Here is a 72,089-nt window from a genome sequence, read left to right on the forward strand (position 1 = left end):
AAGAAAAGGAGAATTATGTAAATATGGCTTTCCCCAGTCAACATTCTTTCCAAAAGCAAATTACAGGGCATTCCTATGGCCAGTAGACAGTTGTGTTGCATTTCACATAGCTGTGAATTTCTCCAACCTCTTAGCTGGGGATCTGCACTTGGATTCTCCTCCCATCCTTGCAGCCTATGTGGAAAAAATAGTGCCAGTTTCTTGGATCTCAGAGAAGGACTTTTGAGGGCATCTCAAAGGGTGGGGAAGGAAGAAGGGGGGCCTCTCCAAGATACAAGTTATCCTAGCAGCACTTCGGCCTCAATTTGAAATGCCACCCTTAGCTGAAATCAGCTATCTTAGCACTTTGTAGAGCAAGAGGAGCATGGAGGATGTTTGTCATCCCCCGAGTCAGGAGGGTTAAGACTCCCCCAGATATTTTATCATTGGCTAATACTTTCTTCTAAAATCAAGCTGAGACTCCCATGTTTGTATAGGCAAAGCTGCACCATTCTCACACAGGAGAGAGCTAATGACAGACTCAGAGTAACCCCAAGGTATTTTATTTATTTATTTTATTTAAAGCTTTTGTATCCCACCCTTTGCAGCATCTCAGGGTGGCAATATCTGCAAATACACAAATCTGCAGGGGACAAGCCCCTAAAAACAAGAGCGTACAGTTAAAAGCTAGGTACCTGTCGCTGTGGCACAGTGCTCCTTGGGTGTCAAAAGAGATTATATGGTAGAAATGTACAACTTCTTAACAATATAGTAATTTGTGTGTGTATTATATGCATTTGACTTCCCTTGTTACATGTTTATCAGCTCTTGTGTTTTTTGTTTGTTAAAGTAATTGATTTGTTTGCACTTCCACTTCCCACTTTCTGCCATGTTTGACTTTGAGTACTGTTGGAACCATCATTGTATATCAGGCCACACTTCTCAGCTGCCAGGCTCTGCTCCAAGCTCTGTCGCATCATGCCCAGCAGTGTCTTGGGCATTGTGATGATCTGCTAATCCACTAGCTCTTATCCACCAGGGCTGCACAAACCTGCTTTTAGCTGCCTCCTGAGGAAGCAGAAAATTAGGCTTATCAAGGATGTGCTGGGTCACAGCTTCTGCTAGTGCACTGGGTTTGCTTTCCAGTTGTGCACATATCGACATGGCTGTTATGATTCCATGTTACAATATTCAAAATCTATTTCTATGAAAACTGGAGCAGATACCAAGAAGGAACATCTCCTATATACATTGTGTATTTTTCTAATGCTGACATGCTTGCTTTAGATGTTAATTTCAAATATGTATGTTCAAGGTGCTGATATTCGGATGCATGATGGGATCTACTCAAGATATTTCACATCTTTCCAAGAAAATGGTAGATACAACATAAAAGTGCGCGTCCAAGGAAAAGACAAAACTGCCAGAAGAATCCGTAGACAAAATCATGCTTTCTATGTACCTGGTTATGTAGAAGATGGTAAGATTCACTATAAACTAGCATTGCTTTCTAGAAAAGAAAAAGAGGAGTGGTGTTAACATAGAATGGAGTCCACAGTGGAGATGAGAATTCTTGATGTGTAAAACGGGTGTTTTCAGGGAAACAAAGATTTCTCCTTGCCAGTCCCTTCGCCATAATAGCGTGATGTAGGCCTTGATTGAACAAGGAGAGTGAAGCCCAACACACATTCACACATACAAATGTCCCTACCTTTTCACCTGCAATATTCTAACCAGATGTCTGTCTGCCAATGGAGTGCATTGGCGGAAGGTGTAGTTCTGAAAAACATTATTCTGGCATCCCTCTCTGGGCTATCATAGGGCATCCTTGCCTTGCATCTGAATAGTTTCCATCTGCCAGCAGAATGGAATCAACTGGTGGAACCATTCACACAACACACACACACACCTGCAGCACTCCACCGGCCACCAAAATCTGCTGTGGGGGGTTACAAGATCATCCATGGCAGATTTGGGACGGGGAGGGGCAGCTGCAATGGGGAGACATGTGAGTCCTGTCATGCAAGTGGAAGTCCATTTGTGGGATTTAAGCCTTTGTTTCCATTGCCAGCCCAAGATTTAGATCAAGTTGCCCTTCTTATGGGGCAGTGACATTAGGGGCATTGTGTGATATAGCAGTTACAAAGTTTTGTGGAAGGTGTGGTGCTGATTGGGTGGGAAAGAACTGCATGGCACGTAGACCTGGATTGTCCATGGTGAGAAATTGCTGTAGAATTGAGTAGCGATTTTAATACCCATGAGAAGAAAACAAGCAGAGACTGGCAAGTCCTCTCTCTGCAGAGGAACCCCTAAGAGCAAAGCATCTGGGCCCAGCTCTCCGAGAGGTTGCTATAGTCACTCCTGATCAGCCCTCAGGGCTTCCCAGAGTCCACCCACCTAATGCCATTAGAGGCCTTTGAGGTGAGGCATTGAGCAGGTGGCACTCCAAAGATCTGTGGTAGCTGATCATGCAAGAGCAGGAGAGCGGCCAGCATGGCTCTCTGGACCACCAGAAAGGAGAGGCAGCTCTCCTGGTGGTGGAATGTGCCATCTTTTGGAATTGGCTACCTCAGGTAAAGCTTTCCCCCACCTCATGGAAGAGCTGACCTTGTGGTGTGTGCACAGAGTGTGAAAGCTTCTTTCCGGTCAGAAGGAGTTGCCTGCATGTGCTTTGTTCTTGATGTTGGCATGTGCTGTGGTGGCTTACTTTGAATGGAATGCTTTTTTGCAGATGTTTCCTTGTTTCTCCTCCTGCCCGTTTTGCTGCTGCGGCTGATTGCTGTTGCTGATGCATCCACCTACAAAACTTCTTCATTTGGGATCATGAGCATGATAGGAACAGTGGGAAAAAATAAGTAAGAGGGAAAACAAATGCTTCCACTTTCTGCCCACTGGCTTCTGAAGAACAGAAGTGTGAGATCAAAGAAACAGAACTAGATCTGGATACCAACTGAGTAAAGCTTATACTGTAAGCTAAATAAAGAAATGCGGAAGCTGCAGTCGAAAATAAACATAGAAAAAGGAGATACCAGATTAGCAAGGAAAATAATTATGGTGGTATATTTGCTTTAGTATCTTCAATAGGTGTTTGCAGAAAAAGGAAATAAATTGCAAAGACCAGGAAGACAACAAAGAAATTTGGAGGTCTTTCATTACATGCCATGACCCATCTTATTGTAAACCCAATTTCATAGGTGAAATAAAAATGAATCCACCAAAACCAGAGCCAAGTGCTGATGACATGGAAGCCCATCTGGGAAGATTCAGCAGGACTGCATCAGGGGGTTCTTTTGTCATGTCAGGAGTTCCAGATGTCCCCACAGATGTCTTCCCACCCTGCCAAATCACTGACCTGGAGGTGCAACTCAATGACGACGATCAGTTCCTTCTATCATGGACAGCCCCTGGGAATGACTACGATCTAGGACAGGGTAAGTGCTAAGCTCTGAGCTGAGCAGAGGATGCTTACTAATTGCATGCAGTTATCCAACATTCCACCGCAGGTAGACCAATCAGAAAAACAGCTTACATAACTGAAAGGGTTAGGCACCTGCTTCATCTTCAGCAGCACTCTCTCCCTGAAGCCTGTTATAATAGCATTACCTTGTTGCAATGGAGAGAGGAGGCCCACCCTCCACACGACCCTCCTACGAATGGCTCCACCACCCCAGCCACCCCTGCCAAGAGGCCGCCTCCCTTGGCGTCCCTTCCTCTGGGAGCCTCCCTTGTCAGGGTCACACCCACCAGCTGCTCCTGCATCTCCTTCTTGTGTACAACATGACAGCCATTTGTGTGCCTGACGTGCAGAAAGGGTGCGCATTCAAGGAACTGCCAGGGCATCTGCTCCCCTCCCCTGGGCACCTTAATCATCTGCTGGGCACCTTAATTTCTAATGTGCTGTTTGCTTCTAATTTTGCAGCGGAAAGATATGAAATAAAAATGAGTGACCATCCCTTGCAGTTAAGAGATGCTACTTTTCCTGATGCCACCTCTGTGAGCACTTCTGGACTGATACCGGCAGCTGCGGGGGTGAAGCAATCCTTTCAGTATAAGCTGGAAAACTTCGGAAAGGAAAATGGCACCTCGATCTACTTTGCCATTCGAGCCATTGATAACAGCAGCAATGCTGGTGAAGTATCTAACATAGCAAAGGCAGTGGTGCTTCTTTCCTCACTGCCCACAACAGAAGAGAGCAGCACAGTTACAATAATTGTGGTCATAGCATGTATTGTTGCAGTTATCATTTGTGCTATTGTAATCATAACAATGTATGTTTTACATAAACGAAGAAATGCGTGTCCTTAAACAGGACCGTATAATAAGAAATGGGGAAGACTAGAAATTCAAACACTGGACAGAGAGATGAATACAGCCTATGCTATTTTGCAAACTGACATGTTAGCAACATCTCTCTCTTTCTCTCTCTCTCTCTCAATTAACAATATCCCTAAACAGTAACATACAAATACATATACTACATTTTGGGATGACATCTTTGTTTTCTGAAGTCCTGTTCATATTTTTGGTAGCAGGTTAATCAAAACCAAGATACTGGTACTTGATGGCTAGATTTATTATTTGTTTTCAAAAGAAAGACGTTTGGGATTGTTGTGATGTGCAAATTGGGCCTTGTGGTCAGTTTAACAAGAGTGGGAAGGAAGATGATCAAGGAATCAGTCATTGGGTGCTAAATCACTGCTTTAGCATGGAAGAAATCTCAGTAGTGAGAGCTGAGAAGGTTTTCTCCTTTGGTATTCCACATACGTTTTGGGGTCAAGCTAAATCTGACAATGTATGATCCAGTTATTTAAAACTTGGGAACACTTTCATCTTATATATGGAAAGAGTAGATTCCAAGTGCTTTTTAAAGAGCAACATGGGTGTGTTGATGAGGGCCCTCAACCTCCAGTCATTGAGGTTCAACATTTCCCTGCAGTCTATCTATCCAGACACTTTTCTCCTTTGCTCAGTTTGAACCTTGAGGGAGCACAACTGGGAGGAAAATGCTTTAGGGCACTGTCACAAAAACAGGACACCTCTCCCACCCACTTTATATCAGGCAGACATGGAATTAAACAAACTGGTCTCACCAGTAAGTTTTGCCTTCCATGTTAAATTTCAGGACACTTTTCAAAGGCCCAAATGCATCTCCCTGGACGATGAAAGGCCATTTATGTCAAATTCTCTTCCTAGGTTTCAAAAATAGTTGGATATATGTTGCTGTTGTTTTAAGAGATGGGATTATTTCCTCCTGATTATTCACTTATTACAGGTTTTAGAGCTGAATAAATGAAACTAAATCTCCACTGGTGTTGATTTTCTTGTGCTAATTCACTGCCAGTGGAGGCCTTTTGGGCAAACTGGAAGAAGTATGCTGTTCAGTTCTTGTTTCTGCTGTTGGATGGCATAATCACACTTTATAAATCATATGGACTAGGGGTAAGATAAGGCATCCCTTCTTTGGAACTTCCCATTTTTTCTCTGTTGGGTATTATAAAACCCCACATGCACTTGTAGACATGTGTCCTGATGTCCCTACATATTATGCAATAGAAATGCATAGATCTGGTTTGGGCAAACTGTTTCTTTTCATGAATCAGTGAGGTGTGGTAGAACACCACATAATCTTGTGTGTGCCCTCGGCCCTTATGGCTACCGCATCTGCGGGGGTGAAGCAATCCTTTCAGTATAAGCCAGAAAACTTTGGAAAAGAAAATGGCACCTCGATCTACTTTGCCATTTGAGCCATTGATAACAGCAATATTGGAGAAGTATCTAACATAGCAAGGGCACTGGTGCTTCTCTTCCCATTTCCCACTAGCACCCTGCCTGACATGACTTTGATATGTGTTTCTAAGGTGAAAGCTGCCTGCAGTTCCTCTCCTAATAATGGAAATATTATTTACAGACCATGTGTTAAATATGGTTATTGTCAATTGTAATCATAGTATGTATCGCTATCACTATTTGCGCTATTATAACAATTTGTGCTTTACAGAGGAGAAAAAACATAAGCCCTGAAACTGGTGGTGGTGGTGGTGGTAGAGGAGGAGGAGGAGGAGGAGGGAGGAAGGCTGTCTCAAAATGGCCTTCTTTTCAATGGAACTTTAGCCCTGTATTAGGGTTCAGGGTGTGCACCAGGGTAGGGTTAGGCTTAGAAAAGCAGGGTGTCCCAGCATGATTCTGCTGGTTGGAATGTGTTTAGAATGGGCAGAAATGATGAGCTGTGTAGAAAAGCTACTCAAGGAAGGCTTTTTCAAAATCGCCCTTTTTCATGGAACTTTACTCCTATAGTAGGGTAAGGGCAGTGAGCCAGGGTAGGGTTAGTGTTGGAAAAGCGAGGTGTCTCGGCATAATTTTGATGGTTGGAATGTGTTCAGAATGGGAAGAAATGATGAGCAGGGCAGAAAAAGCTACTCCAGGAATGCTTCTTCAAAATTGCCTTATTTTCAGTAGACTTTACCCCTACATTCAGGTTGGGTCTGTGCACCAGGGTAGGGTTAGGGTTAGAAAAACCAAGGCGTCCTGGCATGATTTAGATGGTTGGAATGTGTTTGGAATGGGCAGAAAGGATGAGCAGTGAAGAAAAAGCTACTCAAGGAAGCCGTTTTCAAAATTGCCTTATTTTCAGTGGATCTTACCCATATATTAGGGTTAGGGCTGTGCACCAGGGTTGGGTTAGGGTTAGAAAAACGAGGTGTCATGGCCTGATTTTGATGGTTGGAATGTGTTCGGAATGTGCAGAAAGGATGAGCAGTGCAGAGAAAGCTACTCAAGGAAGCCGTTTTCAAAATTGCCTTATATTCAGTGGACTTTACCCCATATTAACGTTAGGGGTGCGCACCAGGGTAGGGTTAAGGTTAGAAAACTGAGGTGTCCTGGCATGATTTTAATGGTTGGAAAATGTTTAGAAGGGGCAGAAATGATGAGCAGGGCAGAAAAAGCTACTCGAGGAAGGCTTTTTCTAAATTGCCTTATTTTCAGTGGACTTTACCCCTATATTAGGATTAGGGCTGTGCATTAGTGTAGGGTTAGGGTTGGAAAAACAAGGCGTCATGGCCTGATTTTGAAGGTTGAAATGTGTTCGGAATGGGCAGAAAGGATGTGCAGTGCAGAAAAAGCTACTCAAGATAGGCTTTTTCAAAATCGCCATCTTTTCAGTGGCCCTGTATAAGGGTTAGGGGTGTTCACCAGGGTAGGGTCAGGGTTAGAAAAACAAGGTGCCCTGGCATGATTTTGATGGTGGGAAAGTGTTTGGAATGGGCAGAAATGATGAGCTGTGTAGAAAACCTACTCAAGGAAGGCTTTTTCAAAATTGCCCTCTTTTCAATGGAACTTTAGCCCTGTATTAGAGTTAGGGGTGTGTACCAGGGTAGGGCTAGGGTTAGAAAAACGAGGTGTCCTGGCATGATTTTCATGCTTTGAATGTGTTTAGAAGGGGCAGAAATGATGAGCAGTGCAGAAAAAGCTGCTTGAGGAAGGCTTTTTCAAAATTGCCATCTTTTCAGTGGCCTGTATTAGGGTTAGGGGTGTCACCAGGGCAGGGTTAGGGTTAGAAAAATGCAGTGTCCTGGCATGATTTTGATGGTTGGAATGTGTTTAGAATGGGCAGAAACGATGAACAGTGCAGAAAAAGCTGCTTGAGGAAGGCTTTTTCAAAATCACCTTTTTTTCAGTGGAACTTTGGCCCTCTATTAGGGTTAGGGGTGTCACTAGGGTAGAGTCAGGGCAGTGGTGGCCAACCTATGGCACACATGCCACAGCAGCCCACAGAGTCTTCTCTGTCAATGCACAAGCCAAGTCATCCCAGCATCACTCCAGCATCTGAGCATTGGATAACAGTGCACACAGGGGCCATGTGCATACTCAGAAAGGAGTAGTGGAACCGGGCAATGATTTTATGAGCCACAACTCATTAGCTACAACTCGTCCGAGCTTTTGCAGGGCCGACCATTTCTCTGCCAAGCATATATATATTTGCTTGGACTGGCTGTGACTTGTTTTTTCTACACTAAAACCTCAGTTTCAGGTTTTATTGTAGTGTTGGCGATAAATAAGTGGATTTTGGGTTGCAATTTGGGCACTTTGTCCCTCAAATGTTCGCCATCACTGGCCTAGGACCTAAACTCTAGGTGCTAAGATAATCACATTAGCATGGATAAAATCCTTACTCAAAGTTACTGGTGAGTCTCCAGATGTTTTTCTGCAGTGGCATTAAAGAAAGAAGAGACAGAATGATTGCTTCCTGTCTGTTCACTTGTTAGAGCTTTTAGAATGGAATAAATGAAGCTAATCCTCAATCCTGTTTATTTTCTTGGTGAGGATCCACCAGAAAACTAAGACACTATCTTGACATATGAGTTAAATGGAAAAACAGTATGTGGCAAAGCTCTTTTTTTTCTATTGGACTCAGTGAATCCTTTTGAAGGAGCAACTGGAATATGGGCTTATAGCCAACCTTCAGAATGGGATGTGGCACGTGGCTATTCTAAAAGCAGATTTAGGGCTCCTACATGATGTGTTTATTGTGTGCTTGTGACTCACAGAAGCTTGTGGGGCTTTTCACAAAGTCATCCAGCTCCTTTCAGACTCTCCTTTGTTTTCCAGCCTTTTTTCATGGTGGTTCCATTTTGTGTTGGTTTTTGAGGAAAGTCCTCAATCAAATTTTAAATCACAAGAAACTGGGCGGGGGGGGGGGGGGGGCTAGTCTGTTTGTGCAGATCCCTATAATGCAGCTATCCCACAGCACCACCTTGTGGTTGGTTAATACAATGTAAAGAAAAATAAAAAAAAAAAGCAAACTGACGGGCAGGGGGGACATGGTTAGTGATTCCTTCCAACAATAGAAAAGGAAGAAAAAACCTCAGTAAAGCATTGGGTTAAACTTTTCATGGAGAGAAGCCCTTAGAAGTAGGAAAAGCACAATGGGAGAATGAAGGTAAAGTTGATGTTTCTTCAGAAAGTAGGAGTAAATGTTTGATTCTACATGTAATTACTACAGCAAAGACTGTATTTGCCCAGCACTGGAGGAGTGAAGAACCACCCACTGATCAACTGATTTTAAAAAAGATTCTGGACTGTGCTGAAATGGACAGGCTGACTTTGCCTCTGAAGGAGAAAGAGGATACATACTTCTATGACACTTGGAACTCTTTTTATTATTGGCTAGAGAAATGGGACTATGCATAGATTTGAATATGTCTATGGATTGCTATAAAAAAAATAGGGGGCTGACCCAGCAGGTCTGATGTCTCTGATGACTGATTTTTTTTTAGTTTCTTCTTTAGTTTGTAGAAATAATAATAAAATTTACTTTAAAAAAAGAAAGTGGGAGTAAATGTTGTCTTTGGCCCACTGAGAAGTTCCCAAACTGCAAGGCAGTAATGCTTGGGTGCATACAAAGAGAAGTTTCCTGGCACTGGCATTACAACAGACCAAATCAGGCTGGGTAGACAGGATAACCCAGACTGGGATGATGGTGGCACTGCTTTGTGGCATGAAGCGCTTCAGTACAGCAGAAAACCTATGGTGAGGCAACCAGAAAGAAGCAGACCTTTCCAGATGCATTGAACCAAGCCAAAGGAGCAAGGAGGGTGATAGTGCAGGGCAGCTACAAGAAGGAAAAAAGGTTGACACCCCCAACATACAAATAGTTCCAGCAATGAGGACTACAGAGATCATCAAGGTCAGGAATCAGAACTGGTTGTCAAATCTTCTCAAGATTTGGGGATAGTTTGGAGAAAAGGGGTAAATACAACATCTTTGGCAGGTGAAACCACCCCGGAACATCAAACGCACCAAAATAAGCTGCGGCTGAAATGTCTCCAAGGGCAAATTCCAGATCTAATGCACTGGATTGTGCTAATGGGGCTTTAGAAAAGACAACTGAGGATGTTGTCCAATGTGAGTTATTGGTGGCCATGAGAAATCCAATGGGGCAAGAGAAGAAGCAGGATAGTGCAATAGGAGATGCAAAATGAAGCAACACGAAGCAACAACGATAGTGGAAGACGGGAGGGAATATTCTTATGCAACATTGCAAAAAGGGAAGATGAAAAGGAAGAGAGAGAATGTTGACAGAGAACTGTTGAAAAAAATAACATCAACTCAAGCAAACAGGAATGTTGTGCAAAGGGTAAGGGGATGTGGCAGAATGCAAAGAAGTAAGACAATTGGACAAGACAGGGAGACACAGAAGCAAGGAAAGAGATGTAGTTAAGAAACTGGCACCAAAAGAAAATGTTCAGTCCAATTCAAAATAGACTATAAGGTCAGCAAAAAGCTACTCAGTCCTGCCAAAAGAGAGGTCTGTTACTGCACATTTCCTCTAAAGAATAAGATTAGGAGGGGACCAAAGTGGCCTCAGCTTCCTTCTTCATTTTTCAGAGTTGCAATGAATACTGGCAAAGACCACCAATGATGAAAGAAGTGATCTTTGGATAATATACTTACAAACATCTTGCTGTGAAACTTTGCCTGAAATTTTGAAAGTGTTTTAAACAGAGGTTGCCTAATATTTTGGCATGATAAAGGATATGGTCATGTTATGTTTCACCTTCAGCATGAAACGTATCAACATTTGTGATAAATAAGAAACCCAGTAGGTGGCAGTGCCCTGTGAAGAAGCAGTTTCTCCATAGGGGTAGCAGTAGTGGGCAGAGGAAATCCCCCACAGTTACCATGTGGCTTTTCTTCCTTTGGGATGCACTCCCTCAGAGTCACATGCAATGGGTGAGTTTGCACATCGTGCTTAACCACCATGGGTTGGTTGTCGGCTCACTAACCTGACAAAAGATCAGGCACTCTGAGGCTTTCTGTGAGATGTTTTTGCCCCTCGGTCTCCCTAGGTGCCCCATGGCTTCCTGGCATGGGCCATGCCATTTTATGCAAACCAGGTCAGTGTCTCTGCCACAGTAATTCAAAATGGCTGGAAAAAGCAAGAAAAGGCACAACACAAAATAGAATGTGGTTATGAATACAGGATGTCTTTTATGAGCTAGCAATTTAAAGGATACAAGACAGAGACAAGGAATCATCTGACTGAAAGCAGAGCATAAAATTCAAAGCTATTTTTTTTTTAAACTCCTGGGCAAATAGTTAACATAGGATGCTAACAGTTGATCAAAGTTTGTCTAGCTGATAACATACAAATATTTGTAAAACAAAACAAACACAGATGTTATAGGATGAGTATTCTCTGAGAATGAGTACAAACCATAGGGCATTCCCCATTAAAATGAGCTGTGTTCTTGCACGTCTCCCATTCATTTCAATAAGGCATGTGCAGGAAAGCTTCCCCATAGATTGTGCCGCAAATCACAACTCAGATTAGGCTATTCACGCATTTTATGCATTTATCTATGTTTTATTAATATAAGTTTATCAGGCTGCTTTTTTCCTCCAAGTACAACAATTTATAACTAAGAACAGAACCTTTCCAGGTTTTTCTTTTCTTTTATGTCTTTCTTGATAGACGGACTGACAGCAGACATGGGACCAACTCCAGTGATGCTACTAAGTTGACATTAGTCCTATTCAACCATTCAGCATTAAGTTAGCTACTGAGCAAGGGTGCTTTAATTAGCAAGGCAATCTGGCAGTTTAAGGCAAAATCATTTAGATAGAAAAGTGGTATGTCTCCCAACATAGGAGCTGCAGGATTCTTCTCTTTCTAAAAATGTATAGGATTATACCCTTACCTTTTAAATTCTTAATAAGGGCTGTTTATTTTTGCTAATCAAAGAGGAATCAAAGAAGATAGCATGGCCCTGTGAGAAGACTGCCCATGTTTAAAAAAATATAGCTGTCTTCAAAGAAATGATAAATTACTATTTATTTTTATTCTGGCCAAATCAGTACAGCTTGTTATAATGTTTTCTTTTAAACTGAGCACCTATTTCTTGTTTCTATTTCACATTCTTTTTTCTCCACTAGCTACTTATATTATGTAGTACTTGTATATCTTTATAATGCTTTTTGAAAGTTAATTTCATGGTTATTTTGAATATATAAAACTATTTCTAGATGTTGTCAAGTTTTGTAAGCTTTTGTTGTAAAAATATTGTAAAAACTGTCTGATTATGAAAATGATGGTGATGATACAATCAAGAAATATACTAAAAAGATCCCAGTCCTACGGGTTGCAGCCTTAATGCTTGTAACCGCAAACTCAGAGGTTTACAAGAATGGTGGAGGCAACCTCCACCTCACCCCGCCGCTACATTTTTGCTAAATGACCATTTCTGGACAACTATCTGATGTTATAGCTCCTCTCTATGGAAAATAAGTAGCCCATCAGAGGTCAAAATCACGTCTTTAGAAATGTGGAACCTCACCAGATTAGCCTCAAGTACACCTCTGGTTATTTACTCATCACTGTCTTTGGGGAGACATTTTGCTCACAGTTAAGTGGTGATCTAGATAATTTCTTAGCTATAGGATATACACAAAGCATATGCGTACCTTCTCAATTTTAAATGTTGCATGAATACAACTTCTGATATTTTCTAAACATGGCAGGTAAGCATCTATGACTTTTGTTGTACTGACATCTAGTGGACACCCAAAGCACACACAATTGCTGTGTAGCAAGTTCCTATGTAAATTTAGTTACTCATTAACCGCTCAGTAGGCCTCACTTTGTAGTAAGTGTATTTAGAAATGGAACCAAAAACTTTTTTCAAAATTATGCTTTATTTAATGGAGCAAAATAGGTAAAGGGCTGTATAATGTGCAGTGAAATCCTCCAACGAAGTATTTTTTTAAACCCACCGGAGATACAGTTCTGTGAAAGTGAAAACATTTCCTGAAATTGCATTTCTTCTTGCAGAAATCATTAGTAAAAAGTGAACTTTTAAGGGTGTAGTCGTGTGTGTGTGTGTGTGTGTGTGTGTGTGTGTGTGTGTGTCCCCTACAGTTCCCAGAATTCCCTGGGCTGACTGAAATGCTTGAGAACTGTAGAACATTTTTCTGTAAAGACCTGCATAGGCCTGTGCCTTTCATCATCATAAACACTCAAAGTTGAATGTTTACAGTCACCCTATGCAGAGCAGCAGGAGCAGCATTAAGGTGTCCCCCTGGCCTGAATGTTTCATCGAATTAGCTTTTTGCCAACTAGCGAGGGGGTTTCAGAGTTGGAGAGAAGGTGGCTGGAGAGTCCTTAGGAAAGCCTGCATTCTAGTCGCCTTTCCTCCCTACCCACTAAAATGACCCCAACCTTTCTAAGGTTGCCAAGGAGAAGATCTACTGGCCATGCTCTTTGGGTACACTTATCTTTATGGCTTTTTTCCCCACTGTCTGCTGGTGCATTCCAATGAAACCTATATGCAGTCTTCAATTTTTACTCTGCATGACAGCAATAACTGACAAAACAATGAATAATGAAGGCTGCATAAATTGGAGAGATGAAAAAGCATACTTACACAATTCTGAAATACCAACCATTTAAAAAAAATAAAGACATTTGCACACTGGCTTCAGATAACACCACAAGCTACACACCACAATGGGTTTTTACATTTATCATTAATTACTATATTCCATATTCATGCCTTTGCAAAACCCAATTCTGTTTCCAATATTTAACTATCACTAGCCTAACTGCCATTATCATACTTACAATCAATTCTTTCTTAGATTCATTTATATCTTGTTTTTCTATCAACAGTAATAACACCATTCTCGGTGACTGGTAAGTTTCATCTTTCGAAAGCATTATAAGAAACACTGGTTTATTCTGCAGTTACTGCATGCCACCATGATTTGTCATCATGTTGTCCAACCATGATTTGTCATCATGTTGTCCAACCAGGTTGGACCATGGTTTCCATAGTCCTGGTTTGCAACTACCAAAAAGTCCCCTAGAAAGAGCAGCAACTGCTGGAGCTGCTCCAGCCATTGAGCCTCTGTGTGGACCATTGAGAAAGAGGCAGGTGACACAGGCAGGAAGCGATGCAGCTTGGGATTTAAATCCAGGCACAATGGCTGATATGATATATGCCAATTGCAGGAGGGGAGGACAGAAACCACGATACAGTAGAAACCACTTAATCATCCATTGGGTAGATCATGGTTAAAAAATATGAGCTGTAGTAACCACACAGGATTGTTTGCAGTCCTGTGTGAATTGTGCAGCTTATTTGCAAGATGGAGTGTTGTGTGAACCCATCCTTTATAACATTTAAATCATATAAACTGTACTTTAATTTTTCCCTCTCAAACATTTAAAATAATATGCCTGTGGTATATTCGGGCAAAAAATTAATATGGAGTATTTTTTTTAGTTTTCTTGTTTATCAGACACATTAAACATGCTAAACTAGATGTCTTTAGGGGCTTCAGTACATTTTCCAATGCAAAACAGAAATGTTCTTATGCAAATGAATCTATGCAAATTAACCTAATTTGCCGTGGAAGGTTTTCCAGTTCAAATGCTTCCAGAAAACCCATATCATTGGCTTGAAGAAAAGATATGATACTTAGTTTAGCATCTTCCAATGAAAATACTCTATTTGAATTCTTTGTATATTTAATATTTACTTATAAGTAAGTTTTGCTAACTTCAGTGGGGTTTATTCACTACTAATCTCTATCTTTAAGCAATCCATGCTGAGGTCAGTCCTGATAATACTGGTTGGTCTAGTTGGGTACTAGCCGACGTAGTGAAGCTCTAAGGCTCTTAATTCAGCATGATGCAGGCACATGATAGTCAGCTAGTAGTACCCAGCATGGGTGAGGATTACTAAATTTGTGATTTGCAGTGGGCATTGCTGCCCATTCAGAAGCCATGCTAAAAGTCCTTATGCCGCCTTGTGCCACCCTCTGGCACATCTTCCTCCCTTATGTTTCAGTAACAGGCACTGGTAGCTTTCTGTAAACCATCTTGTGAGCCACAGCTGAGCACCATAACAGCCATGGGGCTATCCCAAAATATACTGCTCCCACAGATGTGGAAGGTTATATGCTCAACTGGATCTTCCTTTTGGATCGGGTTAGGCAGATATAGAACTGACCTGATTAGGGAAAGACTTAGAGTAACCGCTTTGTCACAGAAAAAATGGTCACGATCAGAATCCTGGCAGTTTGCAGTCTCTATGGGGGCCACTTCCTGATAGAGCTAACTGGTTTCACAGTGCCCTTGGAAGTTTTCAATTATACCTAATAACTCTTCTTCAAAATCCTGGTTGTTCTCTAAAACAGAGAACATAGTGACATAGTCCTGAGATGCCTTTTCCAGCTGCCAAGAACTTCTGCTTCCACCCGCCTGCCTGGAGCAAACAGAAAGTTGTGGGCAATGAACCAAGAGGGGCAATGGAGGAAGGTTTCTAGAGGAAAACTTGCTTGAGAGACTACTTCAGTGGCAGAGATGGTGCTGAATCATTCCACACAATGTCATCTGATGGAGCTTTATTGAATAATTAGCAATTGAGTAATAAGTGGCCTTACAGGATCTGAGACAGAGGAGGAGGCAAAATCAGATGCCTGCCATTACAGATAAAAATTGCTCACATCCGCTTTGATTTGGACTCTGCCGTAGGAGGAGATGTGTCTTGTGAGATGCCTCAGCCAATTGTGGTAACTGGATGAGTTTTAAAGCCTTCAGTTCTACAACTATTTTTCTGCCCAGCTTAGCTGGTTACATCAGACTAGGAAAGGCTGACTGAATCAATGATACTTCAGTTCTTCTCTTGACTCTTCGATGGGGTAAAAGTTAGTTTGGTAAAATATGCCATGTTTTACAAATGGCACAATACTGTATTTTGATTTTGGCGGTGGTGGTGGTAACTCATTTGGCAATAATATGTTTCAAGTAAAGTCTGCTTACCTGTTTCAGGGAAGTTAGGTTGCCACAGCTTGGCAATCTGCTAAATAGTGTGCTCTGCATCAACATCATGAATTCTTAGTATTTTACCTTAACTAGGGATACAAAGTTAATTCAAGCGATAATGTACTGTAAAAGCTGAGGAAATCAGTCATAATTATCTCACCATTCTAAACATAAAGGATTCAAAGTGGGCTACCCTTTTACATGATTATTTTTTATTTTTATTTAAAACTTATTTTAACTGTTAATTATTTATTAACTAGGGGGGTTTTTTAAAGCCGAGAATGCACTGGGGGGTGTTATTTATTGTATAATTTTAGTATTTATGTGTTGTGAGCCGCCCCGAGGCTTTGTTGCGATGGGGCGGCATAGAAATGTTTTAAATAAATAAATAAATAAATAAATTATACATCACTATTTGCTTTAAAATTATCTTAATATGCAAATTTCCAGTGGAGATTGTAGCCCTCGGACAAAGATTACAATGGAGCCCACAGCACTGCTGAGAACAGTGAAGTTCTAGGTCTGACTAGGAATCGACCGAGTAGGAATTTACAAGATGTGTCATACAATTTGAAGCAGTTTTGAAGCCAAGCAGATTGCTGGAATTGTGAAATAAATACAGCACTCATTCCACATCGATTCAATACATGTTCTGTACTTAAATGTGGAAACTTTTTCTTCCACATTCAGTCCTGGTAAAACACAAGAACATATTGACTATTTCCAGATAATTAATCTTGTGCTTCAATGAGAGTATTCTTTCATCAACATGTGAAGTACAGTGAAAACTGAGAGCCAGTGTGGTTGAGTGGCTAGAGTGGTAGCCCGGGACTTGGGTTATCTGGGTTCTAGTCCCTAAGCAGCCAGCACTGGCTGACTTTGGACCAGCTGCTGGCTCACTGCCAACTCTCCCTAACAGGGCTGTAGTGAGAATAAAATGTGGAGCTCATATAAGCCACCTTGGGTTCCTCAGAGGGAAAAGGTTTGATATTCATGTAATAATAAATAAAATTAATGAAACAGTTGGGCTATTAATTTCAGTAAGACTAAAATCCTATACTAATTTACTTGGAAGTAAGCCATAGTAAAGTTATTAGGATTTATATTTCAGCAGACATACATAGGATTTTCCTTTAACTGTTCTCTGATCATATTCATTCTACTTTGTAATCATTGTTCACACTTGCAGCAGCTATGCCACTGGAAACCCAGTCAATTACTCTGCTACTATAAACATTTTAAGGATTTCTCTGTGTAGCTCATACTGTGCTCATTTTGCCATCTAAGTTGCTTTCGTAGAGCCATATTAACCAAAATGGGATTCACATCAATCATTTTGGATTTTAACATGGCAGCCTGCACTGTTTTCCAAATCAGCAAACCTGATTTTTGTGACACACAGAATGGTCACCTCTGTCTGAAATCTATTTTGCATCTATGGTTTAACATCTTAACCTTTGTGTCATTGTGTTTTTACACTGTTCTATGCAGGTGGCGCACTGGTTTAAACCGCTGTGCTGTTGGGCTGGTTGATTGAAAGGTCACCAGTTCGAATGTGCGCAATGGGGTGAGTTCCCGTTGCTCTGTCCCAGCTCCTGCTAACTTTGCAGTTCGAAAGCATGCAAATGCAAGTAGATAAAAAGGTACCCCTTCGGTGGGCAGGTAACAGCATTCCGTGCACCTTGGTGTTTAGTCATGCCGGCCACATGACCATGGAGACTGTCTGCAGACAAACGCTGGCTCCCTCGGCTAGGAAACGGAGATGAGCACCGCCCCCTAGAGTCAGGCATGACTGGACTTAATGTCAAGGGGTAACCTTTGCCTTTACCTTTTATAGCAGAAATAAGCAAAATGTAAGCTCCAGATGTACTGGACTTCAGCTCCCATGAGTCTCAGCCAGCATGGCCAATGATCAAGGATGCTTGGAAACAAAATCCAAAATCTAGAGAGCTACTTTCTGCCTATCCCTGCTCTAAAACAGCCTTTCTCAATGCAGTGTCCCTGGTTCAGACTAGCATCCCCAATATTCCTGATCATTGCCCATGTAAGGGAAACTGAAGCCCAAAACACCCAAGGGTGGATTTGACTTGGTCCTGAATGGTGCAACACTCCCTCTTAGGGATAAGGTCCACAGCTTAGGAGTACTCCTCAACCCGGAGCTTTCTTTGGAAGCTCAGGTGACAGCGGTAGCGAGGAACGCCTTCCTTCAGCTTCGGCTGATTAATCAGCTGCGCCCCTACCTGGAGTATGACTGCCTGGCGACGGTGACACATGCGCTGGTGACTTCCCGCCTAGACTTCTGTAACGCACTTTACATGGGGCTTCCCCTGAAGACGGTCCGAACACTTCAATTGGTGCAAAATAGAGCTGCCAGGTTGCTGACGGGGATGGGGCGTTATGCTCACATGACTCCAGTCCTCCGTCAGCTTCACTGGCTTCCCATTGAAGCCCGGGCCCAATTCAAGGTGTTGATTATGACCTATAAAGCCCTAAACAGCCTGGGTCCTGGCTACCTGAACGAGCACTTACGTCCGTATATGCCCGACCGCCCCTTGAGATCTGCGGGAGAGTCCCTTCTCCGGGAACCCTCCATGAAAGAAATTAGGAGAGTAAGTACCCGGAGGAGGGCTTTCTCTGCGGTGGCGCCCAACCTATGGAATTCACTCCCCAAAGAGGTCCGCCTGGCACCGTTGTTACTGGTTTTTCGGCGCCAGGTAAAGACCTTTTTATTTAAACATCATTTTAATTGTTAAAACATATGATCTGGCCAGGGCAACTTCTTCTTCCTTCTCTTTTCTCCTCCTATATTTTTATTTACTTATTTTATACTGATAATTTTAATTTTATATTTGTAACTCAATGTATTTTTTGTATTTTTGTATTTAATGATAATTTATTATGTTCTATTGTATTTCAATGTATTTTATTGTGTTGTAAGCCACCCCAAGGTTTCGGCAAGAGGCGGCATAGAAATGTTGTAATAATAATAATAATAATAATAATAATAATAATAATAATAATAGGGACACCAGGGCAGGGAATGCTGCTTTACAGAGTGCTATGGTCCAAAATGTCTTTATATATTTATTTTTCGATTTATATCCTACCTTTTTCCTACAAAGGGCTCAAGGCAGCTTACATCATTCTCCTCCTCCATCTTATCCCCACAACAACAACCCTGTGAGGTAGGTTGGGCTGAGAGTCTGTGACTGGCCCAAAGTCACCCAGTTGGCTCCATGGCTGAGCGGGGACTCGAACCCAGGTCATCTGAGTCCCAGTCCCATGCTCTTAACCACTACGCCACACTGGCTCTCACTGGAAAATGTGAGGGCGCCTGAATCCTACGCCAAACTTGCAGTTTGTGTTCTGCAATCCCTCATTGCTCCTTCATAACAGCCATCTGTCATTCAGAACATGCTCAGGGGCACACTTATCTTTATCCATATACCTTCCACAGGCTTCAAGAGCAAAAAACTCTTATGACCCTGAGCCAAATTTTCCAGGCAGTGGCTCCTCATGCCTGCTTCCCATCCTGTAGAGTCTCTTGATGCACCATGTGTCTCAAATCAAACCATAATCATACAAGCCGGCAGAGAAAATGCAGACCCCGCTTCTTCAGACCCTGCGCCACAACTGCCCTTTCTTTCAGGATGCCGTGACGCTCTCTTTAAGTTCCCCTGGCGGGTGGAACCTAACAGTCCGCGCCCACCGCTGCCCCGCCTCCTGGCTGATGGGCCCGCCCACGAGCGCTCCCCACCGAATCAGCTACCGGATTGGCAGCGCGCGGCGCCTCCCCCAGCGCCTGCGCCAGCGCCTTGGCCGGCAGCTCCTGAAGGGAGGAAGTGCGGTGGCGGCAGGCGGACGCCGCCGACGGCACTGCCGCCCCTGAACGCCGGAGCCTCGCCGAAGATGAACATTATGGATTTCAATGTGAAGAAGCTGGCGGCCGACGCCGGCACCTTCCTCAGCCGCGCCGTGCAGGTAACGCCCTGGAAGGGCAGGGGGCGGCGGGTGAGGAGAGCCGCCGTGGCCTGGCCGCTCGCCTGCCTTCTTCCGAAGAGGGCGGCTCCCTCGTCGCTTCTGCGGGCGGCCGGGCGTTGTTCGGGCCGTTGATGCGCGCTTTTGCTCGCCCGCGCACCCCGGGCGCCGCCTCCCGCCCGGCCTGGGGGCCCCGCGCGCGACTTCGTGGGGGAGCCGCGGCCCGAGCCTGCCCAGGCCTGGTCGGGTTTTGGCCTTAGCCACCCGTGGTGTGCTCCTGCCTTCCCCGGGGACTGCGGTGCCCCTTTATGGGAAGGAGATGCGGGAGCGGAGGGGGATCGGTCGCGTCTGCCTGTCCTGGGCCTTAGGAGGCCTCCGGGCGGCTGTCTTGGCTGCGTCTGGGGCGCTGGTGGGTGTGACGAAGCTCCTCGCAGCTGTTCCGCCGTCGGCCTCCAGTGGTTATGCAAGGTCTATTTAACCTCTTCCCTCGGGCCGTTATCCGGCTCAGTATCCCCGAAAACAGAAGGGGTAGGCGGGTCCTGCTTGAAGTCTCCACAGGCATCAAATGCTGCCTGGACAAATGCATGGCTGCAGCGCAGGTGTGACGTGTGCCCCGGGCCCCTCTGGGACCAGAAGCGTAGTCTCTTGCCTGTGTGCTCAGAAGGCCTGCGTTTTCCATTTTGGAAGACTGAAAGTAAAAGGACACCGCGGGACAAAGGGGGCATATTGCATCTGCCAGCCAGAAAGAAATGCAAAGAATGAAACGCTGGTCATTTTCTCTTGTCTTTCTAAGCTATCAAAAGAGAAAGGCTGTATGTTCTCTCAACTGTTGTGAAGCTGAAATGCAAGAGTAATTTTAGATGTGAATAAAAACGTGAATCTAAGCACAGGACATCATCTAACTTGAGAAAGCTGAGATTTTAAGAAGAATTCTTCTTTATCTGTGACTAGCCCTGGCAACATTCCTTCCCTCTTAGATATCACTGGTTGGGAACACTTTTGTCTACTTGTTCTTTCAGTTCTAAGGAAATCGTAACCCTATTTAATAAGTTATCCATATGCATGAACACATGGAGGGAGAAATGGAATTGCACCCTTTGGCCTATCCTCCACACCTTCAGTCAAGTTTCTGAGCAGAGCAGGGGCTGATATTGGGGGACAGGACTGTTGCCCACTACTTATACGTACTTTGTGAACATACTGAATGGATTACTACTGTTGATATTGGATTGTTTTTAGTCTGAAGGCTTTCTGTCTTATATAGTCATTTCTACAGAATATTGCTACAGAATATTTGTGTGGTAGACCCTTTATTGTATGTTATTGTTAATACTGGGGCAGTTTTTCATTTTTGACAGGATTTGCTGAAACTTTTAGCAAATACATTCTTGCCCTCCTGCCACTTCAAAAAAGAAAAAGAAATCTCGTCCAGTGTGTTTCCAACACATTTAAGATAGTCTTGCCAACCCTTCTCTTAACCGCTCTGCTATGCTAGCTGAATGGAACCTCCATGTTTTGAGGGACTAAATGCAAATGGTGAAAATTGTTCTCCTTTCTACATGTAATCTTCACAGAAGCATTTGAATAGCCTTTGTTGGGGCAGGATTTAGGTTAGATGGAAAAAAGTCACATGTCTAAAGCCATAAACTGACTAGAAGATAGGAGTTGGGTCTGAACTCCAGTCGTCAAATCTTGTTAATCTGCTCCCCTTCAGTTTTCTCCCAAAATATTCATTTTATCTCTCTGTACTTCTAAAGAGAAATGGCAGTTATTTACCTCTTGCACAATTCTCTTTAAGCCTCTCACCTTTGCCTTTAAATACAAGATTTGGTGAAGGAAGCTGAAAAGAATGACTGCTGTTTACTGATATTGGAAGAGTTTTCTTCTCTCTACCATCTATCCTCTAGTAGACTAGGGCTGGCATCCTATGGTCCCTGTTGTTGTTGTTGTTGTTGTTGTTGTTACTATTATTATTATTATTATAACATTTCTATGCCGCCCCTTGCCGAAGCCTCGGGGTGGCTTACAACACAATAAGATACATTGAAATACAATAGAACATAATAAATTACCAATAAATACAAAAAATACACTGAGATACAATAATATACAATTAAAATTAACAGTATAAAATAAGTAAATAAAGAATATAGGAGGGGGAAAGAGAAGGAAGAAGAAGTTGCCCTGGCCAGATCATATATTTTAACAATTAAAATGATGTTTAAATAAAAAGGTCTTTACCTGGCGCCGAAAAACCAGTAACAGCAGTGCCAGGCGGACCTCTTTGGGGAGTGAATTCCATAGGTTGGGTGCCACCGCAGAGAAAGCCCTCCTCCGAGTACTTACTCTCCTAATTTCTTTCATGGAGGGTTCCCAGAGAAGGGACTCTCCCGCAGATCTCAAGGGGCGGTCGGGCATATACGGACGTAAGCGCTCGTTCAGGTAGCCAGGACCCAAGCCGTTTAGGGCTTTATAGGTCTTAGTGATCCTTTACAAGCTCTGGCTCAGAGCCTCTCACTTAGGTATTTGTCCACATGCTGAATGGTAAACTGCTTTTGTATCTGCGATATTTCAAAACCAGTTTGTGACATTGCAAAGTGGGGCTCTGGGGAGGCAGCAAAGTTCTAATAAGCCAGCACAAGCCCAGTGCTCCAGACTGAAAGACAGGGTACATATTGTGTAAATACAACTTTACTGTTTTACTCACAGGAAGTGATGAGAGGTATTAACAATATAATTTTAATGAAGAAAAACACAAGCTGCAACTGTTTCATAGAGTTTCCGTAGCCTTCCTGCAGTGGTACTGGACAGAGGATAAAGCAAACAGTCTTCTAATTAAGAGATCCTGTGATATCCTTGTGATGCTGAATGTGATTCATTTTTATATGAAAAAGTCAAGCATGTTAAATCTCAGGCTGGCTTAACTTCAAATATCTTTCTTTGGTCTGAGTTAAATCATTTTCCTGAGGTTCTAACAACTCAGACCCATAAGTGGGTCAAACAAATAGGTCATGAAAGAAATATTCTTGCTAGTATCATCTGTTCATAAATCTGGAAACGTTAGCTCCTCCTCACCAGTTCCTGCTACATTTCTTCATGATTTTCTGGAATAGCTAGTTACATAAGGTGACATCTTTCTATCGCACATCCTCTTGGGATTGTCCGCGCGGGTTAATTTCTCTTCTCACAGTAGATACAGTAATCTCTATAAATTCAGGGTGGTTTACCACATGAACAACAATAATAAAAATAATAGTTAAAGGTAGCATTTAAAACATGCAGCAGAAATGAAAACACATCAATAATTAAAAGAACTGGGAAAACGAAAAGGTCTTCTGTCATCAAAAACATCACAAAAGAGATATCTGTCAACTCTTCCTGGAGAGGTATATAACCTTTATTTGAGTTATTGACATGTATAGACAGCCTTCAGAGGCATTGCAATGGTCTATTCTGAAAGTTGAGTATAGATAACCATGATGGATAACTTCTTCCCTTTGTGGTGAGCCATGTTCCATGCCACACTAGTGACAAAACTGTATCAGAGACTGATGAGTATTAAATGTGAACATGGACCTTTAGGAGGTGTGCCATCCCATCCAAAACAGTTTGAGCACTGTTTTCCTGGACACATGAAAAACCTATCAAGAGTAAGTCATCTGTCAGGATTTGGTCTTGTCAGGATTGAGCATTGGTTTGGGCATCATCCAGTCCATACTGATTCCGAGTAATAGGTCAACCCTTCTACTGCTTTGCTTGAATCTAGTGAAAAAGAGAGAGTTGACTGTCTTCTGTCTATTGGTGACAACTAGCGCCAAAATGCTGAATTACTTTTACGTAGATCAGGAGTGAAGCAGCAAGTTTGTGCTCTCCGCGTGTTTTGGCCTCTGTGGGGCTTGTAGTCCAAACTTTGTCCACTCCTGATGTAGAAAATGAACATAGAACAAGATGGAATCCCATGGGTTCCCTTTGCATAAGTGCCGTGAGGTCAGGAAATATCCGCACAGCATCACTTTCTGGAATTAGTTCACAATTAGGAGGAGAACCATTGTGACCCAACTCCCATATTGAAGAGCCTATGCAGAAGGCTACCATGCAGTTGATGGTATTACAGACTATTGAGAGATTTAGAAGAATTAACCATGTTGTACTCCATCTCCTCCTTTCGAAATGCTCAACCAGAACAGATCTGAACATTCTGAAAACAGATTGATAAGTTCAGATAACTGATTTCATACAAGAACTTCTGGACTGGAACAACTATGGTTTGCTTGAGCATGCTGCTTATGAGCTGCTGATTGTGGAAGAGATTCTTTGTGAGTATCCTCACAGTTACCTCATTGACAGCATCTGGAACCTCCCCCAGTTGTGAGGAGAGATTTGTCAACTCCTTTCAGTAGGTAGGTATGCTGAAAGCTTTTCATCAGGGGCCAATAAATATGAGCTGATTTAGTAGTCAGCTATTCGTCTTCGCCACTGCTGTGGCTTCTTGTCGAGTCATCTGGCTCCAGCAGAGGAGGGCTGTCATGTCTCTAACCTGACACACACCTTTGAAAGCAGTAATGTCTGATAACTAAAGAGTGCATACAAAGAAATTTTTAAAAATCTTTTTGGGAAGGCTATGTCTCACAGAACTAGAATGGTAGTAGGTGCGGCTAAAATCAGCTATATGGTTATCACTGGCAACTACATTGGTTGACCTCTGCTTTTTATGTTCTCTTCTAGTTAGTACTGTATCTTTACTTTTGTCAAGGGAAAAAAACAATTTAAAAAGAGAACAAACATAGCTTGAAACATGTGGGGGCTGTCCTGAAATAAACATTGTGAACTGATGCTGGAACCAGTGCTTATTAAGGGACACTTCTGTTGCCCCTCCCCTCAATACAAGTAAGCTGCTGGGCTTGGAGGCTTACATGCCTCCTTTGCCCTGAACAAAGCATGGTGGTAGCCATCTCTGCCACAGCTGTGCTCCATGCCCTGGTTTTTATTTAGTCAGAGTTTTCAGCTGTCTAGATAAAGTGCTGGGGAGGAAAGCTGGCGGGGATGCCGACAAGAATGGGCATATGTGCTTGACCCCTCTCCAGCCAAGGTGCATTTGCAGCCTCAGAGGAAGCAGCCAGCACAACTCTTTTTGCACTGGCTGCAAGGGCTGGGGCTGGGGCCTAATCTTTGGAGTCCTTGTTTCAAGATTGTAGGATCTTGCAGCTGGCACTCCAAATAATGCTATCGCCCCCCCCCCCCAACCAGTTTTGGAAAGTCATAAAACTGTACCCCTAGTTTGTTTTGTTTTTGTTTTATTCATTTTTCCAGAGTGGATTTCAAAGAATAAACATGCTGGAGGTATTTCAGTGCCTCTCTGAAGGCCGCTTCTTCCCAGAGATACACTACCGCAGCTCAAATCCAAATATTTACTATTGTATCAAATAGGGCATGGCAGGTGGCATTATGGAGCCTTGCAAATAAACACAGCAGCCATAGTAAGGTTCTGCAGTTCCTCTCCCTGGGAAATGAGAGTGCTGAACTCTGGGAGGAGTATGGACAGCTGTAGTGTATCATTTGGCTGCTTGCCTAGAGCGAGTGTTACTTGCTTCCAATAAATGTCCGATTCTATTGACACTTTTGCATTTACACATGTATCTTCTTGACATCAAGTTAGCTGTTTATGTTATTTAAATATTTCAGTATTTTTATTGTATGATCTAAAAGCTTTTTATTCTAAATGGTATTCTTTCTTATATTTCAAAACAATGACATGTCTACCTTTCACGTTTTAGGAACTCATCAACTCAGCTGAATAAATGTCTCATCTCAGATTTCTTAGCTATGTATGTTTACATATTTATTTGTACTGACAAAACCTTTATTACAAACCTATTGTTGAAAAGTTTTTGTTTAACCAATATAGTTTACGGAAGAGAAACTTGGGCAAGCAGAGAAGACTGAATTGGATGCTCACTTGGAAAATCTTCTGTGCAAGGCAGAATGTACTAAACAATGGACAGAAAGGATTATGAAACAGACAGAAGTATTACTGCAACCAAATCCAAGTAAGAGAAGAGGGTTTTTTGCCTTTGCCTTTGTCAGGTTTCCTTGTTAATATTTTATCTATGCATGCAGAAAAGCCTGATTTGCATGTAACAACAATCCTGAGAATGGGTTTAATCCTCGCTTGCCCTGATACACAAACTTCACATTATATTATAGCCATCAAAAAGTAAGGAAGATACTATGCAGTTTGTGAACAACCCATAGTTAAACTATAGTCCAGAGTTCACCTGTTGAATCATGGGTTGTCATTATAACAACCAATACTCAACCTGTTCTCTGTGATATATTTGCAAACCATATTCAGTAGAAGCACAGTTGATACTTTTTGGTTGTTGACTGTAATGTTTAATGCTGGCAATTTTTTAATTCTGAAATGAGAAACCAAGCCTGACTTCATGTATAGTCTATTGATTCATTGTCATATTTCTGCAGTTGCTTTTCTTACAAGATTATAATAATTGTAATGGACATTGGTTAGCCTAATCTCATTCCTAAAAGAAAACGTGTAATTTTGTAAATGAACCAAAACATGATTAAATTGATGGAATAGCTCTTTGAACATCAGTCATGTTCATACCTTGTTTAGCAAAGCTGGTATTGGGAATTGTACATACATGAAGAAGTATTGTTCATAAGCTTGTTTAATGTAATAAAGACTGTTTCCATTCTGGCACAAGTTCTGAATGTTTGTTCCTGACAAAAATTTGACTGGTATGTCACTGGCAAGTCTTTATCGATCCTAGAAAGATTCCTTCTTTATAGGGAGATGACAAAATAGGCTATAGATTTTGATCTTTTTTATAGAAACAGTGTTAAAACATTTAGAAAAATATCTTCTATAATTCATATTATGGAACTGAGAGGTTTGATTATCACATAATTCAAAAAAACAAAACAAATGTTCTTGCATGTTAAACTTTCCTCCTTACTGTATGACAGGGTGACCTATTCAGCATTTTGAAATAGTACTGTTAGTCAGGAACTGGAGACAGCAGCTGCGTTTGCGCATCATGCCAGTGTGGTGTAGTGGTTAAGAGCATGGGACTGGGACTCAGATGACCTGAAACCAACTGGGTGATTTTCGACCAGTCACAGACTCTCAGCCCAACCTACCTCACAGGGTTGTTGTTGTGGGGATAAGATGGAGGAGGATTCAAGCTGCCTTGAGCCCTTTGTAGGAAAAAGGCAGGATATAAATAGAAAAATAAAATAAAGAAATAAAAACCATGCTAAGCTACCATGCAAGTAAGCTAAGTACTGTGGGTTGTTTGCAGAACAACTCACAGTGCATCTGACAGATGATCAAACACACCATTGCTTGTTCTCCCCTCATTCCTCCAGCTAGTATACCAGCCTTCTATCCACCAGTTTTGTCTTCCCTCCCTGCTGTCCCTTCTGTTTGCCACCATGTTGCTTGCTTGTTTTTGGAGGCTCAAAAAGTGCAGTTGGGGTCAAGGTTTTTTTTCCTTCAGCCCCTGAAAATTGCACAAGTGTGTTCATAATTTGTTTAATTTTTTGTTAGTCTTTTGCAACTGTGTTTTTATGGCTGTCCAGGATGGTAGTCTTGCCTGTTGGATATCCTCAGATATTTCAGCTATCAAAGGGAGCAGTGAAGTAAAATATGTAACGGATTGACTGCTTATATGCATTCTTGCCTTGTAAATCTGTTACTTACTCCTCTTCGTTGTTCTGTTTGTTCATGATAGCGGAGGCATATTGAGAATGACATTTAAATATATTTTATTTCTTGTCTATAAATTGTTTTATGGGCTACATCCAATAACATGAGAATAGACTTCTCCTTGTGCAATAGGACGTCCCATTTTTGTCCTCCTTTGCACCCACTTTATGCCCCACTGTTTGCACCAGATCCCCCTCTCCTGGGCTGATGGAGCAGATTAGCATGTGGAGGGGAGGGCTACAGAGGGGATAGGGATCTGTTTTTCTAATGGTACTTGTTCCGCTAGCAGATGGTCACCATTCAGCACGACTTTTCTTTTCATGTTAAACTGTCATTGGCAATTAGTTGTTGGCATTGACTGAAACATTTCCAAAGGTCACAATTGTGTCTTTTAATCTTTCATGTGTTTGTTGACAGTCTTCTCAGTTTCATTTTAGTGTGTTCAGGACAAAATGTGTAGTATACAAAAAAAGAACTCTCATACTGATCATCTATTAATTATTTGTGTCTGGTATTGGAGAGAGAAAAACCTTGATTCAAATTCAGTCATTATCCTAAACTGAATGAGTTGCTGTTAGTTTAGTTGAACCTCAGTTAAACCACTTAAATGGAAAGTAGTGGTAACATACCTCACTTGGTTATGGAACTGAACAAGAGGCATTGTAAACACCTGCCAAATGAAAATTATTTAAGAAAGTGGTACAAAGATCCTGCTGACTGGTCAGATAAAACTGAAATTTACTACAGTTACCATTCCTTTCCACTCCCTTTCTTGAAAATCAAATGTGAAACTGTTTCCAGTCCTATTACTGCTTGAGGAAGCCTGTAGTTTTTCTCATGATATTTTAACTATTATTACACGGGCACACACATTCTTAAAAATAACTGTGGGAAAGGAAACTAGGTTGGCATAAGAAGAAAGTTCATCTTCGTATAGTACTGTATTGAGGCCAGATTACCTTATATTAGTCCTGCTATATTCTTACAGGCTCGGTTTAGAGTTAGAAACTTTAGGATGTCTGAGATCCTGAGCATATTGAATATGGCTTACGTAATAAAATTTAAAGCAGCAGCTTTGATTCATATATAGAACTTAACAGCACGGCTCTTCTTGCTTCTTCTGCAGCGGAATGAATTGAGAGAAATGTCAGAATGTCCTTTATCACTTGATATTGCAGATAAAGGAATTGAATTTTTGAATGCTGCCTTGTACTTTAATGCACTTTAGTTAGGGTCTATCCCATTCTGGTTTGGTTTACCCTTGATGTGCTAATTATTTCTACTTGCTGGACTTTTTAATATGAAGAAATACTTGGAAGAGTAATATTCTGCACCTGCAGTTTGAAGTCCATTCTATCAACTCTATCTGCTGCCTATATAAAGTCAGGTTCATTATCTCTTGTTGGAAAGAAATGTAGAAGAATGAAGGGTTTTTGTATCTCCATCCATCAAAAAGTTAGGAAATCCAGTGGAATCTGACCTAGTCTGTGCACTTCATTATCTATAGAGGTTTCTTAAAATTGCCTCTTCATGATAACTTATCCATGCTGCCCTATCATGTAGAAACTTTCTTTCCAGTCTTCTCCATGTATACTGAAATATCTAGGCCAGGTCTCTGATTAATAAACTAAATAAGTCTTTAGGTGGTTGTGAAAGAAAGCAAAGGATGTTGCATTCTGGCCAGGCAACATCCATTATTGCTCTGGAAACTGAGGGAGTATTCAGACCCATGTGGGATCTTGCTGTATTACTGGAGTAGAAGCACATTAAAACATATCAATAAAGTGCCTTCTGCAGTTTGCTGCTTCTGACCTGCATCTTGTTTTACTCAAGCTACCTAGGGGTGCAGTAATGTCAGAAATAATTACTTTATTAGTAGTTTATTAACATTTATATACTGCTTTACCTGCTAAAAATTATCAAGGCACTGTATAGCAATTTAAAACATTAAAACCTTGCAACAATAAAACAATTTAGCTTAATTCTTAAATGCTGATGATACAGAAGAGCATAATTGGTCTGCGGTATATTTGGCTTTCCAAGAGCACTGCTGCTTAAACGTGCTCAGCAGTTAAGTTAAAGTAGCTTCACACTTCTGAGCTTAGTCATAAAGGCCATCTGGTTGACATGTTTCAAGTATCTGTGCTTAAATAGATATACACATTTGAAACATGATAATTTAAATCTTTTATATATATACAGACATCCACAAATTTTCTTGGCAATCATGATAGCCCCTGTTTGGTAGACATGCGATCTGCTATTCCAGCCTTCCCCAACATTGTGCCTTCTAGACACACATAGGCTGTAACACCCAGAAGTCCTGGTTAGTGGCTCTCCTGGAGGGGAATACTGGGAGTTGTGGCTCTTGTGGCTCTGAAGGCTACCAGGTTGGGGAAGACTACCCTATGCCATGTCCGAAGGGTGGGTTTTTAGGCTACACAGCCTACTCCTACCCCTTTATTTCCCTGTTCCCTGGCATGTGCAGAAGATTTTGAGGGATCAGTGGTAATTAAGCTGTAACTTGATGGTAAGCGAACCAAAATTTGTAGACTCTTCCATGTAGAATTAATTTTGCCCAGTTCTTATAAATGCTACCATAGAAATCATATTGGTATAGTAACTTAACAGAAAGTATTGCATAAACAACATTTAGCGGTAATGACCAAATCAAACTTTTGATACTCAAAAATGTAGATGATACTGGAAATTCTTTAAAGCGTAGCATTTCTGATGTGCATTTTATTTATTTATTACACTTCTATACTGCCATATAGCCCAAAGGGCTCTCTGAGTGGTGTAAAACATAGCACAATATAAAACAGTAAGATGCAAACAATAAAATCAGTGTGAACAAGAACAAACAAAGCAGCTCACAGTAGTTATAGAATTAATAAAATTGATACAATTTATACATGGCATAGTAGCATAAAACAATTTTAAAATCAGATCTTATTTAATTTTAAATGTCTGGAAAATAATGTTTTCAGAAAGGGGGCATTAGCAATTGACCTATAATTATTCACATCCATTGGGTCTGAGTTAGGCTTTTTTAGGAGAGGTTTGATCAAAACCTCTGGAGGCTGTCACAGCGTCCTGGACCCAAGTGTGAATCCCCTCCTTAGCTTTTCCAATAAGCCAAGGTGGGCAGTGGTCGAGCACACAGATGGTAGGTCAAACTTGACCAAGCACCTTGTCTGTATCCCCAGGCCTCAATAACTGAAAATCATCCAACAAAACTGGACCAGATGGTGCTCTGGATGCTTCTGCCAGTGGAACTTTTTTGATTGTGGTATGCAACTCATGATGAGTCAGAGTGGCTTTATCCTCAAAAGTGCTGTGCAAATTTGTCACAGTAAGCTATTGAGTATTCAGTACGCTCTCGTACTGGCCCAGAGTGAAAAAGGCCAGAACCTACTTGGAAAAGCTCTGCTGGACGGCACTAAGAGGATGCAGTGCTGGTGGCAAAGAACTGCCTCTTTGCAGCCTTCACCACCATGGAATAGGCTTGACAACAAACTCAAAGCCATGTTCAATCAGACTTATCTTGAGTTGTCCACCTGAGCTCTAGCTGTCCTCCCACTTCCTTCATCACCCTCAACTCTGGTGTATACCAAGGAGCTGACTGGGCTCTGCTCACGGGGGGAGGAGTACTTGTGTGCAATTGTGACTGAGCCATCTCCATATTACACAGAGCAACCTAGGCTTGGCAGGAACACCTGCCATACCAACTGGAAACTCCCAGTGCCTTCTGGAAACCATCAGGATCCATTAGTATCTGCAGGTGGACCATCTTAATGGGTCCCCTACCCTTACAGAGGGGAAAAGGAGCCGAAAGTCTAGACCTCAAAAGGAAGTGATCTGACCATGACAAGGGAACTGATGTCATCCCCCACACATTTCCAGATCACCATCTTCCTGTCCAGTAGGGAAAAAAATAGTCCCAGAGCATGTCCTTTTACATGTCTTGGGTAATGACATGCTAAGACAGCCCCATGGTTGTCATGGCAGCCATGAAATCTTGAGCTACCATGGACAAGGTAGCCTTGGCATGGAAATTGAGGTCCTCCAGAAGCAACATTCTGGGGGTCCTCATCACCAGATCTGAGACCACCTTGGTCAGCTGAAGCAGGGAGTCTGATGGGCAGTGGAGTGGACGGTATTACGATTTTGAGATTTAGCTAAATTGTAGAAAATGATGGTTTGCACACTAAAAAACTAGAATACTTACTCTCTGAACCAAATTACTTTTGGGCTAGGAATTTTTCTTTTATTTAAAGTAAAATCATATAAGCTTTTTTTGATGTGATACCTTAATCATTTTTAGACATTCCCAGAACATCTGAAGCAAATAATATGCCAGCTATGATGCCATGTACACATATATTTCTCATATAGAAGTAGCTTTAGTTTATATGTGAATGGGCCTGTTAAAAGACTTGTATCAGCAATGTAGTTTTGGTAACTCATAGCTTAATCAGTGAGATGGGCTTTCTTGTTTCTAGAACAGGCATAAAAGAACAGAGCAGTGGAATTTGGATTTTGTTGCCATGACACCTTTTTAAAATACTTGTTATATATGCCAGTAGTGAAATGCAAAATAGATGTTGTTTGTAAAGCAAGCAGCAAGTCTTTAACTTTGACTGCCATATAATATGTCAACATTTTCCTTAACATTGTGATTTTACTGCTCTTTAAATTGATCAGTAATTGATTATGATTGGTTATATGTTATCCTTCACCAGATGCTAGAATGGAAGAGTTTGTCTATGAGAAGCTAGACCGCAAAGCACCAAGTCGTATGAATAATCCAGAATTACTGGGCCAGCACATGATTGATGCTGGAAATGAGTTTGGTCCAGGAACAGCATATGGTAAGCAATAACAGTTACTTCATTTGATATGGGCATCTAGGATTGACTTGTCTTAGTAGCACTGACTGATTAGAAACTAAGTGAGTGGTACATCTCAGCTGTTGTAAGAATGGTTTGTAACTTCTTACTCTGAAGCTGCATATGAGAACTTGAAACTGTTTTCAGGAGTAAAATCTAATCATTAAAGTAAAAGTTCTGGGGACAACAGTAGCTATACATAAAAGCTACAATAGTTCTCAGATACAAGATATCCTTAGTGATTCTATCAAAAATCACTGTCAGCAAATCTGATTTAAATTCTGTAACTGTAGATTTGTAGTTATGTAAACTCCTGTTGGAATCATTCGATTATTTCTATTCCAGGAAATGCACTCATTAAATGTGGAGAAACACAAAAACGAATTGGAGCAGCAGACAGAGAATTAATACAGACAGCTGCAATAAATTTCCTTACGCCACTGAGAAATTTTATAGAAGGAGATTATAAAACAATTACTGTAAGTTTCTAATGTAATTATGTAACTAAAACCCTTTTTTGGTAAAAGCATAAAAATGGTTTTGTGTAATTAACCACATGGTGTCATTCTCAAGAAACTCTCCTAGTGGAATCCTGACAAAGAGGTCTTCATCATTATGGAAGAGAACAGGAAGTGCAAGTAGCTTGTGCTGCTTTATGTTTTCTGAAGCTGAACTGGGTTTTTATTTTTTCCTCTCTCTCTTCCACTTCTTTTACAGAGAGAACGCAAATTATTGCAAAATAAAAGACTAGATTTGGATGCTGCCAAAACTAGACTGAAAAAGGCAAAAGTAGCAGAAGCCCGAGTTTCAGTAAGTAAAATCTATCTTCATGGAACTTCAGAATATAGGGTTAAAATGTTGGCTTAGATCCAGGCTTTGTTTCTGGTGGCAGAAGGTGACCTCAGCCAACTTCCCTTTCCTTGTAGCTCTTTATGCCTTCTGCAGAAATCTTTACCAGAATGGCTGGGGACGCAGCATAGCAGATTCTCTGAGGGCAGAAGCAGTTATAGAGGAAATTAACAAAAGCCGCCTCCCTTCCTCCAAGTTCCTTCAGCTATATCACATGCCTTCAATAGGTGGAAGAAGGCTGAATAAGGAATTCAATCCTTGGACACTAATAATCATTTTTACCTCATTTCTTAAAATATCCGAGGCTAAGTTAGCTATCCATATCTCTCACTGAACATATTTTGTTCAGCCAGCACTGAGATTTTATAAAGTGAAGTCTTTTTTCTTCCTTTGGTTTCCAAATCCTGCTGCTTGGAAGCAGACAGAATTACATGATATGTAGATGGTTCCACAAAGATGATCTGGAAAGGATAGAGCATATGTGAGAACTCAGAGTACTAGACAGAAGACAATAAAGATGTCATTCCTAGGCATGTAATGACTACAGAAATGGAATCTTGCTGGGAGAAAAAAAATTGCAACAGAGCTGAGGTTATTTCTGTGAGGAAGAGCTGATTACAGTCAAACACTAGTTATTGCAGATATTCTGTGAATGATATACTGCAATGGATTTGCATGCATAAGTCTTTAAGTCTTAAAAATTGTGTTTACTGGTAACGTACTTAATAATTAGCAAACTGATCATCGATATGAAGAAAATGTCCCCTTTGATTTTTTCAGCTTATCTCTGTCTTGTAACTTAGGCACTTTGCTCACTTACCATAGGAAACCAAATGAATGCTGCGTGATGATGCACAGGAATGTATGGCAGCAGGGGGTGTCATCTGTGAACATAGATAAAGGTTTACATGTTTGTCCTTTACTGGCAAGCACATCTCTTATTCTGGAAAGTGCACAGCATAATTTCTTTTATTATAAGAATTTATAGACAATAGCTTCATCCAAAACATTTATCTTGGAGCAGTACAGGTTAAATCTACAATACAGTTCAAGACAATGCAGAACATTTGCTCATACATAAAATTGAGAGGAATAACAATACAACTAGTTGTTGGGTTTAATTTAAAATAATGTCATTTATTTGTTTGTTTATTTATTAAAAACTTTTTAACCCATCCCCTACAAATGTCTTGGGATGGCTTATAATAAATGAATTTAAAATGTCTCAGGAAGTAAGTTTGATCCTGGCGCTCTAAAGAATACAGCATCACTTTTGGACATTCCTCCCTATGGAGGGCATTTCAGAGCTGGGAGGCTGGCACAGAAAAGGCTTCCCTTTCGTGCCTACGTAATATACGTCTCTGAAAGATGGAACATATCAGAGGGTGTCTTCTGATCTTTGTTCATGGTTGGAATGAAGGAAGTAGACCTTCAGATAACTGGACACCAAACAATGTAGGGCTTTAGAGGTGATAGCAAGCACCTTGAATTGGGTTTGATAACAAAAAGTTAGCCAATGTGGTTGTTGAAAGAACTGATTTAATGAAGATAGACCAGCTAGAATTCTGTTAAGTGAATTATGTACTTGTTGAAGCTTCTAAACCATTTTCAAGGGCAGTCCTACATTTAACATATTTCATTACTCTAATTAGTACTGGAGGTCATTGGAGCATTGATTACCATGGCCAGCCTATCCCACTCAGGAAGTTTGCATTTGATGAAGCAACCAAAACTGGTAAAGGTGCTGAGTACTTAAGGACACTTGGGCCTCTAGGGGCAACTCTGGATCAAGGAGTATCCCCAGACTGTGCACCTTTAGGGAGGGCGTTACCCCCTCTAGAACAGTGGCCCCAGTTTTCTGGGACATGGGAGTTGCATTAGAGTGCCCAATGCCTAAAGAGGGCTGCATCTTAAAATGTAACAAAATTATTAACCTACTGATTTAGATCAAAAGTAAGCATTCAGAGGTCAATGAAGAAAGGTTACTTTGAATGCAGTCCATTTTGGAAAAATATTTTTCTGTGGAATCCTTTTGTATAGCTATTGTGTTTTATGTAAGAAAGGGACAGCAGTAGATGGTGCTGCTTGAGGCAGGAAGAGTAGTGTGGGTCTGCAGGAAAATACCTTGAGGGTGATGGCATTAAACAAGTAGGTTGGAGGGCTGCACAGAAAGAGCACTGGGGGCACATGGAGCCCATGGGCTGCAGGCTCGGGAACCCCTGCTCTAGAACATGGACTACACCAATTTTTCAGACCCAGGGACCATTACTCCACAGGACTTTCAAACTGAGAAAGAAGATGGAGTGAGGGAGACTGGAATCAGGCTAAAAGGATATCAAGACCATCCTTGTCCCACATCCTGGGAGAAGAGGGAGTAAGCTGGGTCATTCCGTCAGCTCTGCTACCAGTTTAATTAATTTCATCTTCTTCCTTCCCTGTTCCTATCCCTTGTTCCTTGTGTACCGTCACTTTTATAAGACTGTAAACCTGTGAGCTGGGATGGTCTAATAATACTGTAAATAAATATTTGAATAGGTAGTTGTCCATTTATTGACTGTCATCCAAACAATTACTGAGTTCAGAAATTGCTTTAGCAGCTCCACAGTCTCACCTAACTGATAGTAAAGTGAAGTTGAATTGGTGGTTAACTCCATGTTGATGGCATCTCACTTTAAATCACAGGGAGAGTTTCTGAGTTCTACTGAGCCTAAAGAAAGGGGGAAGTTCTTCCTCCTGTTGCACTGGCTATGCAGAAATCACTAAAAAAAGTTCACCATTAATGCTGTACTTCAAGTCTTTGAGGCTTGGTGCAATTGCTAGACTGCTCCACAGCTTTTAAGTTACATCCCCTGCAGCTTAAAAGCTGCAAGCAGAGTATAATGTCAGACATGAACCTGGTCTTGCATCCTTGTGTGTGTGTGTGGGGGGGGGGGGGAGTGGCATGGTGAGCATGAATTTTGATCTATCTAAATTGTCTGAAACATCCATCCAGTTTATCTAAAATTGTAAGCTCTATGGCAACTTGATATAAATTAGAAATTCCCAGGGAACCTGGCCCATATGGCTTTTGTTAGTTGTGTAGGAAACTGATGATCAGCAGGTCATATTTTGTAGGATGCCTTCCATTGTGGCTGCATGCAACCCTCCAAATTCAGAGGGTTATAGACATCCAGTGGAGGGCAGAATGACAGCAAAACTTCGGCCGCCGGTGCTTTGAAGGCCACAGGGCCCGTGCCCCGCCCGTCCTGGTGCGCAGCTTAGAGGGAACATTGCGCCCAGGGTGACGACTCACACAGGTGCGCGTGAGAAAAACGCGTGGGCCTCACTATCACTAAACTGATATCAAGTGGAGGCCACAAAATATCGTCCCACGGGCCGTGAGTTTGAGACCCCTGGTTTAGAGAATTCATTTACTTAGTTACGTAATTCATATCTTGTAACTTTAGCATAAATTTGTGACCCTGGGTTAGCTACCAAAGTAGCAAGAAACAATTTGCATTTCTGCTAACACAAGGAAGCATAAAAACGAGACTCTAATTAAATAGACAATAAAAATCAGCAAAGCCCTAGAATGAAAGCACTAACACTGGTTTATCTTAAAAACCTGGGGGAAAGTCTTTGTGAGTCCCACAGAGACCTCACTGGGGGCATGGAACCACCACTAAAAGACTTATGCTCTGGTTCTGCCACCACACTTCAGATGGTAGGAATGCCCCACAGAAACATTCAGATGATGATCTCAGCAGGTGGACAGATTGGTTCCATCTATGGAAATGAGATGAGACATAAATGAAGCATAACTGTTAGAGAAATGTGTATTTGATGCTTCTTGCTCTCTCCATTGATACTGCAGTAGAATGTGACAATCAACTTTGAATTTTGTAACTTTTTTCACAATATAACATAGTTTTGTTTTTATACACTTTAAGCAACTAAACCTGTCTCCACCTGAAGAAAATAACATTATGGTAAATGTTTCTTACATGCTCAACTTGCTGCATGTAAAATGGCTAAAGGTTTGTTGGCCTCTTTGTCTTCATTATGTTTCTTTAAGTGTTTCCTCTTGCTTTCCTGCTGATATGTGTTAGTCATTCAGATACTTGTAGTACTTCCATATATTCATAAACTTATGTTTGGGTTACCTAGTATAATTGGTTCTGCAAAAATGTTTATTCTCTTAATATGTTTGCAGAGTATTATACAGATTCTTATTTATTTGTAACCTTAGAGGACTCTTACATTCTCAGAACTATTGAAGTAGATGTGTTGAAGACACTTCTTAGTCAAACTAAAACTATAGGTAGGACAAACAATTCAGTGTTGATTCAAGTTGGATTTTGTTCTATTAGTGCCTTAAATGATGCACAGAGGAATATGTTATCTGTTTACTAGTTTAATGTAGATGCCCAAAGGAATCCTTTTGCATTATTGCATGAGAAACTGCATTAGCTATCAAATAAAGAAATTTGGTCATTGTACTGAAATTCTATCAAATGGGCTTTAGAATGGATGCTCTGGTATAAATCATGTAGTAAAACTTCAGGATCACATTTGAAGCATCATTCTAACTGAGTCTTTTCCTTTCTTTTCTTTTGATTTCTTTTTTTCTTTTCTAATAACAGAGAAACTGTTTAGACAAAGCAGTGAGAAATTTTTAAAACCAGCTTATTCACAAGCTTGGTCTGTTAAGGCTCTGTAGAGATGCTTGTTTTCTCCCAGAAACACCATGAGTGAAATTGTGTACTTATGTATAAATACATTGCATTCTTAAAAAATGATGACTTTTAATAAAAATGATTTTTAAGAATTCTGCACTACAGCAGTGAAGTAGCAGTAGTAATGAGATGTATAACCATGGACAGAACCTAAGTTCTAAATTATTGATTTGATGAAGACAGGCATTAAAAGCAAGAGAAATCACTGGTCTTTCCACTGACATTTGTATTCACTGTGTTTTTAGTAGTGTTGTTTTGTATAAGTCTATATTTAATAATATCTCATCCATGCATTCTTTCACAATTCAGTAAATTGTTGCTCAGACTGTAGTCCTGGTATGCTCTCAAAGTAGTATGAGAGGGAAGATGTTACATAAAGGTTTTACTTGGGATTGAAAACCTTTTCTTTTTGGTGCTTTAGTCTTTCCAAAAGATATTTCTCCTTTAAATCTAACAAATAGATAATTTTTGGGAAATAGATTTGTATACCAGCATATTGCTTTAACAGTAGTCCACCCTGTGATAATTCAACCCTTAACATGTAGGTAACTTGGTGCTCTCCGGAACCAAGGGGGCCGCAGCTGCCATAATCCCCTGCCATTGGCCCTGCTGTTGTAGCACAAAATGTGTAGAGAGTACCAGGTTGCCTGTTCTTACCTTAGCTAGTAATAAATAGTGATGCAACTATACTTAGTATCAAGTACATTACAAAAGTTAATCAATGAAATGAATGGGGAAGTTAAAATAAGAAAGATGCTTAAAACCCGAGTGAAAGTTTGCTAGATGCATTCTTCATGGTGTTGTTTTTCCACCCCTTTATGCGTACAAGATTTGGGCAGAGGAAGTAACCAAAGTAAGTATTTTTTAACTCAAGTTGCTAGTTTATGTAGTGCTGGAATCAGATTCATATTTAGTTTTGCCCTTGCTATCAAAAAAGTAGTACTGTCTTATGCAATTTGGAATGATAATGACAAAATCATTCATATTGTATTTGGAAAATATACCTACCAGAAGAATACTTATGTCAAGATGCAAGGGAGAAGATAGTTGTGCTTTTCTGAATGATACACAAATTTGCATCATTCTCTGAGCTTCAGCTTCTGAAACAATTTATCTTTCTTAATCCTTGTTTGAAATAAATGATTCAACACTATTTCCAGTTCAACTGATCAGTGTTCTCATTTTCTTTTAAAAAACAGATAGAACTCTCCTGTGTTCAGATGTGCTGTGCATGATAGCAGATACTACTATCTTTCTGATAATTTCTTGTTAATTTTTGTGTTTTCAAGGACCCGTTTGACCATTAGGAAACTAAGAACAGTGCATAATGGGGCAGTGTCTCAAATGTTAATAGTTGTCTAAGATTCCTTATGATTTTCAGATTCAAACTTCTCTGAAGGAATATTGAACATAGAACCACTGTGAATGTTGCTTAATTATGTTTTCTTGTACAATCAGATATAAGGCTCATTTTTAAACAATGCACATTGAATAAATATCTTTTAATTTCATTTGGCTATTAGGATACAAAACTCACCATGGAAGGACTTTTCTTCATATTTTTGTAGTGTATTATTTCAAAAGGGACTGTCCAAGTTAAAAGCAGACTTCTTTATCAAAATTCCCTGTACAGAAATGGGAAATATTCAGAACGACACAGAAACATTTATTCGGCTAGCAGTATTTAACAATGAATGAGATATTACAGGCCTGTTCCATACAAATGGCACTAGACAAGATTTACAGAACACTATTTCTTCTGCTTATAGGAGGCATTTACAAATAGTCTTTGAAACTGGAACAATGATTAACCCTTCTCACTGGTTTTGCCTTTAGAAAAACTGAAAGGCCTCTGATAGGCGCACTATTCAAGTTTTTTTCTAGGTAGCTTGCTTTTCCAGGCAGTTTTGTCAGCTTCAACCTTCTAATAAGATTTGATACCAGGTGAGAGGTACACTGTTGTAGATGATTTTGGTTTGGCCAATTTATTACTATAGAACTACACTAGCCAAGCTCTCTGTGAGCACATTGGGGTAGCAGAAAGTAGATTAGCAATGGTTTCTGACCCTTAACTGTTCAGCAATAGCAAAAGCTTTAAAAGCTGCCCTCTTTCCCAAACAAAGTTGCTGAAAATGCTTTGGGGGAACCAGGTAGATGTTTTGTCATTTTAAATTTTTGTTTGTTTCTTGAAAGTACCCTTGAACTTGGTTCTGATATTGATTAAAAATAAGTCTTGGGCTAAGCATGTATTCAAGGCAACTGTGCTTCTTCATTCTTTGAGTATTTTCACCTGCTTGAGATACTTTACACCTGGCTCTGGTCAGTATACCTTGGGGTTTTAATCAAAGTCAGATTAGAGCTCTCAGGTTGAAATCTGTCCACTCCAGTATACTTTAGGGTGAATTCTGATGCAGTCAGAATTCTTTTCTATCAAACTAATGGAACAGGCACACAGTTAAAGCAGTTGCATTGATTTTCAATGACATTTGCTGTATCATTAATGCAATTAAGCAGCATAATTGTGAATCAGCATTTTGTTAAAAATTGTAATCTACCTTACAGTCTGAACAGGAAGTCAGGATAGCACAGAGTGAGTTTGACCGGCAAGCAGAAATCACAAGACTTCTTTTGGAAGGCATCAGCAGCACACATGTAAGTACTGAGTACAAAGAAATTAAACTTAGTCCTGGTTATTTATTGAAGACTGCTTACATATTTGAATGAAATACTGTTCAGCAGTGGTTCCTAGCCTGTTTGGTTGATAGGCATACATTTGGTATTTTGAGAGGCTTATGGGCACTCCCACAAAATGGCTGCCATAGTGTCAGGTCTTACCTAGTCATAAAATGGCTGTCATGGTGGCATAGGTAGTCACAAAACACACATTTCCAGAAGATGAAATAGTGAGAATAAAAGGAAATAAAATAAAGTTATCCTACGCAATAATCTAAAGATAAGACAGGAAGGGAGGCTAAGCTTCAAAATATATACTGGCATATAAGATGACCCTTGAAACCAGAAATAGCCAAGCAAAAACTGGGGGTTGTCTTATATGCTGGTATATATAGTAACCATTTTTTGCATCCAAATATGGTGATGGAGGGTAGCTGTAAAGCAATTTTTCCATGTTTAAGCTTTAAAAGTTTTGAAATAAAAATTGGGAAGGGACCCAGCATGCATAAAGAGAGGTGCCTCTGCCACCATTTTGGAGAACCAGCCTTAAAGCCTAGATTTTTTAAACCTTTTTCTTAATTTATTAACTCTAACTAGAAATTCTATTTAAAAGTTTTCATGATGCCATGTATCATAACACATGAAGGTAAGAGAAGCAAAAATACAAAAGTATTGGTATTTCTGATTGCTCTGTGCTTAGCAGGTTGATTATTGGGAGAGGCAGTGGTGAAAATATTCCTACTCCTCCTACCTAATGCATCTGAAAGAACTGAGTGTAATAAATGAAGCTCATGGCATAAAGCAGCCTTTCTCAACCTAGTACCTTCCAAATGTTTTGGACATCAGGTTTCATCAAGCCCAGCCACCATGGCCAAAGGTTAGGAGTGTTGGGTCCTATAGCCCAAAACATTTAGAGGGCACCAGATGGATTGCTGTATTTTGAAGGTGATTATATCCCTTTGCCGAAACTTAGAAATGTTCAAATCTCTGATAGCTGAGCTTGAAGCAAGAGTAATGTCAATCTGTTTGTCTTGTTCATTGAAGTATTTGAGAGAGTTACTTTCACAAAATGAGGCTTTCTTTGGGTTCCAATATAGGTAATGTTTAAAATAGGAGTGGACAACTTGTGGCCCTCCACATGGCTTGGGCCTATAGCTCCCATCAGCTGTAGCCAGTATAGCCAGTAAAGAGAAATGGTGGAAGTAGTAGGCTAAATATCTGGAGGACCACAATTTCCCACTCCTTTTTAAAAATAACAATTCCTTGAAATTCACCTTGAAAATCAACATCAAGAATAATAATTCAATATCAAATTCCATATAGCCTGAAGTGCCTGATCCTGCCTAATCTTGGAAGCTAAGCAGAATAGGACCTGGTTGAAATCTGGATGGGTGACTTATTGTTGTGAACTGCCCGAAGAGCTTAGGCTGAGCAGTATAGAAGTGTATGTTGATGAAGAGGAAGATGTAATAACTGTTAAAATCTGGTTAATGCACTATGTTAGGGGGATTTTTACTAACAGTTTGAACTCTGCTGTGTGACAGGCACATCACCTTCGTTGTTTGAATGATTTTGTAGAAGCTCAGATGACTTACTATGCACAGTGTTACCAGTACATGTTGGATCTTCAGAAACAGCTTGGAAGGTAACAAATCTATATTTTCGATAGTAACCAGTCTAAACTGAGGGGTTACAAAACATCCAGTAAAGGTGACTTAAAGGACTGCCCTGTTGATGCTGCTTAACCGCATTTTTATGACAGGCTCATATAACCCAAAAGTTTTCCACAGGGATCAGAAAAAAGTTAATAGAAACAGCAGTCAGTGATTTCTTAGATCTCTGATGAAATGGCATAACAAAGCACAGTAACAGGTCAACCATCATAATGTGGAGAACAAGTCTGAATATTTAACATGCTTTCCTTGAGGAGTAGCTATGCTTGTCCTGGTGCATGTGAGAGTATATCAGGGCACTTAAACTACCTAGAGGTAAGCAAGCAAAAGAATAAATGGTTCAAAATCTCTTTTGGTGCAGGGGATGTTCAGCACATTTCTTCTTCTACAGAACAACTGCTCATCTAGAGGATTATTACTTTATATTAGCAAACAGTTGTTGCATTCAGTAAAGGAAGTCTCTAATGAGCAGCTGTCTCTTAACACTTGGCTTGGTTAATAGAAGGCTTTGGCTTGGTTGGAGAGTATCTCTGGGAACTTTCCAAAATATAACAGCAGTTTGCATGTGCAGAAACCTACTATAGAGGTATGTGTGTTGTGTATAAAGATAATGGTATCAAAGCAATTGATTGATAGATCAATTGTATTAAGTACATTTTCAGAGCTAATACAAGAAGTCATTTAATGTTAGATATCAATATTCTGCTTAAGGTTGATTTCACCCTTTTTAAAAATCTAAAACATTTATTTTTAAACTAGTCTCATTGGAAATAATCTGTCAACTGCCAGAAAAAAAGCTTTCCAAAATTAATTAAAGCTAACAAATGTCTGGTTCTTGGAAATGGCAACCTTGTGCAGTATGAGTTCATTATCTTTAGGAAATAAGTGCTTTTTACGAGAGGTTTGGGGCTACTTAGGGTGCCATGCTGCAATCCCTCACAGGGTGGATCTCCCCCTCTTCCAGCAGATGGATGCGTAGAGGTGTGCTGGGGGTGATGACAGACTTTTCTGCTACCTTGCCTGTCCTGCCAGTTGTAATGCTGAAAAAAGAAATCGTGCGGGTGTGTCAACCCTTGCCTTCTTTGACATGCCTCCAAGCAGAGCTGGGAACTATACCATACCAGCAGTATTGTGGCTTCTCCGAATAACATGCTTTGTAGAAATAAGTGGGTAACTGCAGTTTTGCATTCCTAACCTTACAGATTCAGCTCTTTAAAACGAGATTTAGCTCTTTAAAATGTGTTGCATGTGTGCCTTTGAATACCTGCTGCAAGATAGAAATAAAATGATGCTTATGTTCATACCTTTTTTAAGCCACATTTTAATTCAAGAAGATGGTAGAAAGGCAAGGCAACACTTGGAAGACCTTTAATCTGTTTCTGGTCTATCACTGTCAGTAGAAAAGAAAAAAAATATACTAAGACAAAAGGATAAATGTATATTGTGGGTAGTCATCTGGAATATTTAATTCTCCAGACATTGATCTTGGACCTGGAAATTTGTTTCCAGTGAAGTTCTTTAAAGATCTCCAATTACCAGCAGTGTGCATAACTAGTGTGGAATGCAGTACTGGTATGGAATATTTTTCTCACACAACTAGTAAACATATTTAATAATATATTGTATTACAGCTTTAATACAACTGACTTCACCTCTCTTGCGGAACATTCTTGTATACATAGAGATAAGGTGACTACTGAGCAACAGAAAGATCCTGCTGGCCTCTCTTGAATGGATCTTGATTACGCAATAGCTGCTTCTCTAAAGGGCAAATGGATAATCAAATGCCCCCTGGAGGAAGTGACACAGTGTAGTCTTATTAGTGGGATTTTCTCTGAAACCGCCTGGCCTGGCCTCTTTGCCAAAGATCTTAGGGAAGATCCTTGAGAAACTTCCTCTGGAAAGATCCTGGTTGTGTAAAGCAGTGGGTCAATAATGTAATAGTAATTGTAAGATACTGTCATGCATGTTCCCTTTGATGAAGGGTGTGTAGGTGCTAATATCAACAAGTCAATGCCAATTGCAAATTAAATCTGTTTAAGTCTGATTTTCAACCATAGTTCCTAGCAAATGTTCTAAGTTGTGAATAGCTGTGGTGGTTCATCTATCATAAGAGGTTTCTGTTGGGAGATGAGAAACTGGAGGTAGTACTTAAAGACCATTTAGGTTTCAAGACAAAGAGAGTACCAAATTGCTTACAATGACTGGGCCATAATTAGGTTGCCAAATGTTTATTGCAAAGCTAATATTTACTCAATGAGTTAATTTGTGTTTCACAGTTTTCCATCTACGTTCCTCGCCAACAATAACCAGTCATCTTCGTCCTGTGCTCCGAGTAGTTCTAGTACTACTGTGTCCGCTGCCTCTGTTACACCCTCACTGTCTTCAGTAAGCAATGCAGCAGTTACGTCAAGCTTTGGTGAACTGAAATCATCAACTGGCAGCCGAAAAGCCAGAGTTCTTTATGATTATGATGCTGCAAACAGCAGTGAATTATCACTTCTTGCAGATGAGGTACATATTTTTGTATATTATTGTATAATTTGTTATATTTGTATATTTTGTCTTGTGAGCCACCCCAAGCCTTTGTTGCAATGGGGGCGGCATAAAAATGTTTTAAATATTTCCTATTCTAGTTTGTAGATAGAGTGACTATCCTGGAAACTAAATGCACAAGAGAACCAGTCCTTTAGCATTACATCATCCTCATCAAAAGCTATGAACCTAAGTAGCCATTTGTCCTTGGCAATGTGTGTGACTTTGTACCAGCAGTTGAATCTGCAGGAATGAGCAAAGAATGGCTACTTATATAAAGCTTGTGATGGTGCCAGGCAATAGACTTTTTATGTTAATCATATGATTGTGACATTACTTTGATGTTTCAATTAAGAATTTTTCATCTAGCGATCCCATCAGCAATAGAGTAATGTTCTAAAACATTGTTTCTTTTTTTCCCTGAAGCTTTAGGAGGCAAATATCTTAATTGTACATCTCTATTTGAGGGTGCATTGCAAAGTTTGTCAGTTTTCTCTTAAGTGCTATCACTATTCAGTGGTCCAGGACATGAGGGTACTCTTGACTCCACAGAATCCTGGATAGTGTTTGCTTAGCAAGCAGGAGGAGAATTTAGAAGAGCAACTTGTCTGATTTCTTTAATAATGTCACATAAGAGATCAATCCTGTGTTTTGTTTTCATTTTTAGGTAATAACAGTGTACAGTATCCCTGGCATGGATTCAGACTGGTTGATGGGTGAACGAGGAAATCAGAAGGGCAAAGTGCCTATTACTTACTTAGAACTGTTAAACTGAATGACTGGCTTGTATAAATGTCATTTATGGTGAGACCATATTTATATGCAATTAACTTGATATAAAGCAGGTTTAAGTGTCTTCCATGTTAATGTCTTAATGAATGAGAATACCACCCATTAGAATGGGCTTTCCTGCCAGTATTTGTGCATGGTAGATACTCTTTTCAGATCTAAGTTGTTAAAAAGCTTTTACTTTATGTGCCAAGATTGTTTCCTACAGAATTTTGTTTCTACTGGAGTTTTCACTAATAATAAACATCAGCTTTTGAATAATTAAACCTGAAAGCAGGAGAAACTGTTTTCTACAGAACTTTTCATAATGGCAAGCTTCTTCATAAACAATAAATTGTTAAACAATGAATGACTTTTTTTAGTCTAGACAGATTTACTATTTAATTTCTTAAAGGGCTATGGTTGTACTTGTATTCAGCAGAGTACTACAGCTTTATTGTGTGCATTAAATACATTTCTGAAGGAAAAGGTAGCACAAAAAATCCCTTTTTTGGGGGGGGGCATTCCTTCTTTTAGGCTTTCTCAGTCTGGTTCCAGCTTTATCCAAGAAGCACTATTCCTTACCATAGTTTACTATCATTCTTCTTACCACATAACTAAGGACTTCAGTATAGGTTTTAGCATCAGAGTTCATATCCAACTGTTTTCTTCCCCTATCTGGATCATAAATCATGCATGGAAATTGCAGACACAGATGTGATGTTCAGGATCATACCTTCATTTAGTTTGGAAAACGCAGACTTGAAAATAAATGCTGGTTTTATTATTTGCAAAATCTATTGTGCTTGATCATTTTGCAGAGGAACAACAGCATATGTCTGCTCAAGAGCAGTCTGGAAAACGACTGAGGATTTTGTTGATTGAACAGCTGGAGAATGACTAATAGGATGTTTCCAAACATCTTTTCTGTGTAGCCTAGAACTATTAAGATACAAATGTCTTAGCTAGGACTTCGGAAAAAGAATTGGCTGACTAAGAGAGATGAACTTGAGGAGCCTGCTGCATGGGGGAAGGGAAGTGCAATTTTTGCCTTATTGACAGAGGGTTGAATGGCTTTCATGTATGATTGGACTAGGCATCTGTAGAACAAAGAAAGTAGTGAGACATTTGTCTTCCATTGCAATAATTAGGGCAGAGAGAGAAACCAGAAGGATGACCAAATTATCTTTCTGGTTATTGCCGGAGAGTGTGGACAGATTTCAGGCTTGAAGAGTCAACTTTTTAAAAACTAGAATTGCAGGCTTCACCAATTTTAGCATGGTACAAAACAGATATATTAAGAGTTTAAAGAATTCTGAACCCAGGAACAGTGGAACTGAATGAACCTCATAGTCCTTCCTCACAAACATCCACTCTTGCTTACCTCAAACTTTTTTTCACTTCAGCAGTATAATGGTATAGATTGCTGCTAATTGAAGCCTATAGTCCTTGTCACGCCTCTAAATCACCAGAGATCTCCATTCTGCTTACTCTTAATCTATAAACCTTGCAAAATTCACTTTGTTTCAGAATTTTGATGCAGTTGTTAAAAGCCCAGTTAATAATATTCTTGCAATACTAAATCTTCTGCAGCTTTAGTCAAGAAAAGAATTTAGCCGTTATGAAGGGAGTGCCTATTTGAAAAGTCTAGCATATTGGAGAAGAGCTTGGAAACTAGGAAGGGAATTCCAAGTCACCAGAAGTTGGAATACTCTTGTTTTTTGAAGATGGAACTACTGTTGTTACAGAAATCTGTGTAATTGCTATATACTTGAAAGCAGTAGAGTTCACAGCTGTATTCTTGGCTGTCATTTTCCCCCTCTGGTAGCAAAATAATCTGGAATTGCATCTGCGGCAAAACCTTTTACAAGATGTCATAGCACTAAAAATTGTGTGCGCTGATTTGGACTACAGTGACTATCTGTTTGTCAGGGATGCCTTGGAAAGTTGTGTAGCATATTTCAAGGTACCAGAAGACTTAATACATTGCTATTGATTATTTTAGCAAGTTAAAACACCACGGTTCATTGATTATACCAGGGGTGATCTAGCTGTGTTGTACAAAGTTTGATCAGGGACATTTGGTTAACATTGGATGATGAACTGGTATCACACTGGCTATTTTTAAACTCCTTGGCTGCTACACTGTAAGCTGTGTAGATCTTTATTAATGACAGTTAAATCATGAATCTGAGATGTTGAAATGGTATTGAGGTTTTTGGAGCTAAACATGGACCTATCTCACTTTCATCTATGGGAACAATGTATATGCTTTCTAGTTACCATGTTTTTTATCCAGATGGATTCTTGCCTGAATCCTATTGGTTTGTGGTATCTTACTCAACTCCCCCTTAGACTGAACATATGGCTACTTTGTTGACTGCCTTTGGACTATTCTTCCTGCCTAAACCCTTTTTACTGCAGTGCCTTGATCTTTGTACTGACTGCCTTATCTTTGCTCTCTGATCTGTTTAGAACTTCAGGGATCTCCTATGTATTGCTATTGCTCTGCTAGTCTAGTCTGAGTTCTGGAAAAGGAGTACCAGTGTCCTGCGTATGTGAGGTCCTCACACTGATACCAGTCAGACCATGTACTTCTGTTGGCATACCTGAAGTGTAATGGCCTAGGCATACAGTTTCAGCAGGGTTGTGGTTTCCATGGTCTTGGTCTGCAGCTACCGCAGAGTCCCCTGGAAAGAGCAGCAACTGGAAGAAACAGATGCGGAAGAAGCAGGTGACAAAGGCTGGGAGTGATGTACTTCAGGTTTCAGTTCCAGGCTTGATGGCTCTGATCAGAAGTGTGCTAACAGCAGCACTGATCAAGGAAGATGGAAACTGCAGTAAAGTAGAAACAACTTGATCATCTTTCAGAACTGGTATTAAAACAAAAACACAAACCATAATAATAAGGCAGATTGCTAGTTGTGTTGTGTGAACCCAGCCAATGTCTAGGACAAAGTCACCCAGTGGATTTCATGGCCAAATGAAGGCTAGAGAGCCCAGATCTCCTTAGTTCTATTACATCCCTCTGACCAGTACATTACAATGGCTTTCCTGCAGTTATTGAATTCAGAAATATTTTTTTAAAAATGGTCAAGTTTTAGACAGACATCTTTGTTTTTTAAGGTGGAGTATAGAGATGTTATATACATCGTTGCTCTAAGAAATAATTCTGCCTTTGATGAGGATACTCAAGAAATTACTCTGGTTTGTCTAGTAATTCTGTCAGGTCTGCTTGCACTAAACTAAACAATTGACAGGAATAAACCATGCAAGTGGCACAGACCTTTTGGGTGCATGTTTTAATGTATATACTGAAATATTAAACATTTAATGTATTGCCTGTGTGAGATGAAGGGCATCTAAAGACATAACCTCAGAAGCATTTCCTTGCATTTGCTTTTTTCTTTGAATAACTAATCAAGAATTCTAAGTAAGTGGCATACTTGCTTACAGCACTTTGAATATTAGTAGGTCCTATAGGAACATTGCCTCTTTTGTTCAGTTCTTGAACTGTGTTAATAAGGCAACTACTCTTGTCCACATAATTATGACTTTAATTAACAGATGGGACATTACTTCTTGTGACTTTTGTGAAGGCTGTGTCTTTCTTCTCTGACCCATGTCCTATAGGTGTTGCTTAACACAAACAGAGATGTATGACTGTATTATCGGTAAAGAAATAAGCTTCAGGCACCATTAATCCTCCTCATTGCATCATTGCTCCTAAGCATGCAGCGCACTCCACCATTCACTCCTGTTTTGTAGATACAGTATCTTAACCCCACACAAAAGATGAGATGGTGATTTTTAAGAAACCTTCCTGCATTCTGGAGGAAGCTACATGGTTGAAGATCTCTGCATTTCATCTAAAGAGGCTTCTGCTGAGGAGTTCTCAAGGGAAGTGGGGAGAGCCCTATGGAAAACTTGTCGGGTACGAGTTATTTATAAATATTTATGCAAGTCTAAAGGTGTCCCTGGAGTCATGGCTACCAAGTGCAAAGTTAGGGCCAGCAACAAACATCAAAAAAGCAAGAACTCAAACTTTGGTTGCATAGATGGCCATCCAGAAGAATAAAAGCCTAGGAATCCTTCAGACTGTTGAGCTGGATGCTATAGCAGAAGTTCAAAAATTCATGGAAGCAATATCTGTAAAACAGACATAATCCCTGACTCCCAAAAAACCCAAACAAACAAAACTAGATGGTATTGTCACAAACCGAAGTGGCAAGGAGTATATCCTCTTATGTCATCAGTCATAGCAATAGAATTTGCTCTATATGGCAATTTAACTTCCAGCATGCAGAATGCGTATTCTGTTATTTAGGTGCTGAATGCTGTTTGGTGCTAAAAGCTGGTTGTGGAGGAACAACCCTGTCAGTGTTGGCTGGTAGCTCTGCTGTCAGTGGGGCAGTGTATTCACTCTGCGTTTTCTTCTGATCCATTAAGGACCTATCCACAGTGTTGAACCCTATTCAGTTTTCTCAAACTTGCCTACTAACAGTGCAATTGTAACTGCTGGATACTCTCAGATAAATGACTGGGTAATCAGCTCTCTAAATGGATGGATGAACAGACAGACAGATTGTATAATTGATTGGTCACTAATCTATATAATTATGCTTGGAATGAAAGGAGTCTAGGACAATTTCTGTCCATTTCCCACTAAATTAATCCGAATTGCCCCCCCCCCCAAAAAAAAACTCCAAAACAAGGCGGGGTAGGTCATATGTGCCACTGCCTCTGGAAACCTTTCCTGGCATCTGCCAAGGTGCTGTAGCCCACTTGGTTTTTTTAAACCTAATCTACTTATTTACAGTTTCCTGGTATCATGTCAAAGCAAATGAAAAGACTTGTCACTGCCATCTTCCTTTCCCATGAATTTTTCTGGACCATCATGTAGCTCAGATGCATTCTTGGGAATGAAGATGGCAACTCGCTGCCGCCTGATGCTTAGCCACCAGAAAAAAGGCACCAATGGGAAAGGGGACTCCTGTCGCTTCTGTCTGGTTAGCCAACTGGGGCTCAGGGGAGCCAGCAGGAAGTAGGGACGAGAGCAGCAGGAAGCCAGGCTGGTTGGGAAAGTCAGTGGAAACGACTGGGGGAAGGTGTTGCAGGGAGTTGTGTGCTTGTATGTCTGAATGGATGGGGCTGCATGGGTGGGGGAATGGCGACAGAAGGGGGGTTTTGTGGGGTGGGAATTTTGTAACGGCATTTTGATTACAACAAATACGGGATCTGGGTAAAAGAAGCCTGTGCACGTAAACTGCGATAGGTTCAGCAAGCACATCATATAGGCATGTAATCATTAAAACAATGTGTCACAGCCCTCACAGTCTTTCTCTTCTGTGTCTTTTACTGATCATTCTCTCTCTCTGCTGCTCAGTGGTGTGGAGCCAAGGCAGCTGCTACAAGGAAACCTGCCCTGAACAATGGAGACAGTTTGATGAATGTTACATCTGAGCTTTTGGGCATTGTACGTTAGATGTCTGGTAAATGAAAATACAGAGTTACTTTATGAATATTAAACAAATAATTTCCTGACATGAATGACTGATGGAAAACTCATTAGTATGAGAAATGTGTGGCAAGTTAATAAACTCAAATGCTAAGGAGTCTCCTCTCTGACAGATCAGAATTGCTTTATAAATTTTTTTAAAATGTGAAATTGGTGTCTGACATGAGCAATTAAGGGAATCTGTTTAGAACTGCAAAATGGAATTAAAGCTTTCAAATGCCTTTACACAGTTGTGGGCACAACTACCAAAATTGGAATAATAAGCTTGGAAATTGCTGTTTCTGAAGGAGAATCATATATAAAATAGTTCTGCTGAAATAAGCTTTTTCCAGCATATGTTTTCTAAATGCAACTGTTCATGAAAATCATACAGAAATGAATGATTGCATAGTGACAAATGCATAATGCAAGTAGATACCTTGGGGAAGATTGTGGAATATCAAGAAAACAGAGCTCATTCCTTCTCATTCCCCCCTCTCCCTACCAAGTTATTCTTCTGCTGCGAGCGCTACTGGAGTGGTAATTGTATAAGCTGTGTTTTATTTGTTTTCCTCTCCACCTTTATTTCTCTTTTTTCTCTCCAAGGAAGGATCTATGCTACATCTTTTCAGTTTTGTTGATGCTTTTAATAATTATCTTGTATTTTAATATGTACTATAGTCTTATTTTTCTTAACTGCCCAGGGATATTTATTGATTTTTAAAATGTATGACCTAACCTTTCATCACATATGATCTTGGGGAGTGTCAGAACAATCAAATAAAAATGGATACAACTTAAAAAAAAACCCAGAATCATTAAAATATTATCCAAAGCCCTGTTCTAAGAAGCGGAGGGGAGAGAGATTCATCAGTGTCAAAAATGGTATAGCAGGGAACTTCATGCTTCGGGGACAAAATCTGGCTCCCTGTAATCCACACGTGGCCATGTCCACTTAAGCCCAGCCACTGATCACTTAGTGTTTTCCTAGCTTTTGTGTAGTCCTGCTCCCCTCCCTTAAAGGCTGAAATGCCTCTCCTAAAGCTTGGTTGCTGGCAGTAAGAGGTCCAAACTAAGATGTGCTGGCACTTCTGGTCCCACTCTAGCCATTGACTGCCCCCACCACTGAATTGTGGCCCTTGAGAGCATCTCCAAAATGGAAGCCAGGCATTAGGCTGTGAGTGGTTCTGGACCACTGCTATGAACCATAACAGCCAGGCCCAGCATCTCAGAAGTGAGTGCTTCTGCCAAGAAGTGTTGATGTGCAGCCATCTCAATCTAGGACTAAATAACCAAAGGTGCAATGTGTGTCCATTCACTTGTTCCAGATAATAACAGGTAAGACCCACAGTATGTCAATGCTTCATCTCTCTTATCCTGCCCAGCTTCTCCCCCACCTCATGCAAGCTCCATGGCTGCCTATGACCCTTTAAAGTCCTGGACACTTAGGAGTGTCTCCTCTCATGTGTTCCTGTCTCTTAGATCTGCAGAAGAGGCTTTTGTGCTCTAGGCTTTGCAATCTGGGATAAAGCCGATGCTTTTGACTAGGTCCACAGGACATCAGAAGCCTTCTGGGTGTGTCTGGGTGATTTGGAGCGCTGGGCTTCTTTTTTTATTTCGCTTTACTTTGTTTCAAAACCAACCCCCAAACAAGTTAAATACTATGGCTGCTGGGCTTATAAACCATCCCTAGAACCCAAAGACATTTTAAGCCCAGTGGTGGTCAGAACTTCTACAGAGCTGCTTGGCCGAAGTGGCATAAAGTTTTGCCACTTTGGTGAAGTGGCTCTGGGTGAACACTGATGCCATCCACCCCCCCACCCCCCCGAGTGGCACATGGGGATGGCTGTCAGAGGCTGCAGCTGCCAGCTAAAAGGGGCTGTGGTGGCGCAAGGCAAGCTCTGCTCGCTCTCATTGGCCTACTCCAGAGCCAGTGGGGCCAGTGCAGCCACCACTTGCAAGGGCTCATAGCCATGGGAGTACCAGGCAAGCTGTGTTCCGCCCCCTTCTGGAATGCATGCCTCACTGTAACTGCAACAGATTCCCCCATGCCACCGCATTGCATGCCCCAGAGCCGTTTCTCCTGCTGCTCCTTACGAGCCAGCCCCTGGGAGAGAAGCAGGTGGGCAGTGCTGTGCCAAGGAGCCGCACCGCTCCGTTGAGGCCCGCTACCCCTTGGCACGCTCCAGAGCGAAGCTCCTCATGCATGCAAATGAACCAGCAGCAGGGGTGGGAAGCAGCCGGGTGGCAGGGATGAGGGAGGCAGCACGGTTCCCCCCAAAGAGGCATTCCCAAGCAGCGTCCATGAAGCCTCTTTGGCAAGCCAGAGCAAGAACTGGGCGGAGCAGGATTCTCAGGGTGGTTTGTTGGGGACGAGGGTGGTGGGGAGACAGACTCCTGTGGCAAGCAGCCGGAGTTCAGATGACACAACAATGCACATGGGTCACTGCCAATGGTGGGTTGTTACATTGTGCAGACTAGGTCACAGTATCTTTTATTCTCCAAGTGGTTGTGTGTCAAATACAAATGTATATATATTGAAAACACTTAAGCTAGCCTAATTTATCTACTTTATTTATCATTCTCTTTTTCCCTACAAACCATCTCACTGAACTGCACATTATTACATTCATGCAAAAAGTACTTTTGCCACCAGTCATTATATTTGTGTTTGTTCCTTTTCAGTATTTAGTTTTTGCGTATTTTTACTGTATACTTAACTATCCTCAAGTTTGGGGGCAAGAGCCATGGATGAATAAAGAACATCTTAAGAATCTAAAATCATTTCTAATTTGCCTGTAAATGTGAAACCAAGAAATCAAAGAAACAAGAACCCCATCCTTTGCCTGCATTTCTATTAAAAGGTGGTCATGTGCTTTGGAACTCCATGTTTGTCTCAGAACATCTAGTTCAGCCCTAAAGCACTTGGTTGTAGTGAGGGAGAAGGCTGCCTTCCAGTCATCCCAGTCCCAGTTGTCCCAGCCCAGTGATACACTAGAACCCCCTCCACACACACAAACACAAACAAACCCAGGGTATATGCTGCACACTGTATGTCAACTTAGAAGCCATCCCTCCACACATCAGATCATCCGCATGAGAAGTTTGCTTGTCTGTGAGCACTGAAGAAATTGCTCCCTTCTTTGCGATACCATTTGACCAGCAGATGGCACCATGCATTGCCGTGAAGGAACCCAGAAATTGTCTAGCTCGAGCGTACTGCATTACTAAAGGTCACCTTACAAGTGGTGAGTGAAATGGCAGGGCCGCACACTAACGCACTCTGGCAATGTGTTGTGGCTGTTCCCTGCTGCTTGCGAGCATAAGGGCACGATCCTATGCAAGTGCAGATGCAAAAAAGGGCCTGCACCTTCCCACATGCCCAAGCTAGCATGGCAGTGGATTCTAGGCTTTTTTTCTGCCTAAACATTGGTAGGACTCGGCTGTACCTTAGTTAATACAGTGTTTACTCAGCATAAGAAGTGTATTTGGGATACACGCAGCAGGGATGTCTGTGAGATCAAAACGGCTAGAGTGTCTGTGTATTTGTCACAAGGTGTGGGTTGCAAGCATGTTCGGAGACCTGGGGGCACCATCCGGTGCTCTCTGCTGCGGGTGCACATAAGGCCCTGAATGTGGAGGCTCACACGCGTCCCATCTGAGTGAAGCATGGGGGCAGAGAACGTTGCTGCCATAGCACCTTGCCCCATACATTTCACCCAGACTGGCATTTTTGGCCATCCAGATGAAGTGCTGAGGAGAGGGAGGGAAGGTGGGTGGGCCATCGATAGGAAACAGCCTAAAGTGTCTGCCCAGCCTCTCCCCCCCCCCCCCCCCACGGCATGCTCTTTTTTGTCCTCTCCAAGGTCCAGAAGTAGCCTTGTGGAGACAGCTGCCCCCCCTTTTTTTTTGCTTCTTTGTGTGATGGGTTCAGGGGCTCAGTCTTCAGAATCCAGCTGCACGGTCACAGGCTTTCAGAGCTGGGGTTCAAAATAATCCTATGCTCCCCTCCCCAACCATGTTGGGAGGCCGTAGGATTGTGCCCTTACTGGCCTTCTAAAACAGGGCATGGGAACTTCTGGCTCTCTCAGTGGTGTTGGAGCACATCATTGGCCATTCTGGCTGAGGCTGATTGGAGCTGTAGTTCAACAACATCTTTAGAGTCACAGTTTCCTCACTGCCATTCTTAAGAAACTGACCACATTTGCTTGCTACTGGAAACAAATTCCTGCATCATCACCAACAGTTTAGAATTTTTAGGTGTATCCCTGGGACCTGGCTGGATGCTGCATTACATAGAAATAGAATGTGCATGGGCAGGTGGGATGGGGGGTATCCCTGGAACAGATGAGTAATCACGCAGTAATCAACGCTGTTAGCTACGTGGACCACAGGAAAGGAGATCAGAGCAGACCTTGTATATTTATTTATTTAGAAAATTTCTATGCCGCCCCATTCGCCAAAGCCTCGGGGCAGCTCACAAAACATCAATTAAAATATAATACCTTAAAAATATAAAACGAATTAACAATATAAAATAAGTCGCCCTGGCCAATGTGAACTTCCAAGAACTAGATGTTAAGTGTGAGCGGAGTTCTTCCAGAGGTGACCTTACACATGTCCCAAGTATTTTGGAAATGTGAAACAGATACGACAGTGGTGCAGAAATGTTGGGAATGGGAAGCTTGAACAGTTAATAGACTTTAGAAGGTCAGATCAAGGAGTGAATCTAACAAGAGAAATAATCTTAAAATGTTCAAGCTGCTCACGGAGACCCAACAAACAACTTTGATTTTTGTTCAGGCTCACAAACTAATAGGTCTCTAGATCTTCATGCTCCCAACGTAAGAGAGCCCCGGCATTTCCAAAAGCAAACCAGCGTCTGCTCAGGAGGGCTAGGCAGCCATGCATGGTGCTAAAATTGGAGGGGTGCCCCTCATGCGCTGTAAGTGTGACTGCAGGCTCATGGGCCATTCCCTGGCTTCCCAGCCTCACCAAAGGTCCATTCAGGACTCTTTGCAATATTGAAGGCTGCATCCTATAGGATGCCTTCGGAGAATGCTGAATAAACGTTGGCTTAACCTTCCTAATTCTCTTCCTAATAAGAAAAATGCTAGGTTCAGAACACCTAGCAAGAATATATTCCTTCTTTAGGAGTGTTGCACAGTGTTCTTTAAAACTATATGTTGCAATCCTATACCTAGGAGCAGGCAACATTGAATACAATAGGACTTATTTCTGAGTAGACATGCATAGGATTGCAATATAAACCTCTTTTCTGTGGTTAAAAACTACAAGGAAGTGGTTTTAGAATTGAGCCCAAGGTATCCTGACATTCTAGCTGTGTTGCTGTGCAGGATCTAGCCCATGCACACTGTGACTGACATTGCACTGTGAGAGTCATAAGATAGTGAAATGGTGGGTTAAAATTCCAAAATAAATAGAAATGTTGACTGTGACCCCAGTGATAGGACCAATCATTTGGCCAAGTGGACCAAGAAATACACACACCAACTGGGGAACAGCTTTGCTTCTTGGCACCAGCCTGCCTGTTCAAATGCCGCTAACAGCTGCTATTGCTCACTTCAGGAAATCCCTCCACTTTGTGCTGAAGGAAGGATTAAGAGGCAGAAGTCCGGCCTTGATTTACAGTTTCTTTGAGCTTTTAACATACCGTGTCTAAAGGCACAGTTTTATTTTGGCAACCTAGGCTTAGCACCAAGCAGATTTACGAATTTACCTCAGAACACAAGAACTGAGCTGAAATCAAGAAGGGCCATGAGCCACCTCCTGACACCTCCAATAAGAAGCCTGCTATTGGCCACATCCCACATGCTAATATGATTTCTGAGGGGTATCATCTTAAACCTTGAGATACTTTAAAGGCTTTGCTCTCGGTAAGAACAAAGGCAGCTCCCTGGCACAGTTTTTTCAGACGCTGCAGCTGTGCAGCTGAGATCCTCACACACCATTAAGGTAATTCCTCTGTGTAAAAACGCAAAGCATTGACAGCATGTGGAATATCAAGGGACAGAACCAACCTGTGTGGGTGTGCAGAGGCCATGGCTTTTGGGAATGAAGAGTCATAAAACCAGATGCTCTGTGACTAATGCAGATCATGTAACAAGAGGTGTGTGTGTGTGTGTGTGAGAGAGAGAGCGAGAGAGAGCGAGAGAAAGAGAGTCAGTCACCCAGGAAGACAGCACAAGTGAGCACACAGACACATTAGTGTGGCGCCTAGACATCTGGTTAATAAAGTTAGTCATAAAGTTCTTTCTTTAATGTTTTCAAGGATTTTTAACAACGCAAGCAAATTCAACTCAGCATGACCACAAATGTGATTTATTTGTATTACAGAATGAAACAGCAAATATTGTAATCCTTAGTGCTAAAAAAAAAAAAAAGAAAGAAAGAAAGGAAATGTCCTGAAATTTTAAAAATGCACAAGCTATTTCATAATAATGAATTATGATAGGAGCCCCGGTAACTCTTTGAATCCTGGCATATCTTAGAAACAACAGTCCCAACCAACAAAGGGCTGCATGGCCTCTTATGGACTAGTAAACAGAGTTATTGCTGTCTGTGCTTATAACGTAATAAAGGCAGCAATCTCAAAAATACTTACTTGGAAAAACACTATCTTAGTAGGGCTTACTTCTGAGTAAACATGCATAGAACTGTGTATATACACCTATTAGCTTTCAAGCTGCCACAAGACTTGTTGGGTTATGACAGCCTATCATAACCCAGTAGAAAGTGTCAAAAATGTTTCCAAAGAAGAACAAGGCCATACACATTGAATTCTAAGCATCTTTGCAATGTTTTCTCTCACTCATTAGTGATATCCAGAATTGCCTGTCATGAACTTCAGTCTTCAGGAAACTTGTATAATTCTTCCTGTAATGAATGGTCAGTGTGAATTATGACTCAGGAGTATCAGCAGTTATTCTCCTCTTCCACAAGATTGTTCCCCCACAAGCAAGCCACTATTTTACTGGATTAAACAAGGCCGACCTCTCCCTCCCTCCCTCCCTCCCTCCCTCTCTCTCTCTCTCTCTCTCTCTCTCTTTCGTGTGTGTGTGGGGCTATTACCAATATAGACTGGTGCCTTCCCTCCCAACATTTATGTGCTATGAGTTAGACCCAGATTTGCCATTCATTGTACGGAGGGGCTCCGGAGTGCAGCCCTTCTGCTGGAGGATCTTCATGGGCTTCCTCTCTCCCTCAGGCTGCTTCCACCACTGCTACAGTCCTGGAAGTTCCCCAGCTGTTAGAGGGCCCTTGGACAAAACAGGATCAATGGAATCTTTCACTCTTTGACACAGAGACAGCACAAAAAGTGTGCTTTAACGTAATGTAATTCTGTGAACTGGGCTTTCCATTTGTCGTATAATTGTAGAAGGCCTAGATCTCACTGATGTTCAACAAAATTAGCAGCAACAGTTGTGATATGCACCACAGGCAGAGCAATCCAAGGGGGATGGGTGAGCAAAGGGAATGCTGCATCCAGAGCTCGGTTCTAAGGGGACCAAAAGTGAGAGGCAGGGATGGCATAAAAAGCAGCGCACCACCTCCACAGCCATACTTGCTGCCCATTCCTCTTTCCAGCATAGAACCCTTTCCAGACTCTTTTTAGCGAGTTGTGTTTTTACACACTCCTGCTTACCCTTCCCTATGCCACGCCCAACAACCACGTCAATTTCTATGGACAGATATGGGGTGGCCAAATTTACAATTATTTTTTTTTACCAGCTTCTTCAGGCTGGAAGGCTGAGCCTGGTGAACAAAAGGAGAAAAACCAATTTTTGTTTTGTTTAATTATGAGGATACTTCAATTTGTGTAGAGTGAAGGAAGTGCTCAAGGAACCTGGGATGAGACTGAATCTGAATAGCTGCTACTCTTACGCTGGCATGTTGGTCTGCCATCATCCACTCTAACTTGGCTCAAGATAGCCTATGAGGGATGACTATGGAGGACCTGCATGCCTCCCCTCCTGTCACCTCCATTCCTGTTCCCTCTGCTCTCTTCCTTCTGCCACCTGTCTCCCCTCTACCCCCTCTTCCAACTTGTTCTCCCATCGTTCATTTCTGAGTGTCTCTTTTCTCCCCTCCTCCTGCCCTTTCTCCTTTCTCTTTGCCACCCCTTCTTCTCTCACCCCCTCCCTTCCTCTCCTTCCTATGTCCATTTTCCTCAGCTCAGCCTTCCTTCCATTCTCTCACCTTTTCCTTTCTCTTCCTCTCCACCGCTTCTTCCCTCTACCTTTCCCCATCTGCCTTTTTCCATACTTGCACAATCCCGCAAAGAAATCCTTTCAACCCAGAGAAAGAAATGCATCTTCTGCTGCTGCCTTCCCTCCAGTTCATTTTGGGGGTCTACAACACACAGGATGAGGGACACCTGCCCCCAACACACGCTCAAGTAAACCAATTAGCTAAGGCAGCCTGAAGCAAATTCTAAAAATGCCAAATGTGCCCAGCATCCTAACCTTGGATGCCTCAAGAGATGACCAGGTAGAGTATCCAAAGGCCTGTCTGTCATTCCTTTATTGTTTGAGAACACCTTAGAGGGAAACTGAGGACTCCTGCCTTGGGATGAGATTGATTCCTTTCAGTGAGTCATGATTAATTGAAATACATTCAATTGGTATCTTCCAGTGGCATCTGGATCCAGCCCATTGCTATGTTAGCTGCTGCCACAATAATTTTGATGGGAAAACTTACTAGGTTTTTAACCAAAAAAATTGAGTTAATGTCCGTTGTTGCTGTTTATTTGTGGAGAACAAAGAATCTCCACCACCTGCATAAAGGGAGCAAATTATAAATGTAATAGCAAAGCTGGGTGAGGAATGACTCTAATAGGATTCTAGATGTATTTTGACTAGAATGCAGACACTGCATAGGAATTAAGTCTGCTTGAAACATTCTCATCTTCTGATTTAGTTGTGCGTGGCACACAAAGTTATATTTTTGTTCTTCTGCAGCATTTGTGCCTAAAATTCATGTTAGAAACACAGATTTGATACTTAAGCAGCCCTTTTGTGTGCCTTCTGGTTGCACAGAACTTTCATATTACAGTACTCACTGCACAGAAACTTGATTACTGTCACAACCATAAACCTAGATTTTGGTTTATTTTGGAATGATAACTCTGATATTCAGGATATAAGTACTAACATTCAGCATGGAACACATGTTGTTAGAGCAAAATAATGTGGCTGGTGAGGTATAAATTGCTTATCACAATGATGTTCATACATTTTAGACTATGGGAAAGTAAAATGTGCATAGCTTACACAAATTACCAGACAGTTCTTCACTGAGTATTCTGAGGAAGGGCATCTCTTTGCACGAGTATCAGGTACTTCTCTTAACATTTAGGTATTTCATTAGAAGCTGGCTTCCTGCAGTATTTGTATTATGCCTGGCATACCTCACAACTGAAAATATGCATGAACACTAGAAAAGGAATACAAAAAATAAAGGATTTTTAAATCCTTTTTCATCATCAGAAATGAAACCTGTATTTCAACTGTTTGTTTTTTTAAATGGAAGTTTTTTAGTATTGACTGAAAAAAACCAAGAAGGGTTCATGGAGAAACCAGAAAGACTGGCCATGTTTTCATGTGTCTGCAAAATGCAACACCAAGTTGCAGTGATGATATAGACTGATTATATAGCACAGATGTGAATGAGTTGTGAAAAGCAGCCAGGTGTTGAGCATTTCTGGGATGGTATGACTTAATTTTGCGCATACTTCGCATTTCTCACTGTGAGGCACAGCAGTGGCCCAAATAGCATCTTAACATTTCTAATGCTCCTATAATATAAGTGAAGACTGCTAAACTTCCAATAAACATTGTATATTAATTGGGGTATGCAAGTTGTCTGGGCCATATCAATAATATAAAGACCAGCAGCAAGCTTAATTAATTTCATCTGTTTGGCCCTTGTATTGCTTCAATAACAGAATCATCTTATTCACTACTGAAAGCAGGCTATTCTTTAGATATGTGCATATTTTCCTTTTACCAGGAAAATGTTCTAAGATCAATAAAGTGTGATCAGGTTAACCAGCTTGTTAGACAGCAGAGAAGGATAACTTCTCTGCTGGGCTACTAGGGTGGTATATAAATGCAACAAACAAACAAACAAACAACTAAATTGCTTTGACCTAAAACTCCTATTTGCCCTAGACACTATAGCTAATGGTGAGGGGCCATGAGATTTCTAGGCTGAAAAATTTGGAGGGCCATAAGCTCAAAACCTTGTATTTTATCAGTAACATTCCAAAGCTTCCCGTCTTTCCCTACTGCCCTCTTTATTCTCTAGAAATTCCATGTACCCTTGCATGTACACTTAGAAAACAGTGAGCTTTCTTATGGGAGGCAGTAAGGATAGGATCTCTTATCATGCTTACTATTTGCCTCTTATAGCTATCACATTATTTCCCAAGGAAAATGCACAGGTAGAAACAAACAAAACACACACAACACTTATATATGTTGCTTCTTTAATGTCATATCCAGCCCCCTTTTAAAATATAATCACATTTTCACTTTTAAAGGTTGATTTTCAACCTCTGCATTGCTTACATTTGGCAAAAATCTATCATTTAAAAAACTTACTATATAAAAACGTTTGAATTTCATGGACTTCAATAGCAGAGTTTAAAAAAATGTTCAAATACTTCCTATTGTAGTCAACAGGACTTCAAAGTACTACCCATGTCCGGACTGGGCTACTCCTTGTGCTTAAGAAACAACTGCATCCCTTTTCTTTGGTTTTATTACTTTTCTGTTCATTTCACTTGCACTGGGTTCTCCCTGGTCATGTACACTGCAGCTGCGTAAAGTGCAAGCATAACTTGCCCCCGACAGCCTTACTTCTCCTCTTTGCACTTATGGACAACAGGTGAACTAGGCTGGGCTTTAAACCCGGACAAAGGATGCCCTCCCTGCATTTTTACTGAACGACTTTAGGATTGCCACTTGCAGTAGGGATTCACTTGACCCCACTACTCTCATTTTGGCACATAGGATACTCACTCAGCTAGTAAGGAAAGTGGAAAAATATCCAGGCACTTAATTATTTCTACCCTCGAATTTGGAAGACTCAAATTTGGAAGACCCCAACACTCACCCCTGGTTCTCTAGCAGCCGGACAGAATAAAACAAATTCCTCCATATCTATCTCCCTCTTATCCATATTCCCAACAACCTAGCACAGAATTAGGATTGTTTTACACTTTTCCTTAGCGACAAGTCCAGATTTGTTACTGCTTGTTGGCACAGCACAGAAATATCTTGACATAGGATGTACATTTGTATTTGTTCTTGGCATTCACACTTTCAGGCATTACATAAAGAAACAGAGCCACCTTAGCACTTTTAAAGAATCATGTGTAAAGCAGCATACCATTTGGGTGAAAACACCTAAAACTGATGTTTAAGTAGTTGTAGAATCTATTTTGACTACCATGGAGTCTGGCAGTTTATTAGTTCCCACAGAAGCCCCACCACTGGAGGACTCCTTACTGTTATCTCCAGCCTGCCAATGCGCTGTGCTTGCACAGAAGAATCCCTGCCACAGAATGGAAATAACAGCGGGGGATGTGGGTGGGGAACTTGCTTGCACAGCAGCTTGGAGAAGGCCTGGCACAGTGCAGCTACTTCTCAGCAGCTAGATAGGAAGGGTCATCCTGCTGAGGCACCTGCCAGGAACCAAAGAAGGACAAAGGGAATGGCCCTGTCCCCAGTGTTATTCTGCCACTGAAAGAGAAGGATGGGGTCATCCATCCCTCTAAATATGGGTTTCCCTCCCCTCTGCTAGGATAACTGGATAGATTAGCCGCTATATGCCTTCTCAGCAAGTTTTGTCCAAAGCTAATTTGGCAATACACTTTGCTGCAATGAATTGAACAAACAAGGCATCTGATACACATTTTCTAAAGCAGTTTATTGCTCTCTCCATATTTTTTCCCTTCACAGAACTCATGTTGGTGGCATGAAGGTAAACACATTTAACAAAAGTACACTAGACATCAGACCTACACATGCCTTCAGTTAAAGGCTTTCTATGTAATCATCATTAAAGTGTATTTTCTTAAGAGTTCTCTAGCCATTCCAGATCATGAGCTCTTCCATCAGAACAAGATTACAAACGTTTGCTTCTTTGAGAGCAGGCATTAATTATGAATAGTGTAAATAACAGTTTTATAAAAAGGTCAGCTGGAAAATACAATACGCAGGATATTAGCAAAGATCTCTTTGGGAGGCAGAGTTTATCTCATTTCATTCCAACTTCTCATCACTGTAAAAAGAGTGGCAGTATACTAAAAAAGCACAGCAATTATCTCAATTATTGTGGGTTGACAAATAGGCTTGCATGCAAAAAATGGCCAAATTATAACAAATTCTAATATTTGCATTGCATTTGTCTCAAAGCATTTCATTAATGCTTTCCATCCGCTAAGATGAGCTGAAATGTGGCAGGACAGGACATTTGTTCAGCTGCCAATTTGTCAAATGTGCTGTGCTTGAAGCTTCTGCTCCTAATTAAAAGATGTTGAAGTACTAGACAAAACCAGATAGTTTTAAAATTAATGCAGAAGCTGGAATGATTTCCGGGATTTATCACACTTTGTCTGAGACGATTACCATGATGAAAAATGATGCAAGAAATAATGATTTTTTTTTAAAGCAAGATTTCTCTCTCTTTTTAGAGGCGCTCTAGTTTTTCACTTAGGAATTCTTCTACACTGTCGGTATTCCATTTGAGGATGCTCAGTTCTTCAGCAATGTTCCCACTGTCATCCAAGAGCTTCAGTATAGGGTCAGATCCACGTACATACTGCATAGACAAAAAAATTTAAGGTTACTGTTCGCCTGAATTCAAAACAGCCAAATATGTCTGACATCCCTAGCCTCCTCCAAAGATAGGTTAGCATACCACAATAGTTCAAATTATCAGAGTCTGAAATGAACATATACCTATACACTTTCATAATTCAATCCAATGCAGAATACTGCTTTCACCTGTGACCAAAGTTAGATTAACAACTCTATAAAACTGAATCTATGTTTGCCTGCTGGAAACATGACAACCAAGTATAAAAATTCAGTTATTTGCATGGTTGCCATTAAATAAAATCAGGGTTGCACCATGAGTAGAAAAGACCAATAATTAATGAAAACTTGTTAAAGCTAAAGGAACTGTGCCACAGCACAGGACAGTGAATATTCCACTTCCTTCCATATACTTTTTGTTTTCAGTACTTGAGTTACAATGCTATACTCTGCAATATTGCACTACAGTTCTAACAGTTAATTCAAGATACACTTTGAATCACCACCAAACGAACGAGTTATTTCAATAGACAAAATGCATTCAAAACCCATGTGTAAATTCAAGATTGCTACCCCCATAATAAACCAAACCAATTGCGGATGAACCAGACTACCTTCTCCTAATCCCCACCCACAAAATCTGAGACACAACATTTACATGTTTATCCCATAAAAAAGATAACCAACAAAAAAAAGCACACACCTTAATCTGCAGTCCCCTAAACAGTTTAGGCTTGTCACTCCTGACAAAAGCTAGAGTGTAAAGAGAAAAGAAAGTTATTGCAAATGTACATAAGCATCCTAGAATGAATACAGTGTGTACACACAGACTTAAAAATCAAGCTAGGAGGCAAAACTGGGATAGTTTGGAATAGTGGAATGCCAGGGTGAGTGCTTTATGACCTCTGACAAGCCGACATGGCAATACACACTTGGGGAGAGGAAGACTGCTGCACAGGAGTTCTTACAGAAAGAGCAGAGGCATTTTCTAGCACGCGCTTCTTCAACACAGTGCCCTCCAGATGTGTTAGACTGCAATCACTCTGAGCCAGTTTACCTGCTGAATCTCTCTCACACTGGGTTAATTTTGCGGCAGGCCTAGACCAGCTTCTGGAGTGATGCCCCTATTCTTGCTCAGGTCATCTCTTGCAAGTAGCCTAGGTCTATGGGAATACATGTTTTATCAAGCAGCAAATGTCAGACGTCATGCCAACATTTTACTCCCCCACAGCCTGCTTTTTCAAAGAAGTGACATGAGGATGAGGGACCCTCATATTAAATGCAACTAAAAAGCAACAACCACTACACAATTCTTTCACTGCATGTTTATATCACCCGAGAGCCAAAGCTTTCTGACAGATTTATAAAGATAAAACTCAAAAAATACTATCTAAGAATTTCATATAAAATCACTATTTCTAAACCAATTTTAAAACTCAAGTGAAAATAGTAAGATCCATTATCAAGTCTTATCATATTCCAGGAAGCAAAATCTTAACCTGGCACTGAAAAGATAAAAATGTCACCTCCAAGTGGACTTTCCAGGAAGTGCCTTGCAAAATTGGGAATACCAGTAAGAAGGCCCTATCACTTGTTTCCATCCTCTGAACCTCACCTGGAGGAAGGCCTCAGGTGATGGTTGCAGTATCCGATTAGGTTCATACCTCAAGAAAACTGGAGATCATGGGATTATGGGAGTGGAAGCCTTAAAGCTCTATATGAAAAATCAGTGGGTAAAGAGACCATAAAAATGGTTTCTGCATTACCCAGTAGGTGTTAAATGGGAGGCTGCCTATCGCTTGTTCAATTTTTCTGCCCTTGTCTATACTAAAAGCGTCTCTTCATGTTGGAAAAGGAGTGGTAAAATCAGACAGGCAACATGAGGAAAGCTGAGCTGGCAGATTGCATGTATCACCTAGCCGCTTCCTGGGGAACCACTGTTGTGCTGAGCAGGTGAGTAACACACGGTTTGGGTGACTGATGGCAGAAGAGCTTGTACAGCTTATATGAGTTGTGCTAAGCATTTGTTCAACTGTAGGAAGCCTACCCTTTGTAGGCATATTTCTGTCTTGCAGCTGCCATGGCAGAGCCATGCTAAAATAAAGCAAGAGGGTAGAAAGCTGCCTTACACCAGTTCTCCTATGTTTGATGTCAACTTAAACTGTAAGACATATTGTACCACTAGCAGCTTTCTAAATCTAGTGGAAATGAATTGGAATGTCTTTTGGATTAACCACTCCTCACACCACCAACCTGCTACAATTTCATTTTCTGTCAAGACACTCACTATGTTAAATTATTGGAGGATGAGCGAGCGCCAAAAGATTTTAACTTAAATGATAGAGATGAAAACAGTTTATACACCATTTTGAAGTAAAGCATTATTTGTCAGTTCTTGTGAAAATAAAAAAGTGTGGGCATGCTAAAAATGAGCAAGGAGCCTACAGCATAAGAGCGTTCATTTAAAATAAACAACCAAGTAGTATTTCTTAACTACTGTAGAAGTTAACATTCCAGGCAACTTGTCTATAGATTCTTAAGGGAGGTTGGGGAAAATTGCTGTTCCTGTGCAAACCAGGTTTCATGTCCAAAAGTGTACAAAGGTGTAGATATAGTCTCCATACTCATGCAGGGCTCAGGAAGATGAATTGAAATGTAAAATGAGTTAAATTATGCTAAGAAATGCAGAGGCAGCTAATGCAAGTGGTCCAGAATCAGTGATTCATGCTCAGCAAAGAAAGTTGCCGCATCTGTTTAACCGTAGACCAATTCTTTGGGCATAAATCACACAAAACTGCAGAATGAAGAAAAGAAAAGTGCCAGCACAAGAGCAACAGAAAAGAAACCTCAGAAGAAACACTTACTGAACAATTTATGAAATCTTACATGTTTGTTAGGAAGATTTAGTGTTCTTTGAGTTCATCTATCAGTATAAATTCCTGGAGTAGGTTCTTATGGAGTCACCACTGTCACTTGAGGCTTAAGCGGTCTCAGTGGTTTTCTACCAGCTTCACCTAGAGAGTCAGCTATGTCCCTACCTAAACAGGGAGAGGTGGCTTCAGATTACTGCAATACACTCTGCCTTTGCGGCTGCTTTTGAAGACTGTTTGGAAACCGCAAAATATGACAACCAAATTGATAGAGGGCACAACTGAGCATATAACACTGATTCTGGTCCATTTTCACTGGCTGTCTGCATGTTTCTGAGGACATTTTGAGGGTTAATCTGGTGTAGTGGCTGGACTGGGACTTGGTAGATCTGGGTTCCTAGATCCTACTTGGCTATTTAGCTCACTGGATTACTTTGAGCCAGTCGCAGACTCTCAGGTTAACCTTCCCCACAGGATTGTTGAGAATAAAATAAAGAGAGGCAGATTCCTAGTATCTAAGCCCCTTTGGGCCCTTGAAGGATATAAATAAAATAAATTCAAGGTTCAAGTTTTGACCTATAAAGCCGGAATGTGGGGAACCCCCAGTATTGGTGGGTACAAGTGAATATAGAAATATAAAAGAATAAATGTTTTACCCTGACGTCTGCATCCCTCCATTTTGCCCTACAGCTTTTATTATCAAGTTCTTTTCAAATACTAAACAAGAATAATGAATGTTTCTGTGTGGAAACAAAAGCTTTAAAACTAACTGCACCTTTCTGCAGAAGAGCTACAGCTTCACATTTCACCTTTCTACCAATGAAACAGAAAAAAGATGTGAGAAAATTTGCTTAGTAGACTTTGCTGTCCAATAGAAGTGACAACTTGCTTATAATTTGGCAAAATGCAGACATTGTTATGGCAAGAGACATTTTATAAAAATATTCTTGAACACAGAAGGCAAGTTTTCTTTTAAATATTTTGGTGGAAACAGACCTGAAAGATCAGTTAAAAAATGATATTATAGCTCTTGCATTACAAGATCTTACAAAATGGTACATTTGATGTCCAGTATGGAAGGAGGAAAACTAATACATTTCCAAAGGTATCACATCCTTGATTAGTTCCAAGGATTTAATTTAGAACTGCCTCAAAATTCCCACAAGGGCTTACTTGATTACATTATGATGAAATCAAATAATTAAGTTTATTCCTAGATTGTTAGAAGAGCTAATATCATTTACTTCTCAGGAACTCAATTTTGTGTAGGGAAGAAACAAATCATTTTAAAATTAAAGTCAGTATGAACCAAAATTAAGGGAAAAAACCTATAAAGCAATTAAAATAGCATCTCTTTGATTTGTAGGTTGGATCTCAGATCTGTTTATTACAGATAAAAAGGAAATGCCCAAAAGGCAAATGAGAAGACACTCTGCTAAAGGTGGGACTTTAATGCTACTTATCTGGATGAAGCTTTATTAAGTGCTTAAACACCTATTTGTTTCTATAGCAATTCAGATTAACTGGCTAGAAGACCTCAGTCTAGGTGTCTTTCATTTAGTTCTTATAAATCAGCATCTCTAATTTGGTTCAAGTTTTACCCCCGTCCCACTTTCCCCAACACCGATGTAGAATGCTATTCTGCTGAATATTTCAGTACTTTGTTATATAAAGTACACTCATGATCGGCCACACGCATTACCTGTAATGCACACACACCCCAGCAACAAATGTTGCTGTTCTGTGATACATGGAAAAGAAATGTATACTGTCCTATCAGACAAAAATCAACTGAAAAGTGAACGCTGATGCCGAGAGCTTTGACAGATAACAAGTTACATGGTAAAATATAACCCAAAAATGCTTTATCTTCTAAAGCGACAGTGTAACTATCATTTAGCCTCACGTTCTGTACCAGCCGGGATGTGGCTCACAGGAAACAAAGCCCGTAGAGCCCAAGCAATAGTTTCCATAAGGAAACTGCTGGAGGCTAATTTGGACCTAGGAAATGCTGAACAACACACGTAGAACAAAATCTGTATGTTTAGCAAGAAATATCTCTTAGAATGTAGCTTAGCTATGCTTATAATATATGCATCCTTTCCTCACTCCTCCCCTTTCCTGCTCCCTTAGACACAAGCACCTTCTCTCCACCATTTTCTCCCCAACTCCCTTTCTGCCTCCCAATTAAGCTGGCTTTCCTGCTCTCATCATATGGTTGCTAAGGCAGCCAACACTCAGTATTATTGCCAGGATGGTTCAGTATGAGGGACTCTTTTAAAATTGCGTGGGAACTCTTGGCAACAATGGCAAGGAAAGGGATTTAAGTATGGGAACAGTAGATGTTGCAGGCTGGAAAACCATTAAAGCATATGCAGCACCATCTCTTAAAACAGGCAAAATGAAAGGCCACTGCAGACTACAAACGGTCAACAGGCCAACAGGTACCACAGAGTTTACAGTCCACCCCACCCCAAATACAAAGTAAGATTGTTTTCAAAGCAGAACTATAAACATGTGACTATTGTAAAGCATATGCATCATGCACACATGATAACCCAAGGAAATTCCAGTGACCTCGGAATTTTCTGCACAAGCCATCATCTGTTCTGTTTCTATTCACAAACTGATGAGCAAGAGCCTGCTCTTCTCCCATCCTGCTGGGAAAAAAGAAGTCAGCCAATAACAAAAGTTGTGCAAAAACCAGCACTATTCAATTAAAAAAGTCGTTAAAGTTCTCATGTCTAGGAAGCAAAGATCTCCAAGAAGAGGATCCAGACATAGATGAGACAGGAAGCATTCTTTGAAGAATGGTGAAACTGACATTTTGGAGTTGGACGTTATGTCTATTATAACATTATAACGTTATAGCAAGCTCAGAATTTGGAATGGAAAAGCCAGCTCAGAATCTTCAGTGCTGTGAATAAACAGATCAGTGCTCATTTCACCAGAGGGGAAAAATCTCTCTAAGATCTCCCCCTCAAAAAAACCCCTAGTTTAAAAATATGTATAGCTCAGCGGATCATCTATATTCCAGGAGATGATAATACTGCATGGTTTGCAGAGGTGGTGGTGGTGGGGGGTGAGATCTGAAAAGGCTGGACCAAAGAGAATACTGTACTCTTTTTCATGAAGGACTATGGAATTAGGGCAACTGGTTTTGCAGTATTTCCAAACTTCTGTGCATTGGGCTTTGAAGGGAAAGACAGATATTCCAGTCCTCCAAAACATGGTTTTTATCAATGACCCAATAGAGTACTGAATTTCTTAAAGACTTATATTCTCTACGTGTGTGTGTGCGCGCGCATGCACATGTGCACACCTAACAATCTTTTGTATAAGCAGAAGTTCATATTTTAAATTACTGTAAAGGAGCATGACCTATGCATGCCCATATTAGCATAGGATTTGGTTTCAGAATCTATACAAACGATCTAGAGACCAAAGTTACTTTGTGCAATCAATTCTGAATCAATAATTCTTTTTTCACTTAAAAACACAAATCCATCCATTACAACTGCACTTACCCTGGACCTGAGGGAACCTCCCTAATTTTCATCCACACACTTCAAGTATGGCTCCTGAATAGAGCTGCAAGAGAAAATATATTTTCAAAGTTTATTTAGTGAAGGCAACATTAATCAACATTATATTAGCAATATATGGGTTGGATCTAGAATCAGGCATTACTAACTCAAGACCAACAATTTCAGTAGGCCTACTCCAAGGTAACTAAGCCTGAATCTAACCCTTTAGGAATTTTGATAAAAAATTTTCTGGTGAACTACCAATACCAAGACAATTTATTTGTATGAAAGCATTTTGTAAAATGCTATATCAGAAAAACTTTCCTTTCTATTAAATTTAATATTTAACAGCCAGATGTTCAAAAGTGAGGTTCTAATTAAATAATGGCAATTGGGCTCATTTACCAAGCTGTATCACTTGATGCAACTTCTATTTACTTTATTGACAGTTGCAAGAACAACCAACAGTAGTGCTTAGGCTATCGGCTTAAAAAGAAACAGTAGGTTTTCTAACCCAACTAGGTCCCACAGGGCATGGTCTGAAGGGACAGGATGAAACTAAACAGGTATGGGTCTGGTCAGCACCAGGATGAGTGACAACCTAGAAACTGCGAGTAGCTATCTTTAATTCCACAGTGGAAAAAAGGTTGGGGTATAAATCAAATAAATGAATAGGCAGATTTTGAGGCATCAGTCAACAGTAATTCGAAAATGAATTGGTTTATCCTGGCTTCATTGGTGAAGCTGCAAGAGCAAAGGAGATGTTTGGTGGGTTTTCAAAGTTATGGTTTGTAGGATGGGAGCATACTGTGCACACAGGATCAGAACACTGCCCGCATATCATTTTTTAAATTTTCACAATCAATTAAAATCACGACAAAATTCTACAGATCAAACAAAGCCATCCGTAAGAGCAAAATATTAAGTTTAACGGAGACAATTTAGTTACAGCTGGGCGAATATGACAGCCTATACCTAGAGTTAGTGCAGCCCCACACCTCTTGAATCAGTTACCGGGGGCAGCAGTGTCTGCCAAGCTCAACCACTGAAAGATTTCAGCACTGCTCTGAAAAACTACTGCATTATTTACTCTGACTTTCTCCTAATTATGTTTTATCAGACTGACTGTAGCCTTAGTTGCATTTGGTAGGTTTTAGGCTGGCATTACATGTTTTAGAATGCCTGCTGATGTTTCTGTATCACTGTTTCTATTACTGTAACAATTTTTATTAGATGCATTGTATTGTGGTACACTTGATTTCTGAGAGGTTCTGTTCAAAAAGTGGCCAAGAAATATTTTAAATAAAAGAAAGAAGCTGAAGTGTGAGTAACTTGTCCAAATGATTTCCAAGGATCAAAGCATGCTACTGGGGCTACAGCTGTAAACAGTTTATCCAGTGCAGTATTTTAATACTGAAGCCTCGCTTCATCCATTACTTTTGTGCATATGTGACTTTTATGCAGCAGCAGCAGCAGCAGCAGCACCAGCACCACAGAATGTCCACAAAAACATGCAATGAATTTGATGACTCCATTCCTTTATTTATTCTGGGTGTTAAGATCCAACCAAGTCAAAATACTACCCAATACCTTAAAAACAGGTTTCATATCAAATCTGAATTGTATCTTTTATTTTGACACTTGTGATCTTTAAGTTAATTAATAACAGTTTTGAAGACTAGTTTATTGGGATGAATAAGTAACTGTGTGTATTCTACACTAGTCAATTCTTT

General features: G+C 40.8%; 3 protein-coding genes across 7 annotated transcripts in view; 2 read left to right on the forward strand and 1 right to left on the reverse strand.

The window, feature by feature from the left end:
• Nucleotides 1-5,285, forward strand: part of LOC123024538 (calcium-activated chloride channel regulator 3A-1-like) — a 33,719-nt gene extending 28,434 nt beyond the window's left edge. For all 3 annotated transcript variants that reach the window (XM_044432376.1, XM_044432377.1, XM_044432375.1), the window contains exons 13-15: nt 1,295-1,459; nt 3,174-3,410; nt 3,899-5,285. In XM_044432376.1, coding sequence (XP_044288311.1) covers nt 1,295-1,459; nt 3,174-3,410; nt 3,899-4,284 — 788 coding nt within the window. In that variant the 3' untranslated portion in view covers nt 4,285-5,285. The remainder of the gene's footprint in view (nt 1-1,294; nt 1,460-3,173; nt 3,411-3,898) is intronic.
• A 14,335-nt stretch (nt 5,286-19,620) lies between these two features.
• On the forward strand, nt 19,621-45,987 carry SH3GLB1 (SH3 domain containing GRB2 like, endophilin B1). 3 transcript variants are annotated; one of them, XM_044432332.1, is made up of 10 exons: nt 19,621-19,786; nt 25,689-25,830; nt 32,258-32,386; nt 32,750-32,883; nt 33,122-33,214; nt 37,183-37,269; nt 40,531-40,620; nt 42,186-42,286; nt 44,594-44,828; nt 45,517-45,987. In XM_044432332.1, exons 1-10 carry the CDS (start codon nt 19,715-19,717, stop codon nt 45,622-45,624), a joined length of 1,191 nt encoding a protein of 396 aa, XP_044288267.1. In that variant the 5' UTR covers nt 19,621-19,714; the 3' UTR covers nt 45,625-45,987. The 3 variants fall into 3 exon arrangements, with proteins under 3 accessions (XP_044288267.1, XP_044288265.1, XP_044288266.1); XM_044432330.1 differs by lacking the exon at nt 37,183-37,269 and having other exon boundaries at nt 19,624-19,786; XM_044432331.1 differs by lacking the exons at nt 19,621-19,786; nt 37,183-37,269 and adding an exon at nt 23,966-24,183.
• A 17,063-nt stretch (nt 45,988-63,050) lies between these two features.
• The window catches only part of SELENOF (selenoprotein F), a 36,397-nt gene continuing 27,358 nt past the window's right edge, over nt 63,051-72,089 (reverse strand). The window contains exons 3-5 of the mRNA XM_044432393.1: nt 70,357-70,420; nt 64,663-64,712; nt 63,051-63,963 (exon numbers count right to left, since the gene is read on the reverse strand). Of these exons, the coding sequence (XP_044288328.1) occupies nt 63,832-63,963; nt 64,663-64,712; nt 70,357-70,420 (246 nt within the window). The 3' untranslated portion in view covers nt 63,051-63,831. The remainder of the gene's footprint in view (nt 63,964-64,662; nt 64,713-70,356; nt 70,421-72,089) is intronic.

The sequence above is a fragment of the Varanus komodoensis genome, unplaced genomic scaffold (assembly GCF_004798865.1).
Source record: "Varanus komodoensis strain SLA01 unplaced genomic scaffold, ASM479886v1 scaffold24, whole genome shotgun sequence".
In the NCBI taxonomy this organism is placed as follows: domain Eukaryota; kingdom Metazoa; phylum Chordata; class Lepidosauria; order Squamata; family Varanidae; genus Varanus; species Varanus komodoensis.

Coding starts and splice junctions, on each gene's coding strand:
- SH3GLB1 (XM_044432332.1), top strand. CDS start 19,715: ATGAACATTATGGATTTCAATGTGAAGAAGCTGGCGGCCGACGCCGGC. Junction 25,831..32,257: donor ATTACTGCAACCAAATCCAA/GTAAGAGAAGAG, acceptor ATCCTTCACCAG/ATGCTAGAATGGAAGAGTTT. Junction 33,215..37,182: donor TAGCAGAAGCCCGAGTTTCA/GTAAGTAAAATC, acceptor ATACACTTTAAG/CAACTAAACCTGTCTCCACC.